Source organism: Sarcophilus harrisii, chromosome 2, assembly GCF_902635505.1.
Source record: "Sarcophilus harrisii chromosome 2, mSarHar1.11, whole genome shotgun sequence".
Lineage (NCBI taxonomy): Eukaryota > Metazoa > Chordata > Mammalia > Dasyuromorphia > Dasyuridae > Sarcophilus > Sarcophilus harrisii.
The window spans coordinates 36,873,107-36,945,195 of NC_045427.1; the positions used below are offsets into that span (position 1 = coordinate 36,873,107).

A 72,089-nucleotide genomic window follows, 5' to 3' on the forward strand; every position below is an offset into this window, starting at 1 on the left:
AAAAGGTCTACTACTTGTTCCCAGAAGCTTTCCCTGAGGGTTCACTCTCTCAGAAAAGGGAGGAGTTCAGTAGAGAACTCCAAGCTGAGAACCATATGTCATATTCAATCATTTTCTCTCAGCATAATTTTTAAAGTTATTAACTATAGCTAGGCAACTGGGTGGCACAGGGAATAGAGCACTGGGCCTGAAGTCAGGAAGAAATTTGGCTTTAAATCTGGCTTCAGGTTCATTTTTTTTCTCTTGTGGTTTTTCCCCTTTGTCCTGATTTCTCTCTCCCAGCATGATTCATAAAGAAACATGTATTTAAAAAATTAATGTCCAGATATATAATGCCTTTTTTGAAATATCAAAATAAGATAAGGAAATTGAGGCAAACAGGGCTAAGTGACTTGGCTAGGTTCACACAGCTAGGAAGATGAGTTCCTGATTCCAGGATTCCTTCACCCCCAAACTCTGTGCGCTATGGCACCACTTCGTGGTCTGTGCTAAAAATGCTAGCTGTTATTACTAATAATCACGTATTCTCATTGACCCCTTGTTGCCGCCTCCCGTTAACTTGTGTTCTATGTGAAGTTCTCTTGTGTGTACTTTTTGTAGCCCACTTAGCTGGCCTTATTGGGCGTAAATAAGCTACCTGGACACTATTAATTGTCTCAGGTCCTCATCACCTACTGCTCCTAACTGATCTTCTCTGCTTTCTCCTCTCTCCAATCCAGCTTCGGAACAGGCAGCCCAAGTGATTTTAGTAGAGCCTTCCTCTGATTTGCTACTCTCTTTCTCTCTTGTGGCTTCTCTTGTACCTCAGTGATCACGTATGTTCAAACTCCTGTGGTCAGGATTTAAAAATCTTCAAAATCTGGTCCCTGCCTGCTCTTCTAGCCTTGATCCTCCTGGGGTCCAATCAAACTGGACTTTTTATAGTTCCTCAAACAGGGCACTACACTGATCTTGAAGGGGTCAAACTCCTTTAGGACTGAATTTGGTATTTCCACATGCCTAGATCCAAAGCCCATACAATTCTGGTTTAGGAATCTTGTAGGTGTCAAATGTTTGCAAACTGAACTGATATATCCTATGATTTCTATCATTTCTTTGCAATTTAAATAACGGTAAGTGCAGGCTCCTTGAAGATAACCTTTCCACAATTTCTGGTAGCAATGACAGAATCCTGAATCCCTCTTATAACCCCTTGCATTTCTATACATAAATCCACAAGATTATTCCCCTTTGTTCAGTGCCCACAGGTAGCCTCTAGGTGTGTTCTGCAAGGGAAAAAAATGGGTTGTTATGTAAATCTGGTATGTCACTTTACCTGAACATTCTTCGGCTTTTCTGGGCCTCAGTAATTGCTAAGTTAGATGATCTCTCTTAAGGTCCAACCTCCCTCCCTTCTACCAGTGATATTTTGTGAGATAAGCACATAAATGGCCCATCTACATTCAGGGTTCCAAACCAAAATATAGAATGTTGCCAATTCTTCCTACCTATCTGTTCATCCTTTCTGGGTCTCTTTTGTGAGTTTTTTATTCAGATTATTCTCACCAATCATGGCTGCTCCCCAAGCTCCATCTGGACTCTCTTCTTTCTTTTTTATCTCTCTGGGTTGCTGATCTATCAGTTTTTGTGTATTCATCTCTATGCCAATGGCTTCCATATTTCCATATCTAACCCTAATCTAATCTCTTGAGCATTAACACCTGCCTTTTGGACATCCTGAATTCACTATCTCAATAGGCATCTTATACTAAACACATCCAAAATAGAATTCATTCTTTTTTCCAAACTTTGCCCTCTTTCCAACTTTCCCATTAGCCAAGGGGCCCAGTCACCCTGCTTTCAACCTTGGTATCAACCTCAGCTTTTTCAAACTTACCCTACACATCTAAAGTTTATTATCAGTTCTGCTCTCCACCCACTGAGCCACCATGCTTGCACAGATGCTCATTATTTCTTGCTTCTTATTGCAATGACCTTCTAACTATATTCTGCCTGAAGTCTCTCCCCACTTCAGAACATCCAATACTTAGCTCCTAAAGTGATCTTTGTAAAATTCAGGTCTATGTCATCACCTTCCCCCACACACCAGTTTACTTCAAGATCAAATATAAAATCCTCTTTAATGCCTTTCACAACTTGGTCATTTCCTAGCTTTTCAATCTTTTTATACTTAATCCATTGACACTTTTTGTTTCACCACTCCATCTCCCATCTTTCTTCCTTCATGTTGGGCTATCCTCTGTTAGTGTAATGCATTCTCTCCTCACTTTTGACTCCTAGATTCCTTCATGACTCAGGTTAAATATTACATTCTGCAGGAAGCCTTTCCTTGTTGTTCTCCCAGGCCCTTTGGGAAAACTTTTCCTACATGGAGTCAAATCTGTCCTTTTTTCTCTGTTGCTCATAGATTCCCATTGTCTCTTTTGAAACCAAGCAGAATAATAATTCTTCTTCAAATACTTGCAGTGATCATGGCCATTCTGGCCTGTTTTGGACTATACATCTCTGGTCATTTTTTACCAACAAAATTCTTTTATTGTGAATTTAACATATATTAATAAACATGAACATATCAATACACATAGAAAAAAGTGCATATGGAACAATTTCTTATTGCATACAGCTTGTTTATCTCATTTTCTTTCAAATGTTCCTCGTATGATATGGTTGGAAACCTCTAAACAAATATTTTTTCTACTATTTACTACTGCAATAAGATTCAGAGAAGAAAAACACAAGCCACTCACAATAAGCAAGAAATAATTACTTGGTGTCTTACCTTTGAAACAATGTTATTATCAAACCCAACCTGTTATCATTCTGAAAACTTAACACAGTTTTTTCCGCTCAAAAACAAAGTATTTTTCATATGGAGAAACTGAGACACTTAACAATCTAAAGAAAATTTATAGTTTGAATGGTTTGAAACAAAATAAATGTCTTTTCATTAGACAGTTTCTGTGACATCCTAAGAAACTACAAACCCCAAAACTCTTAACCCTGAGAGTAGTTCTTTCCATCAACAGTGATCGTTTCTTCACTTTTCTTTAAGTTTTTATTCTTTGTGATGTCACCAGAATGACAATGACATAAGAACTTCTTGATCTCTTGGTAACCTCCTCATTCATTCCCATTGGAGTTTAGCTATTATCTCTCTCCAGAATACATACACATATCCTTGCTCACTTGTGCTTTAGGGTCTTATTAACTGTTACTTATTGAATAAGAAATCATTAACTGTTACCTACTGAACTGGATGTCCTTAAAGCATTTTAAACTCAATATATCCTAAACTCAACCCATTCTCTATTCTCCCTGTCCCCCTTCATCCAAACTTTCCTATTTATGTTGAAATTCCTCATCATTCTAATCTCCAGGTTTGTAACTTCAAAATTATCTTCAACTCATCCTCTTCCTCACCCCTCATATCTGATGAGTAGCCAAATCTTGCCATTTTCTACTTTCATAACATGTCTCCCATTCAATTTATTTCCTTCACACAGCCACTGTCCAAGTGTGGCCTTCATACCCTTTTGCCTAGGTTATTGCAACAACCTCCTAATTGGTTTCCTTGAAACTACTGCTAAAATAATTTTCCCCTAAATTTAGATTGGGCCATGTGACTCGATCTTCCTGTTGCCTCTCAGATAAAAACTCTGTTTATCTTTTAAAGACTTATATAACCTGACCCCAAATGAAATTTTCAAATTCAATGAAAATTATTCCCTTCCTACACACTGGGATCCAGCCAAACCTTGTTCCTTGAAATACAGTCATTCCATCTCCTTTTTCTGGGACTTTGCACTGGAATATACCCCTTTCTTTTCTCCACCTCATGAAAACTCCTTCCTTTGAGAGACCACTTAAGTACCACTTTTGCTGGATGCTTTTCCTGATACTCCCTCTTGCCACACAAACTATAATCTCCGTATAGATTGTTGTTGTTCATCTCATTGCCTCATACTCCCCCAAATTACCCTTTCTCTAGCATAGAGGTTCTTGATTTGAATAAGGTCACTCAGCTATCACAGAAAATCATAGTAGGAAGAGACCTCAGAGACCACCTAATCTAGACCTTGTATAATATACACCTAATCCAGACCTTGTATAATATATAGGAGTGTTCATCCAGCCTTTGTTTGAAGACCTACAACCCTGGGGAGCTCACTTCCTCTGGAGGCAGCAATTCCATTTTTGGACAGCTCTGTTATTCCTGGAATTTTAGATTTTCTAAATCTACTTGTGACTTCTCCCCACCTAGTTCTGCCCTTTGGGACCAAAAACAACAAATCTAATCTCTTTTCAGTGGAACAGTCCTTTATAATCTTGAAAACAGTAATCATATTCCTCCTACTATCTCTTCAGGTAGTTATCAACCAGTTCCTGAACCCGCCTAATTATATTTTTGCCAAGTACATCTTTCCCACAAATAAAGCAAAAGGGATTTTGTCCAAGGTTTCAATAAAATCTAAGTAAACATAGCTACCTTATTCCCCTGATCTATTAACTCTAGAAAAATAATTTGAAAATAGGTTGAAAAAATAAATATGGCTAGCCTGACATAATTTGCTTTTAATGAAAGTATATGACCCTTTTGTGATTGTAGCTGAGGGGCATAGTAGCAATGTCTGGCCTATAGTCAGGAAAATCTAAATTCAAATGTGATTTTAGATATTAATTGGCTTTGTGTTCCTGGGCAAATCACTTAACCCTGTTGGACCCAGTTTCCTCATCTGTAAAATAAGTTGATGGAAATGGCAAGCCTTCACAAGCTAATTGTACAATAATTCAGAGTCTGATTCTTTTTGTACAGCAAAATAATGTTTTGGTCATGTATACTTATTGTGTATCTAAGTTATATTTTAATATATTTAACATCTACTGGTCATCCTGCCATTTAGGGGAGGGGGTGGGGGGGGTAAGAGGTGAAAAATTGGAACAAGAGATTTGGCAATTGTTAATGCTGTGAGGTTACCCATGTATATATCCTGTAAATAAAAGGCTATTAAATAAAAATAAATAAATAAAGCTATAAAGGTGATTAAAAAAAAAAAAAAAAAAAAGGAAATGGCAAGCCATTCCAATATCTTTGCCAAGAAAACCCCAAATGGGGTCATGAAAAGTTGGTTATGATTGACAATGACAGAACTAAACATCTTAAACCTTTTCTGGTTATAAACAACTTTGGTGACCGCCTGGTAAAACTTATGGATGAGAACCTTCTCATATAGATGTTTTTAAATGCATAAAATAAAATACATAGGAATGCAAAGAAAGGCAGTTTTACTGAGACAGTTATAATGTCTACCAATTCCCTATTAACCATTTTGGGTCTATCTTTCTTAGTTGAAAAGGAAATTAAATGAAAATTAAGAGGGTCTGGCTTGTCCCAATCATCTGTTATCATCCGGCTCACCCTCATGCAATAGTCCAATTCCATATTTACTCCTCTTTTTCCTCCTATTACATCTTGAAAAAAGAAAAAAATAAATCAAGCATTTTTACCATCCTTAATTTTTTTTTTTTACCAGTCTTGCTCTCTCTGAATTGTAGGATTCCCAATATGAACAAAATTACCAGCCCCAGCACGTCATTCTCTTAACAAGCACTGATGGTTGGGTAGGTTCTCGTGCACTCACCGAATGCTCAGATTTAGACAAACATCCCTTTTCCCTCCTCATTGGAAGTGACTTTTTGTGTTTTTAGTGTATTGTTATATCCCCAAGAAATTTACTCTGTAGAATTTGGGGCATGGGAGCCTATCTTTCTCTGAACTCCATGAACTGCTCTCTAATAATAATGATAATAATGATGATGATGACTTTACTAGCATTTATAAAGTACCTACTAATGTGACAGTCACTATGCTAAATGCTTTTTACAAATATTATTTCATCTGCTCCACATAACTATCCAGGTAGGTGGGAAGGTAAGTGCTATTATAATCCCCATTTTATAGATAAGGAAACTGAGGCAGGCAGAGGTTGGGACTTGCTAGGACTTGGTTGGGACTTGGTCACAAACAAGCAGCAATGCCTGAGAGGGCGGATTTAAACTCAGGTAGGCTGGACTCCAGGTTCAGAGCTCTGTGTGCGTGTGCCATCTAGCGGCCTCCAGACTTTTGCTGTTGCTTTCTTTCCTCCCACCTTAGCTGTACTTCCACACATTAAACCTGTTCTGTTTTGTGTTCTTCATGCATACTCATTGGTGTTAACGCATAAACTCCTTAAAGACAAGGGCAGTGATTTTTATCTCTGTGCCTCCTCCAGGGTCTAACCCAGTCTATATTAGACACCTGGTATTTGCTGGGTTTAACCAAAACCAGGGAACTGAAATACAATCCTGAACAGGGGAAGATGCAGATTCATATTGTAACTCAGACATTCCTTAACTCTGGAACTGTGGCATACATTTTCTTGCTCTCAACTTCAGTTTCCTCCTCTGTGAAATGGGAGTCTTAACATTTGCCCTGCTTATCACACTTGGGCAGCAGTGGAAAAAAAAACAAAAAAAAAACAGAAGTTTGAGAGGTGCAATTTCCACTTCTATCAAAAGGACTGTCAATTACATTTTGCCTTCAGTTTCACAGAAAAATCCTATAGCACTTTGAGTTGCATTTTTATCAAAAAGAATCCTGAGGATTGTACTCAAGCAAATCTGCTCCTCCCTCCCCAATTAATTTTCTATTGGAACTGAGAATCTTACTGATAGAATTTTATTTGTCACTAATCTTATCAAAAGAGCTCCTTGGGAGTACTTTTTAATCTAAGGAATCACAAAGGATTTTGGTTGCTTTTTTTTCTCTTCAAATATCATCAGATACACATTTTACTGTCCTTATAAAATAAGTAGTTTGATAGCTGAAGTGGCTAATGTTGAACCTGGAGTCAGGAAGACCCAATTTCAAATCCTGTTTCTGACACTAGGGTGACTGGCTAATTCATTTAAAGTTTTGTCATCCACAGTTTATCTGTAGGCACAATGTGAGCACTTAGCTCCTTGGGTTGCTGTGTGAGAATCTAATGAGATTATATATGTGTATATCTATATAGCTATAGATATGGATACACACACAGACACACACAAAGAGATTTGGAAACCTTATGACTCTATATAAATGTAAACTGTTATTACAGGGGGATACTGAGAAGCTGAGTGATAACAATTAGGGGTAATGATAGGGGCTGAGTCCTTCTGTAAATGGGCTTTTCCCAGTGGAAAAGTTTCAGTGGAATGAAGTTGGAACTGGATGATGTCTGGGTCATTTGATCTGGAAATCAATTAGTAGCATTAAATGATTGCAGTTCATCACCAATGCTGGTCCCAGCTGATTTACCAGCAGGGGATTCTGGGTGACTAAGGATATGGGAAGAGGTGCTTTTAAGAACTGGTAGCCTTATCTTGGTGTACGGTGTTAAGTATGGATCAATGCCTAGTTTCTGCCATATTAGTTTCCAATTTTCCCAGCAATTTTTATCAAACAGTAAGTTCTTATCCCAAAAGCTGGGATCTTTGGGTTTGTCAAAGACTAGGTTGCTATATTTGTTGACTGTTTTATCCCTTGAACCTAATCTATTCCACTGATCAACTAATCTATTCCTTAGCCAATACCAAATAGTTTTGGTAACTGGTGCTCTATAATATAATTTTAGATCTGGTACAGCTAAGCCACCTTCATTTGATTTTTTTTTTTCATTAATTCTCTTGCAATTCTTGACCTTTTGTTTTTCCATATGAACTTTGTTGTTATTTTTTCTAGGTCATTAAAATAGTTTTTTGGGACTCTGATTGGTATAGCGCTAAATAAATAGATTAGTTTAGGTAATATTGTCATCTTTATTATATTTGCTCGCCCTATCCAAGAGCATTTAATATTTTTCCAATTGGTTAGATCAGACTTAATTTGTGTGAAAAGTGGTCTGTAATTTTGCTCATAAAGTTTCTGATTTTCCCTTGGCAGATTCCTAAATCTTTTATATTCCTAAATATTTTATATTATCAGTTCCTAAATATTTTATATTATCAGTAGTTACTTTAAATGGAATTTTTTTGATTTCCTTCACAAGCTAATTGTACAATATTTCAGAGTCTGATTCTTTTTGTACAGCAAAATAACATTTTGGTCATGTATACTTATTGTGTATCTAATTTATATTTTAATATATTTAACATCTACTGGTCATCCTGTCATCTAGGGGAGGGGGTGGGAGGGTAAGAGGTAAAAAATTGGAACAAGAGGTTTGGCAATTGTTAATGCTGTAAAGTTACCCATGCATATATCCTGTAAATAAAAGGCTATTAAATAATTTTAAAAAAAATTGTAAAAAAAAAAAAAAAAAAAAGAACTGGTAGCTTTAAAGTGATGCTGCATTTCAAATATCCCAATACATTTTAAACCAGCAGATAGAGAGAGCCCTTGGAAACAACTGAGTTTCAAATCTCAAATACTTATTAGCTATGTACGCTGAGTAGGTCACTTAATCTGTTAACCTCAGTTTCCCCATCTATAAAGTGGAGATAATAATATCTCCCAGGGTCATTATGAAGATTAAATGAGATATTGTAAAGAGCTTTGCAAACCTTTAAATCCTATATAAATGCTAGCTATCATTATAGTAGATAGTGTTGGACTTTGAAGTTAATAAGACCAGACTATGAAACCCACCTTAAAACACTTATTAGTTGCATGACTGGGAAAACTGCTTAATTTCCTTATTTCTATAATGGAAATAATGCAAATAGCCTCTAATTCCCCAGATTATTGTAAGATCCAAAAGAGGGAGTATAAAGAATTTTGAAAATCTTAAAGCTTATAAGTTTTGTGGTTATTGTTTAGGTAATATTCCATAAAATACTGTCCATCCAAAAACTCCTCATAGTTGGGTGAGTATCACCCTCTCATTTATTCTTAACAACCCTTTAGGATATGAGGATTGATGGCAAATATTCCAAGTCTGCTTTTATTCATATTGTTACTTATACCTAGAAGGTCCCACTTAACTCCCTCTTCAACTCTTGAATTCCTATCAAACTTTTAAAGGCCATCTCAAATATCACATCCTCCAAAAATTTTCTTTGGATCATTCCAAAGGGCAATGACCTCCCATCGCCAGAGAACACTAAGCTTTTGTATTTCTATAAGACTGTTGTTGCCTGACCTAGTTAGCTGTGCTGTGCTCTATCTTCCTACAAGGCTCTGAGTTCCAGCTGATTCTCAGCTTTATCTGTCTTTTAGGGCCAAGCACAGTGCTCTATCTAGTAGGGACTTAATAAAATGTTTATTAGATTGGAAACATACCAGGAACCTAGGAACAAAGAAATTAAAACTAGTTGCAAACTCCATCAATAAGTAGGTTACCAAATTGAAACCTGAGGGAAGCTTGGAATTCTTTTCTTGTGATCATAGTGTTCTCCTCTTGACCCTGGGAAATTTTTGATGCGTTCTATACCTGAAGGAACTTACTTAATTACCAACTATCTGAACAAATATATCTAAATATCTCATTCTCAGGTCAAAAGGCCAAAAATGGCCACTGCTCCTTCCTATGCTTGCTCTACTAAGCACTTTTCCAATCACCTGAAACCCCCCATTTGACATTTACCTACATGGAAATGTGGTTCTTTGATACACTTCATGCATGGGCTTCCAGGAAATGGAACTCTAAAATTAAAATTCAGTAAACTCCAGAAGCAAATTATTAATTACTGGGTTTGGGTTCCAAAGCTCATTATAATCGTATTCCTTTTTTCCTTTCCAGTCTTCTTACATCTTATTCTCCCTTCCCCAATACTCTGATCTAAAGACACTGGGCTACTTGGCACGTGAAACATTTATGTTCCTCATGACTGGAACCCTTTGCTCTTCTAATTTCTCATACCTGGCTTCAATAAAGGCCTATTTTCTTCAAGAAGTCTTTCCCAAACACCTTGATGCTAGTGTTTTCCCGCAGTTAATTATCTCTAATGTATTCTGTGAATATCTTATTTCTTAATAGTTGTATTGTTGTCATTAAATTGGGAGCTCAAAGTAGGTACTGAAATTGTTTTGTTGTTGTTGTTGTTGTTGTTGTTGTTTTGCTGTTCTTTGTCTCTCTGGTGCACAATATCCAACACATAATAGGTGCTTACTAAATGCTTACAGTTGATTTAAAATGGCAAAGATTATAATTGAAAAGGAATCCTGGAGTCAAAGAATGCTGGAGCTTAAAAGGACCATCTAATCCTAGCTGGAGATCGTGTAGTCCAGGAATTATTAATCTCTGTGTGTGTGTGTGTGTGTGTGCGCGCATGCACACACGTGTGCTTGGATGTTTTGGGTAGTCTGGTGAAGTCATGAGCTCCTCCCCAGAATAATACTTGTAAATAATTGAATAAAATGCTTAATTTCAATTGGAGGTTAGTAAAAATTAAGATATCATTCCCCCTTCTCTATCCCAACCTAAATTCATGGACCCACTAAAATATTCATAGACCTCCTGAAATCTATCCATGAACCTTCAAGGGATCCTAGGTTAGAAACACCTGATCTGGACCAACCTCCCTCATTTGACAGGTACAGAAACTCTGAAAGACCCAAACCTGAATTAAAAGAGCAGATCCTTTTTTGTTAAAGATCTTAAAGATCTACATGATGCCTTAAAAAAGAGAAAACCCATAAGCTGCACACACCATCTATAACAGTATTCTTTGGATTGATATATATATATATATATCCACACACAGGCCAACACAGGGATAATAAATACATGTTTTATATATACACGCACATACAAAGAACCAATCTGTAAGTTTTAGAAGGAATGAAACCGTAGGGTACAGGGAGGTACTTTTTATAAAGAGGTACTATAATGCATTTTCAAAGAGTCAGGAAATGGAAAAAAAAAAAAAAAAAAGATGAACAGAACCTTGAATCAGACAGAAGTAGCCTTACAACAGAGATCTTGAATATAAGGGACATTAGAAGAAAGGAAGTAAGAAGCCAGAAAACACAAAATTTAGTTGTACAGAGTCCTACTAGATCTTAAAATGAGTTTTAAGTATCTACTTTTGTTAATACTCCAGGTTTTAGCTCATTGGCTGAAAATGAATACAGCCTCAAGCGCCAATACTTCTGAGAAGTCACAGTTAAGATAGAAACTCCTCTTAGCAGATAATTCCCCATCCCCTACTTCAGAGGAAAAAAAAAGGTATACACACTTGTTAACAGTTACATTATTTCAAGATAAGCACTTGTTGAAACAAAGGAAGACTAATGCCACTGGGAAATGACTAGTAATGGAGATCTAGGTTACATCATAACTGATTTGTTCCAATTAAATGTGCAGGAATTTTTTCTTTCTTTCCCTACTACTTCTTACAACTAGGAAGAAAGATGGAATTCAGAAAAACAGAAGACCAGATCGCACTTTTATGTACTTTCTTCTCTATTGGTCCTATCTGTGTTGGGAGGGTGAAGGGCAGAAAGAAGCTTTTCTGTAAATTTCTTGACTAGACTTTTGCTCAAGGCCAAAAAAAAAAAAAAAAAAAAAAACCCGATTTTAAAGCAAATATAGTTTCCCAATTTTGTCCCTCTTCCCCACTTGGGACAGTCAGTTTTTCTGATCCATTTGCCTTATAATTTGATTTCACTGAAGTCTTCGATCTTCAGATTGTGTTCAGAGGTAGGCAGTCCCATAGATCTGAGACCTCCATGCAGGCTAAAAGACTGATTCTCTCTAAAGCTTCTCAACCCTTATGGCAAAACTCTACTTCAGAAGTATTAGGGGTGAGGCAGGGAAAGAATAGTGCAGATGGGAGGTATGGAATGGAGGGGAAAGGAGGATGGGAAGAGAAGGGAAAAGCTAAATAATCTTCCTGAGTTCATTGATAAGAGCAAAGCAAGCTTTATTTGCTGGCTAAAAGGACAGCCGGCAGTAGAACCTGCTAGGGGAAGAAGGGATTCTCCCCTATGATGACACAGGCTGCTCTTACTCGTCAAGGCCTGTGAAGATTAACAAGGGGAAGTTTTTAGAGAACCAAGTGAAACTTGTCCTTTTCACTCACTGTTCCTGCTCCCTCATTCTCCTAGGTTAGCCCAGTATCTAGAAGGAGCTCACCCAATCCCTCTTACCAACTGACACCTTTCTGAGGAGTCACTCTCTACCAAACTGTTCTGTCCCCTTCTTTTCCTAGGTCTGCCCTTGTTCCACTCTGGTCAAGAACATGCCATAGGCCCATCCACCAGGGCCACTATTTCAACACAGCCATTTTCAGAATTCTCAGCTGTCCCTCTGGGCCTCAGCTCATAGCTCCTTTCATACTGAAAACTCTTCATACATTTCTTTTAAAACTTTTATTCAATAATATATAATTTTTTTAATTATAATATATAACTGTCCATCATGCCATATATTTCCCCCCATTTCCCCACTGTGGAGTTTGTGGCCAGCTGTTAATACAGTTTGCTGGGGAAGGGGGCAGGGGGGACCACGGGGCCAAAGGTCAATGGGTTGAGGTGGGGATATAGGAAGTGGGGGAGCAACATTAACCAACAACCATTTTGCATACCCTTCACATTTTCCATGCTTTCTGGGTCAGAAGGAAGTCAACAGGAAGTCAAAGGCATATGAACCTTTTACATTCAGAAGTAAGGTTTGTTTTATAAACTGTTGGTTGCCATTCAGCTGGTGTGGTTCCTGCTCTCGTAACCTGTCACTGTGACGTGTCTGTCCGCTGCATGTGGTCTCTGTACACACGTTTTTAAGACATTTGATTTGGTTCTTGTTCTGCTTATGGAAAAGTGGGAGAAACAGCATCAGACCTGGGGAGAGACAGGAGGAGGGAAGAGACAAGATTAATGAGGCTCATTGTACTTTGAGGGCAAGCCTCCACTACCTGGGCTGCTTGGTCCATGGGAGGCCAACTCTGTATTCACAAACCAGCTTCAAGTGCCAGTTAAAGAGCAAACTGGTCACGCTCTTGGATGTGCAGGATTGGTCCTGGCTTTCTAGTCCCCTCTCCCCTGTGCCGCCTTGCTGCTCAAGAGCAAACTTTGGGCTAGGATTCCCATCAATGGAATGGAGTTCAGTGATTTGATGCAGTGATCATGGACCGATTGGACATGCTTCTACTAACAGCACTATGACCCAGTCTTCCCCAGATTCCCCATTTTGGAGGTTCTGCGGCCCCTCTACCATTGTGGGAAGCCCGGCAACCCTCTCAGCAGCCAATCTCTGGAGCCCCTCTAGGAATCCCCAGAAGGGCTGTCTCTTTTGTATAGTGATAGAATTCTATGGACACTTCCTCTCCATTTTTTTTTTTTTTTTGAGGGCATAGAGGAATTTGGTTTTGAGGTCCAAGTAAACAATTTCCTCTTCTCCCCGACTCTGTACTCATGTGGAAAAGTCTTAAGGACAGCAGCATGCCAAAAAGGAAATCTTGAAAGCTGTCTACAAATGTGAACTAAGGCACTGGAAGAGACAGCCACACTCAAAGTTATCTGTGAATTCAGTGTATATAGTAAACTCATTTTGTAAAAAATTTATTGGATAAAAATAGTGTCTCCTCAAATAATGGTGTATATATAAAAGCATGGGTATGAAACCATAGGAAAAATAATTAAGCCTAATTCTCCATATGTGGGAAGGTGGGAAGATTAACCCCATCTACATTGATCTTTGCTTTGGAAGCTTTTCCTTGTGACTGCTGACAGTGTAAGGGGGTATAAGGAAGAGTATATAAGAAACTCAAGGATGCTGAACTTTCAGGATTCCAACGATGGAAGGGAACAATCTTTTAAGTTATGCATATGGTTCAACTTAAAAACAAAAAGTAAACATTTACTGCCAACTGAAATCCTATAAAAGCAGTTTTTTAGGCTACCTATGTCACTCACAAGTGAGCAACAGAATAAGACACTCGATTTGAAAAGGCAGGACACACCCAAGTATATCTTGCAAGTGATGCTGTGCACAGCAAGGGGCTAATTACTAACAGGATGCCCTGCCAAATGCTTCAAATCATGGGAATCAAATGCAAACACCATGTATACAATCTTTGAGTAAGATTCACTTAAGAAATGGAAAATGCAAGATTTAAGGTTCTCATAGCAACCAGCAGCCAAGTCTCCCCACATCAAATATTTGGTTGGTAAAACTTTTATTTATGAAAACAGGCTTGATTGAACATGGCATTTTCTCCCCTCTCCTCTAAGGGCAGAAGTAGCAGCAGCACACAGATTGTACAATGATATGTGATCATTGGATCTTAAGAAGTCATTTGTCTTTAACTAGTTCACAGATTGAGTGTGATTTTTTCAGTCAGCAGGAGACGGTCGGCATCCTAGTTCGTGACGGCTTATCCAAGCTTTCCAGGTGGGCTTCACAATTTGTCCCCAAAATCTTAAGCACCATTTTCAGTCGAGATGGCCAGCAGGAAAAAACTGCCCATTTGTTGGTACTGTAAAAGACGGCTTTAAAAAAAATCCCTATTCAATTCACTCAGAGGTTAAGGATCACATTTGTAGAAAACTTTATTACAGCCTGCTATTTCTGTCCCCAAGTGCATGCATTACTTGTGTATTCCTACTCCAGTGTATGTCTTCTTTCCAGGGTATGGGGGTTTTAATTCTTTGAACAAATACATCTAGTAGAGAACCACATTGAGTCTAGCACCCACTGGAGACTGTATAGGGTTTTCTCACTTCTACTTTTTACTCTTTTCATCATCCAGATCTTTCTCCTACAGTGCGATATTTTTTACCAAATATAAGAGTTGGAACCTTTCTTGGAAGCTCTGAGACTAGGCTGTTGAGTTTTTAATGGTGAGTGGAGTTTGTTTTAAATGGCCTCTAGTCTCTTTTAAAACTATTTATAGTCATTTTTATGGACAGGATGCGTTGCATGCTCACAAAGGTTATCACAGCTTTCTGCTCCTAAACAGAAGGTCTGACAAATCAAGAGGAATCATCTGCAGTTTACTAACAAGCCTATTCCCCTCTTCCCCCCAAGAATACCACATCATGCCCCTCACCATGGTTTGGCACCAGTACCCTCAGGTTTCTATCCCAACCTTATTGCCAGAATAGGCAGACCATTCAGACACCTGTTCTACAGGAGCAGTAGCACCCTAGATTCTGGCTCTGGCTCCCACTCTCAAGAAGCTTGCCTTCTCCGAAGAGTACTTTTCCTGGCACCACCCCCCTCTTCTCCCCTCACTTGCTTGGTTTGCAGTACACAGAAGAGTTCTTTTAATTCACACATCCCCCAAACGAGCCTTTCCCCTGGCACCACCATCCAAGGACCTCTGCCTAAGGTCCCCACGTTTCCTTAGCTCCTCTCCAAAGACAGCACTCCAGAATGGTCCAGGTTCGATGGCCTGACTGGCATATAAAGCCCTCTTTCATGGTTCACAAAGCACTCTATTTACATAGATCATCTCATCTGATCCTCACAACAACCCTGTGAGGTAGGTGCCATTACTTCCATTTTACAGATGAGGAAACTGAGGATGAAGTGTGGAAGGGTTTGTACAAGGTCACACAGCTAGGAAGCACCTGAGGTAGGATTCTCAAATTTAGATCTTCCTGATTCCTAGCCAATGTTCAGGAAAACAAAAACAAAAACCAAACTGCTCCAATACTGCCTATTACCACCGTGCCCAAGGCTCTTCCCCTCAACTGGGGCTCAGCTTCCTACTCTGTAAAAGCAGGAGTAAAGTGCAGGCTGTATGTCTTTCCTTCTGGCTGGAAAGCTAGGATCCTATTACTAGAGCTTCTAGTGTCTGCAGCATGGGATTCCTGGCCCAGGACACTCAGCTGATGGACCACTTATTTCTGAAAGGATTGACAGGTATGAATAAAGGTGGTTTGGGCTCTCTGGACAAACTGGGCTTTTTAGTTTTCTTCATTCTAATAACACACAATGGGGGCAGGAACAAAGATGAGGACAGGTCCAACTTTATTACTGTCAAATTCCAGGCCAGGTGAGGGCTAATGTAGACCAGACATGAAATACCACGAATCCTTCAGTAAGTCTTTCGGTTTCTTAGCAGCTCCAGAAAGTTTTGAATAAAAATATTGCTTTGAAATCATGCTTATTCATTGCTAACAAACCATCACATATATCAAATCTCACCCAAGTGGGCTTAGGAACATGGGTAGTACCTGAGATAGCAGTGAAATACTAGCTTTGTTCTCTCCATGTTCCTCTGCTATTCTTTAGCAAAGTACAGATATACCTCACTACCAAAGGCACTTTGCTTCTGTTGCTATTTATCAGATAGAATTTCAAATTAAAATGACTGGGAGATCTAGTCCAAGAATCACCACTAAGGATATTCTGCAGATCACCAAAATTTTTTCTAAGATAAGGCAATCAGTTACAATATGTAAAGTAATGCCATTTGAAGGGGCATCTATGATTAGCCAGAATAAAATCATCTTACCCCTATTAAATTTAGTGCTCAAACAGATAAGGGAAGTTAACCACTCCAGACAAAACTTTTCAGGCAGAGGCCTACAGTTATCCATCCTATATTGACTATGCTGCAGAACTGTCAAAGAAAGAAGTTGAGAGATGTAGACAGGGTCTGCTGAGAAAGTGCTTCAACAAAAAGGTGACGGTGGATGGCTCACACACTTTCTCTGTGCAGTCAAGTGTGCTCTTTCTAAGAAGGATCTAGTTCCATGTCAAAGCCGAGGTTAAAAATGCCAGAGACAGGCCAGTGAAATGGGATTGCAGATTCTCAGGAGCAAGCCAAGAAAGCTGGGAAGCATAAGGAGATCAGGAAACTTTTCTTTTGAATATGCTTCTGTTGCTTTAAGGGAAAAAAAAAATCAGGAAAAGGAAGGAAATGCACTAGTACTGCTTCAGGACCTGCCTAGGATGCCCCCATCTTAAGGGTGGACTCTGCATGGTCTCACAGAGGATGCCATTTCTAGTAAGAAGGGAAGAAGCAGAAAGCAAAAAATAACAATCCACTAACAGAACAGCCCTTACTCTGGACATGTCTCTAAGGAAAGGCACATTGGCAGGCTACTGGAAACTGTTTCGTGGCCTGACACCCGGAGATAAGGATTTAGCCTGTAACTCTGATATATCTCTCAGTTTTATTTTCAGGTAGAGCTAGACACACAATTAAAATGCAGAATAGGCAATGTAGGACTGACAGTGGTGGTATGAGAACCTTAGCCTTTTGCATTTCCTGGCTCTCGAATTTGTTTCCTCATCTGTAAATTCAATTTGACACAAATGGTGTGTTTAGGATTTTGGTTGGGTTATTTTTTGGTTTTGGTTTTTTGCATTTTAAATTCCCACAGACCAGAAGACAAAATAGAATTTACATTTATAGATAGGACCTGCTACCAATACCAATATGACTTTATTGGAATATGGAATGTAAACAGATGTTTCAAACAAACAATCTAACCTTATATAAAAAAGTATGGCATTATTAAATAGTTAATAAAGAAATCCTAAAGGGTGGTAGACACCTCTAATTCTAGCCTAAATGTGTAAAGTCTCCAGTTGCTGGACAGTTTTTTTCCAGCAGAGAACTACGAGAGGCAGCTGTGATCAACAGGCCCAACCCACATTAAACAGTGCTGGTGACGAATTTCTAGGGCATACCCATAAAATGAATCACAGCCTCACAGTCCCAAATCTAGCTTGCTCCGCTAACACGCGTGGATTAGCATCCTGGATTCAAATCTGTTCCCACCTGCTCCAGTGGTGCCATTCCTTTCCTTATTGAAGTCCTACGGTTTCATCCCCACCCCCCCACCCCAATACCTTCCTCAATAACCTAGGTTATTTCAGGGCCTTTCCAACATTACTCAGATTCTTGACACATGAATGATAGCTACCCTCATTCAAAATACTGTAGGTTTATATCTAATATATCAGAACTTAAAGAATACGTTCCTCTGATTTCCATGAGAAGTTAACTTCTTTCACGGGGGAAAGGAAGAAAAGGGAAAGAAAGGTTCCCTCTTGATACTTCACAAAGTCTTTTCTGAATGAACTAAGGTGGCAACTCTTTTTATAAAAACCAGAGAGAGGCAGCCACTAGCTTTAACCCCATTACCCCAATTAAGAGGTACTGACTTTTGCTCCTTGATAGTGCTGGCTGTAAACAATAAGCCTATTTTTTCAGGATTAAAATATGTGTACATGGATAGTCTGGGGCAAGGAAATCCTGTGAGGTTCTACCACTGACACAAAAGCATACAAACCAGCGCCAAGGGCAGTGAGCCTTGGGGTACACACACTTACACGTATAACTTTTTGATGGAAATGACTGCCCTTAGCAGTGACATCAAGAGACTGAAAGTGATCACAGATGACACCCGAGAGGATTGTTTGGCAGCAAAGATCTCAGTTCATTCGCATATTCGTGGAGACTTAAAGGAAAACTGCAGTGATGAGGGACAGTCCCTGGAGAGCTCATGCCATTAAGAAAATGTGTAAAACATGAATTTGTAAAAGAGCTTTAAAAAAAAAAAGTAAAGAAAGAAATACTGTCACTTTTAATATCTCCTTTGTGTCAGTGGCGGCTGACATTTTGCTAAAACCTGAGCCTGATCTCGCCAAAGGAAACCGGAAGCACAATGGAATAGAAAGGAAGTTAGACATTCAGAGTTTGTTGGCTGTGTTGGTCAATTGAACCATGGTTTCCCGACAAGTAAAAATGACATTACAACAACTCTGAGCTTCTCATCTCCCATTCATTCCAAAGAAAAGAGGCCTTTCCCTAGATCTTAAAGTATATGCCAGACTGTCGGCTATTCCCCGTTTACTGGGAATTCTCTTTTTTTGATAAGACTAAAAAAAATTCTTAACTCTTCTTTGTATTTGGAAGGAACGATCAGAATTTCTCATATCACACTGTAGTTTTCCTTCAAGATTTTTTTTGGTTGGATGTTTTATTGGTTATCATCAATCTTGAATTACCCGTCGTTTTCCAGTCTTCATCGTCCCGCTGAGAGACCACTGGAGAGCACAGAATTTTCTGAGCTTGGCTGGGACTGCTCCTTCACCACAGGGTCTACAAAAGAATAAGAATAATGTCAGTCAGAACAAAAAGATGAAATAGGTAAGACAGGGTTTTTAAGATCCCTTTCCCATTTCATATACTAAGAGTTCCAGAAGGACAGAAAAAATTAGTGTCTTGCTGAAGGCATGAATGTGGTAGTGAAGAATAACTACCACTCAAAGAAAAAAGAAACTTTCACAAAAATACATCAGTAAATTGCTCCTAAATCAATTTTTTTTAAAAATTCATTTTCAGTCAATACATTAACTTTTCTCTTACCTCCCCATCTTTTCACCCCTTGACATGTGTAGTGAGGTCTATCAAATTCCTGCACTAGCCATGTCCAAAAAAGGTGAAGCTCATTATCAGGAGGGAGGCAACCCCTTTCACCACAAGGACTCTGGAATTGTTATTTAGTCTTGTACTAATCAGAGTTCCTGAATCTAAGTTGTTTGTCTTTACAATATGGCTACTGAATTACTTTACTGCAACAGGACATACAAGTTGTTTCAAGTTTTTCTAAAATCATCCTCTTCATTTCTTATAGCATCACAGTATTCTACAATATTCATTGATTCTAACTTATTCAATCACTCCTGCAATCAACTTTTTATCAAATAGAGACCTCTGAATATAAAAATACTATCCAAACAAAGGAGACTCCAGCTCTTCCCTAAGGCTAAGGTACTGTTTACCTGCCAATAATAATAGCTGACCTAGAGCTAGGCCTTTAAGCTTAAGTGCTTTCAATGTACTATGTGTCTTTGATCTTCAGACATACTAAGAAAATGAGTATTACAGATATGATCTTCATTTTAAAAAAAGGAAAAGGAAGGATCAGAGGTATTAGCTATTTGCCCACATCAAGAGAGCAGTGCCAGAAGCAGGAGCCTTTCACCAGCATGAGTCCTGCCCCTACTACACAGAGCATTGCCTCATGTGTTCACTGTGTGTCTCATACAGTCTGTGGCAGAGTAAACAGAAGATTCCAAAGTCCAAGGAGCCAGCAACTTCGATCCCAATTCACGAGTGAACTTAGGCCCAGTTAGTGTCCCTGGCTCTGAGTTCTTCTACCACTAAATCTCTAATCACAGAAAAGACATTTAAGATTTTTTTAGCACACCTCCAAGTTTGAATAAAGTGAAACCTTCACCTAAACTGCACATATGTAAATAGTAAAAACACAAATTAGCCCACTAAGAATTTTGTTTGCTTTCCTTTCTGTATCTATTTTCATTTCCTTATTTTAATTTCCTATATTTTAATAAGTAATTTATCCTACTCTGAAAGACTATATATATATATATATATATATATATATATAAAATATGTAATCCCTAATCTGTCTGTGGCAACCATTGACTGCTTTCCATAGTTTCTAAGTTAATAGTATAGAAGCACTTAAATTCTATCCAAACAATGCTTGTCCAGTTCTGTAAATAGCCCCATTTCTTCAAGAGGAAGTGGGCACCTTACAGACTCCGTTAGTTTGAGACAGATGGGGCTGGTTGATAATGGTTTTTAGAAACAATCTACCCAAAAGCTGCTACAATTCACCGCTTTCACCACTCAAGCCTCAATTGATCCGTCTCTCTAGAAAGCCTAGAATCTGATCTCTGCACTTACAGAAATAAGGGTGTTCCATGGCCTCTTTGGCGGTCAGCCTTTGTTGATGGTCATAGCGCAGAAGCTTGTCCAGAAGATCCAGGGCCTCAGGACTGACGAGATGTCTATTCTCACTATGGATGAAGTTTTCCCAGCGTTTTCGAGAGTGTCTGAAGGATGAATGAAATCTTAGTTTCTGAATTTAAATTACTTACTATTGAGGCTACAACTACATCAAGATAACAGCCTCTTTTATTAATTAAATCTTCTAAGTTTGATTTAGAGCTTTTCTTTTATACTTAAAATTTTTTCTTCTTCCCCTAAGTGTTGTAATGAAACGATAACTCCTGGCACCTTAGGGGTTCATTCCTAGAAGCAAGGTGCAACACCTGATAATTTAGCCTAACATTCAAATGAGATCTTTCCAAAACTTACACTACACAACTACTACACATAGCATAAGTGACTTTACAATCACCCTTTAAAAATCGGCTTTCTTCTTGGAAAAAGCCAGTGGTTTGTTTTCCTCTCATTTTTTTCTTTCCTCCATTTTCTTTGTTTAACTAAATATAGGATTTGCTCAGGATTATTAACGTTAATTAATCATGTTTTTCATACGACTATTTTTGAACTGTCAAGGGCATTCATATTGTATAAACAGTTCTGATTTGCAGACACAAGTAAATGCGTGTTTTACAATGAGAAACTGAAATTTTCAGTTTTAATTTCAATATAATCGTAAAGCAGATAGAACCAATATGAAAGATGTACTTTCATCCACTGTCATCTAATTCTGAAATAAGACAAACCATAAAGCCCTCCTCTTACTTACTGCCCCAGGATATCATTGAAGTGTGGGTCCAGGTCTATGTGGTATTTCTTCAGATATCCATATAACTCATCTGTACCAAGTACTTTGGCAATTCGGACAAGCTGAAACACAATACAGATTTAACAAAACCACCATGCAGCAAACTCCCGGGCAGGTTTCAAGGAAGCTTTATTAGGAAATTGCCACAATGACTGCTATGTCTCTTCCAAATTAAGTCATTATCAACAATACTAATAATAATAATGAATTTGGTATCTGAGCTGCCCAGTGTGCCATACATTATTACTCATTTTAATTGAGCCAACATTAAGCACTGTGAGGTGATAAGGGCCTGCACTAGAGTGGGGAGGATGTCCGGAAAGGGCTGTTTTTAGGGGATGCTGCAAAGGTGACCGACAGGCCCTGGCCATAGCCTGATTGTGGAGGGTGAGACAGAGGGAAAAGTCTAGGACGACTCCTGACCTGTGAGGCTGGGGGACTGGGAAGATGATGCTGCCTTCTATGATAATGGGGGGAAAAAGTAGGAGCAACACAAGGGGTTGGGGGAAAGATTGTTCTGGAAATGCCAAATTTAAGAGAGTGAGAGGTCTGAAAGCCAGATGAAGACACATGGTTGGAGATAAGCAGAGAAGACTGGGGCAGAAAAAGTAGATTTGAGAATCATCAGCATAGAGATGATCACAAAATCCATGGGAGTTGATGAGACCCCCAAGTGAAACGTGTCAAAAAGGAAGAGAAGAGGGCCCAGAACAGTACCCTGAGGGACACCTACAGTTAGAGGGTATATCTGAATGAGGATCCAGCAAAGGAGACTGAGAAGAGGCAGTTAGGTAGGAGAAGAATCAGGAGAGAGTACTATCCTGAAAACCTAGAAAGAAGAAAGTATCATGCAGGAGAGGGCGATCAGCGGCGTCCAAGGTGGCAGAAAGGCAAGGAGAGTGAAGAGACAGGTAAGGCCTTTGGACTTGATAATTCAAAGATCAAGGGGAACTTTGGGGAGCAGTTCTAGTGTTGGGAAAAGGTCAGAAGCCAGCTTGTAAGGGCTTAAGAAGATAGGCTGGAGGGAGGAAGGGAACCATTGCAAACAGACTGGAAAAGTCATTTTCCTTTAATGGACCTCCCTCCTAGGGGCAGATGTTTCTTCCTGCTTGCTTTGGCAGGAATGAGGAGCCCTTGCACACATTAGCAGGACCCCCTCATGGCCACTGCTACTCTGAGAAGTGACAGCAGTCCTCGATGATGGCACTAAGGCCATACCAATTCACAAAGTGCCAACACTGTGACATGGCCTGCCCAAGATCCCCCAGGTTCTAAGTAGTAGGGAACGAGGACCAGGTCTGTACCCACCACCCCACCCCTCTCCCTAATTCAGAGCACAAGGGCAGCAGAGGCCCTTTGGATCCTCCTAGGGGCACAGGAAACATAGTTCAATGGCTAATGGAAAGAACATTAAGCCCAAGAACTGCCCTCACTATGCCCTTGGGATGGGACAGGCAGTCTGGGGGCTGGGGATCACAGACTTCTTCAAGACTAGGTTTACCCCAGTCCTGCTCTTCCGGAGCTCTGGGATCAAGGGCAAGTCAGATAATGTCTCTAGACTCCCCCCTCTGTGGACCTCACATCTGGCTAGGGCCATCTGACTCGGGAAGGCTGCAGAATATAACAGAAGAAGCCAGTGTACAATTAAGAAAGTTTGACCTAAATCTGCTGGTGATACCCATTAACTCTAGGACCACAACAAGTCCCTCTGCCAGCTCTCTAAACCTGGCAGAGCATCTCTTACACTGAGCAGAGGGCATGGCTTCTGGCCGGAATGATGGTGCCTCCTCACCTGGTCGTAGTTGTCTTGGCCATGGAAGAAGGGTTCCTTTCGGAAGATCATGCTGGCCAGCATACAGCCTAAGCTCCACATGTCGAGACTATAGTCATACATCTGAGGAGACCAAGAAGGCCAGAGTGAGCGAGGGTGCAGGAGCTTGTTTCCCTTAGCCCAGCTCTCCCAGCCTCCACTGGGACAGGCCACTTAGAAGTTAGCCTTAACAAAGGCTATGGACTAACGCTCCCCAAAATAACAGCTAGACAGGAAGAGTCCTCTCACGGGTTTTACCTGGTAATCCACAAGGAGCTCTGGCCCTTTGAAGTACCTAGAAGCCACACGCACATTATACTCCTGAGCAGGATGGTAGAATTCTGCCAGACCCCAGTCTATTAGTCGAAGCTAAAAACAGGACAAAAATAAAAAGGCATCAAGAAAGTGTTTAGACTTCTGTTTCTTAAGACAATGGTCTAATATATTGGAATAACCACATTTTCTAGCTAATTAGAATTTTTAATAGTTAGATGGTCCTATTTCCTATGTCAGGATCTGTTATTTACCATTTTTTTTTAATTACACTAGTTTCTCATCTTCTGAGACAGTTGATAGTCTAACAGAAGACCAAACTACTCACTACTGACATCAGTCACCCTACATACATTTCGCTAGAATCACGATCGCAGTTTAGAAAAGCCAAAAAAAGTTTGGCTTGGATTGCTGGTGGAGTTATGAACTAATCCAACCATTCTGGAGACCAATTTGGAACTCTGCCCAAAGAGCTATCGAACTGTGCACACCCTTTGATCCAACAGTGTCACTACTGGGTCTGTACTCCAAGAGATCACAAAAGAGGGAAAGGGAACCACATGTGCAAAAATGTTTGTGGCAGCCCTTTTTGTAGTGGCAAAGAATCAGAAACTGAGTGGATGCTCATCAATTGGAGACAGGCTGAGAAGTTATGATGTGAATATTATGGAATGTTATTGTTCTATAAGAAATGATCAGCAGGATGATTTCAGAAAAGTCTGGAGAGATCTACGTGAACTGATGCTAAGTGAATGTGAGTAGAACCAAAAAACATTGTACAGAGCAACAAGAAGATTATATGATTGATGACCAATTCTGATGGATGTGGCTATTTTCAACAATGAGATGATTTCAGGCCATTTCCAATATGAACTTTAACCTTAATTCAAGCCCTACAATGTAAAAAATGATAGAACAATCTGCACCCAGAGAGAGGACTGTGGGGACTTGAATGTGGTTTGAAGCATAGAATTTTCACCTTTTTTGTTTCTTTCTCGGGCTTTTATTCCTCTTTTGGTCCGATTTTTCTTGTCATGACATGACAACATAGAAATGACAATTATGACAAATTGGAATATGATAAATATGGAAATATATTTAAAAGAATTGTACATATTTAACCTATATCAGATTGCTTGTGGGGGAAGTAAGAAGGGAGAAAAATTTGGAACACAAAGTCTTACAAAAAGGATTACTAAAAACTATCATGTTTGGAAACTATTAAAATAAACAAAAAAAAATTTGGCTTTAAGACCTTAAGATGGGACAGAATCCACCAACCACCTTGTCTCTTAGGAGCCTAATTCAAATCCATGACTCTGATCAATAATAACCTAAAGAACTTAAACCTGGGGTGAAGGCTGCATTTTCCTGTTATTAGAGGTAGTAATGCCAAAACAATCTGGAAGCTAGCACTGGAGGTAAGGCAAGAACAAGAACATGATGCACACCCCACCACCATCACCACCACAATATCAATATATTACCTTTTTCTGTTGGTGATCTATCATAACATTGTGAGGTTTGACATCTCTGTGCATGATTCCCATGCTATGACAGTAATCCAGGGCCTAGTCAAAGAGAAAACACAGACAGAGGATATATAGTGATGTACCAGGGCCTTCACAAGCTAGCCCCAACCCCTTTTACCACTCCTTGGGACAGCCTGACCTAAGTAGACAGAACTGGGGGCAGATGACTATGACAAACTATCATCAGTTGAGAATGTGTAAGATGAAGTAGAAGTAGAGACATTCCACATTCAGAAGCCACACTCTGAGAAGTAGGAAGGGCAAGTATAAGAGGAAAGTTACTCAAACCCTATAGAGAATTTTTAGGACTGATCGATGTTCCTCCAAACAGGTAATGCCTTGGGTTAAACTTGACACAATCCTCCTCTGAGGCATTTAGTTATAATGTACAGTATGTGATATCTATGTCAAATCTGTATTCCCCTGCAGGCCTGTAGCTCTCTGAGGGCAGGAGCTGAGTCTTCCTCAGCAAACAACATTCTGAAAATACACTCAATACTCTCTAAAACCTTCATCTTCATGAACTGGCAAGAATTCTTGTCCTCCAATTGTAGATTTAGGGCAGAAAGGGAATTGAGGCCATTTAGTGCAACCTTGCATTACAGCTGAAAAACCAGTGACCTGGCCAAGACCAAGGAGGCACCACGCAGTCAGGTCCTCCTCTATAGCCCCAAAGGACAATTCAAAATGCCAAACCATCAGGAGCTAAGGAATGAAATCAGGGAAGAAAGTAAAGCAGTATGGCTTCCCTGCTTCTACTGCAATCCCCTTTGGAACAATCATGCTCATCCCTGTCCCAAACACTTTTCTACCTACTCAGTTACCTGTGCAATGTTTTTAAGCAAAATCCATTTGTTTAGCTGAATTACTCTTTATAAACAGTGGATTCATTCCTAATTATAGTTCAAGTAGTCAGCCACATGTGCAAGGCCATAAGAAGGGGAAAAAACAGGAGCTAAAGCACCTTCCATAGCTGTGCCCTGAGATGTCCTATGTACAATTAATTCTAGCCCAGCATTCTGAGAATCACGACTGTCTTCCTATGACTATCCTTAGAGCTGAAGGGGCTCAAGACATTTTAATTATATTGCCCCAGAATGAGAAAAATGCTCCTATGAAACTATTCTGAAGAGATGGTTAAAACACAAAAATTTTATAATTAAGGTCCCTTTTTGGAAAAACATGCCAAAAAGTTTACATGATTCAGGAGCTCTCTACATAACTACACACAATATAAGCCCTGGGTTTTGTTTTGTTTTGGTTTTTTTGACACTGTACAGATAATTTTGTTATGAAAAGTATTTTGAATTCTCTCAGCAACTAGAATTCAAGCTGGAGCTATAGTTTTTCACTTGCACTCACTAGCTATCAAATGTCCCACTGTGAGAAGAGAGCTGGTGAGTGGGGAAGGGTTGGAGCTCAGCACGTACCAGAGGAGCTGCCAAAAAGACACAAGGGGTATAGTACCACAGATAAAATCGTCTCTGGAGTTGTACATCCTCATTTTGTGGGCTACAATGCCTATATTAAATTCCTTCAGACATTATATTTTGCATTAGAATAGTGTTACTTTAGTGAGACTCCAATGTTTTGCTGAAAAGAGCTTATAAAACCAAGGCTCCTATGAAAAAGATTCTGAATTTGAATTCTGAACATGCAACCAACTCTCTAGGAAATACTGAGCAAACCACTGTTTCAGTTTTCTCCAATCTGCAAAACAGGGTCAGCATTTCCTATTCTCATTCTCCACCCAACAACTTTCCTTATTAAGATGCTCTGCAAAATGATTCACTACACAAGGTTTATCATTTATGTTAACATAGTTTGGTTTGTTATTAGCCATCCTTTGGCAAAAAACAAAAACAAAAATCGACTAAGGACAAGTAGAATTGGGATTTAATAACTGTTCTTCAAAGGTAACAAATAAACACAGATAACTTATCTGACTTTTCCTCATTTGATTCCCTTTGGAATCAGTACTTAATATCTTTAAATAAGTAACTTCAAGACAGTCACCTTTCCTAGTTACTGATCACTAAGCATGCAAACTCAGATCTATTGTACTGTATATCTCAGAGATATATCTCAACAGAGACTTCTCAAGAAGATGCTCTCCTCCCCAGCCTACCCCTTTCCCTGAAAGGTTTAGTGTGGGACAAAAACATTAAGGAAAGAAAGAAGTCTTCATAATCATTGTTTTGAGTCTGTCCACCAATTCAGTGAAGTACATTATAGCTCCTTACAATCCTTTTCCTTAGAAAGAGTAATATTCAACTCTGGAATCTTGTTTTGGAAATTGATACAATATTAACACTATTTTGTTCTGATAATTCTCTTCCACAGTGACAATAACCTACTGACCCCTCAGTACTTTATTCCAAAACCTTTCTGAAATTCTGTTTATGCCCATTTGTTTGGTGCTAAGGAACAATTTAATTCCTTTGTAAACTATAGAAATATTGCAAAGGTTCACAAAGCCTATAGCTCTCAAGTGTCCAATGTGCTTCCTCAGTCCCTTCTGACTACATCAAGATCAAACCAGCTACAGGTTAGAGTAGAGCTAGGGCCACAGGTCTCATCCTAAAGAGGAACTAATTGAAAAAATCAAAGAATCATGAAAAGTTACAGAAAGTACGAGGGTCTAATTGCTTAGTAAATTTTTATAATGATATCTGACCATCTTTCCTTTAAAACAAGGCTAACCTGAGTTCCCCAAAACAATAGCAAAAACCACAATTCAAGAGTTTCTGAAAACTTGTCTAAAAATATATTCAGCTGGGACATAAGAAATGATCAGTTTTCTCTTTCAATATATCAAGTTTCCCTAAAGTCTGCTTAAAAATTCCTGACTGCTGATTAATGTCACTTACCTTAAGCAGTTCATACATATAAAACCGGATATCAAAGTCTGTAAGGATCTGGTATAGTTGCTGAAATAGAATATGGCAAAAAAAAAAAAAAAAAAAGTCAGTTCAATCATAGGGCCCCTTTGTATTCTCCCAGTTGTTATTTTCTATATCATACTTTTTCAGGACAAAGCCCTCACAAAGTTTTACCACCAGGATCTAGAGAGCTTCCAGATAAAGTTCAGAAACCAATGACAAAAAAGCTAATGTATTTCACATTTTTTGAGAAGAGGGAGAGAAAAGCTGAGTAGAGAAAAAGAAAATAAGCTAACAGAGCTTATGTAGAACCTGGCATTTCCTCCTTCTACCATCATTCCTTGTAAAACACAAAAATAATTTGAGCTTCTCAGAACAACAGTTCAATTCACAAGTTCAAGAGATTTTCTGAAAACGTTTCTAAAAATACATTCATTTGGACTATTAGAAGTGTTTTACTAAATTCAGGTTCCTTCATTCTTCACTTCTTTTTCAATGTATCAGTTACCCCAAAAAGTCTGTTTAAAAACTCCTAAAATTCCTAATCAGTCTTTCCACAAAATCAATGACTATAAATTGCTTCACAATAACAACAGTAATAAAAACTACATTAGTCACCTAATCCTCACAGCTACCAAAGTAGCACTACAATTCATTTTAGAACATTCACAATGAGTTGCCAAGTTGATATTTCATTCTTAAGGACCCATTAACTGGCTTACTTGGTACTATGTTAACTAGTTGGTGAAATTGTTTGAAGAAAAGACACAAACTGCCAGGTTGGGGCCAGTTTAGACATGAGGTTGGCAATGTAAAGTTAGAGTCAAGGAAAGTACTTTCCAAAAATTCCTCTTTCCTACTACTCAAATCTTTCTCTAGTGGGAAAGAGATGCTGAAGTGGTCATAGTTAACTGAAGCTGGATAATGTTTCTGCAGAAAAGGGATTCAAAGAGGAGCCTTCAGAAAAGATTAAGTAAGCACAGGCTAATAATACAGCATAAAAATGGAAATATAGTGGTTCACTAGACACAGCTCTACCCACGACAAAAAAACAAAATGATTCTAGGTTCCCAATAGAATTTTTAGTCACTTAAATAATATGAGATCAGAGAGGCATTTAAAGATTCAATTCCTTCTACTAGCACATAATGCAGTCAAAAACTGCATTTCTACTACACACCTCATTCCTCACAGAGGAACTTGCCCCAAAAGACCAGCGGGGCAGAAGGACACTTATTTAGACAAAGTTATTTTAGTTTTCTTGATTATATTTATCTACTAGAGGAGTGGGCTTTGTTGAGGGGCAGCCGAGTATGTATGTAAAATAAAGATGCTTAAAAAAAAAAAAAAAAAAAGTATAGGGGCAGCTAGGTGGTGCACTGAATAGAACCCCAGCCCTGAAGTCAGGAGGATCTGAGTTCAAATCTGGCCTCAGACACACAACACTTCCTAGCTGTATGACCCTGGCCAAGTCACTTAACCCCAAATGCCTCAGCAAAAAATAATAAATAAAAAATTCCAAGAAAAAAGTTCAGAAGGGACATAAACAAGGTCATTTTGTGACTACCCCGTTAAATTTAAACTATATTTTTAAAAATGACATTTTCATTTCTTATTCTTGTTTGCTTTATATATTATATATTAAGATGTGTTGATCAAGTTCATAAGACAAAATTTTTTTTAAAAAAGAACTACTTCCTATGTTTTAATTTGCTCAGACTTGGTTTTTTACTTATTGTCCTACATCAGCTTTTCTGTGAATTCTACTCCAGTCTCCCCACCATGGATTTTGGTAAGTTGCTCCAATTATACTAGAAATTATATTTTCCAAGAATCAAATCTCTATAAAGCTTTAAGATGAACATCTCTAAATGTCTTCTTTCAAAATAAAGATAGGTTTGTTCAAAGGCTAGTGAAACAACTTCAGATTTGTAAAAAGTCAACAGAACAGTATCAGAGTATTGACACCAATGTCCAAGACAACATAGTGGCAATATCTTCAGTGGGATTGCAAGTCATCTCCACCACCAAATGGATCTAGGTAAATGGTACAAGCCACAAAATAAGCGCTAGTTTTTCAATATATTATTTACACCTATGCTAAATGATATTAATTTTATTGAACACAAGGCAACATTAATTTTGCTTATTCTCCAAAAAAATTAACCTCTTTCCTAGCACCTAAGTGCCAGGGATTGTGTTAAGTACTTTACCATTATCATCTTGTTTGATCTTTTGTCCTCATTTTACAACTGAGGAAATTGAGGAAGAAGTTAGGGTTAAGTGACTTGCTCGAGGTCACACACTTAGGAAGTGTTTTCAGGCCAGATTTAAGGCTGAAGTCAGGTTTTTCTGACTCCACGTCCAGGCTCTCATTGTGCCAACAATTATAGAAAATATGTTTATAGGAGTCTACAATTGAGCTTCCACAGCTTAGTGTTCAAAGATCTAGACACTAAGTTGCCAACCTATTTTGTTTTACATGCGCCCAACATACTTCAGTCATATGACTTTAGCTCGGCACTTGTTGTTGGCCACTTGTGTGAATTGCTCTTGTTTGGATTGCCCTCCCACATACCCACTCATCAAAGCCATTCTTTAATCTCAATCTCCCACACCACTGTAGTCAGACATTCACTCTCATCACTGCTAATGCACTTCATCCCTTGTCTCACTGATCTGGCACTTATCATAATCGGACTTTCTCATGTGTATCACTTAGAGCAGACAATGGCTCCGTCCTGTGCCTTAGCCTTCCTCTTGCTCCCCCACAGCCTGCAGCTGAGCTGACCATGGACACCTCGATATGTTTTCATGACACTGATTTTTCTGATTCTCTTCCATTATGTCTGGCCAATCCTTCTTAGATCCTCTAGTGGAAGTGAATCTTCCCAAGACTCATCCTGGGTCCCTTGAATCTTCTGTACTATTTTGCTTGATAATCTCATTGGTTCTCATGGATTCATTTATCATCTCAAAACAAAACGATTCTCAGATCTAAGCCCTCTCCTCACCTTGAGCCTGTAACACCAAGTGTCCAGTAGTTATTCTGAATCAAATGTCCTATAGATGTCCAAAAATGAAAAGATTGTCTTTTGCCTCAACCCTTCCTTTTTAACTTTCTTATTACTGCTGAGGGTACAGGTCTGGATATGAAGCTCACAATCTTCATATCCAATCTGTTGCCCCCCTCCTCTTTGAATCCATCTCTACTACCACTGCCTCCTGCCCCCATCCCTCTACAATTCCCCCGATCCAGCCCCTCATCACCTCATTCCTGGACTCCTACAATGGTCTGCTGGTGAGTTTGCCTGCCCACCAACTCATCCTCCATTAGGCTACCAGCTCTGCCACCTTCCTCTTCAATAACTGAGCATCCCCAGGATCACCTGTAAAATCCTACAACTTTGAAAGCCTTTTATCAGCTGTACTGCTCCTGCCTTTATAGAGTCTTTTTTACTTTTTAGTTTACTTAAAATTGTCATCCAAAATTATATAATATTCATTTTAAGAGATGACCGAAGATGAAAATAAAGGAGAAAAATACCTACTATGCAGACTGTGATATAATTGAGTAATAGTACAGATATTGCAGCTGTACAAATGGGCCCAAAATTGAAAAGAAAGGCTGTATTGCTTTTGGGGAAATTGCACAAGCTGAGCCCCAAAATAAAAGCCCATTTTAAAATATACCACTATTCTGATGATGTTTGGTGACTAAAACCACTGAAAAATGATACCCCAACAATTACAACTGGAAGTCATCAAATAGTCAATGGAAAAAACATATTGTGCATATAAGGAGTCAATAGCTTATTGCCAAAGATGACTTATAAGAAATGGCATAGTATACATTATCCAAGAAAGAAATGATTAGAAAAGGTGAGCCAGAAAGTGAAAAGGTAAGGAGAGTCTGCATACTGCATGATACCCACATCCAATAAGACCTATAGAAAAGTCTCAAATATGTTCAAGTAGATACCCCCTTTCTCCCAAGAGGATTTGTGAAGACCTGGCTAAGAGATGCATAGGATCAGGCTGTATGAATGGGTTATAATCTGTACTAAAGGGGGGCAATAGTCCTACTGATAACAAAACAAGACCTTTGAAGTAAAAAAGAGCAGCCCTCAACTTTCCCAATTTTACACTTCAAATGTAAAGTTAAATGGCCACTCCAAACATCAAATTAAAATGCAATATAACACAGATAAGTTTTCTAAGTCTTTAAGTGGGATGAAGGGATCCTGTTTCTATTTGAGTCTGAATCACTGATCAAATACCATTAAATTCCATCAAGATATAATTAGTAAAACCAGGGACTGAAATTTCCACAGTCAAGAGTTTACATATTTTAAATTTAATTTTGTACTGGTCACATTATGTAGTTATCTAGCTTATAAAACAGCAGCCAAAAATCTTGAGTCTATTGAGTTATGATACAATAAGTGACTGAAGAACTCCAAAGCAAATAATAAAAATCTATAAACATTCAGTAGTTTTCTTTACAAATGTTTCAACTTCCTTTGAAATTTAATCACTGATCTAGTTTAGCTAAACATTTGAGAGAAAGCACATTGAACTCGGCATATCTTCCCAACAATTTATTTCTTTCAAAAGAAAAGTTGCATTGAAAGGCTACGTGAAGGTTCACAGAACAGGACCTAGGTCCCAGCCAGCTTTCTCTCAAGTCTGGGGTCCATCACAGTACAACCTTGCCTAGAGTTACCAACTATAGTGGTGCTTCTATTCTGGAACAGAAGTTATTTGGGAACACTTTACAAACATACTAGAGGTTAAGGCAGGCACAGACAAAAAGATACCAATAATAACCAAGTCAGAGCTGAATACAAACCTAGGTTGGTACAATGCCTTTGTGCCTACTAAAGGCACCTTAGGAGGCCAATTCTCACCAGCCTGAATCAATTACTCAAAGGACTTTCTCTTCCAATAAATATTAAATAAAATGTTTTGACCAACTTCAACATAATCTACATGATACATTTAGATTTTAAAATAGAAATATTAAAAATGAAAACAAAATCGTATTTTATCTAACTACCTTTTTTGCTTTTTTTGAGGCCTATTTCAGACATGAAAATGAGACAATGACCAGATTATGGAAAACCAAATTTACTGCTAAGTTCATGTGCAATCTCAGCTATGATATTTGCTGCAACAAATGCAGTTTTGTATCCTCGGGTTGTATTAAGAAAATTGATCTGTCACCAGTGAACAGTGAGTTCACAATGTTGTTCCATTTTTCTAGCCAGCTGTGAGAAAACATTTATAAATCCTGCACAAAAGGAGCAAAAACAATAGCAAAACTCTTGGTAGGGACTCCTAAGTTATGTTGCACTGAAATTTCTGAAGACAAACCAAACACATTTGTGCTTCCCAAAGAGAATTATCCTTTGGTAATGTAGAGAGAAATAACAGAAAAGATTATAAAAGAGGATGCATTTCCATTTTGCAAGTCTAAATTGTTGTTGCCCGCTTCCCTGGGAAGGAGGGGGAAAGATCAATTAAGGAATTATGTTAGTCCAAATAAAGGCCAAATTTCCCTTCAATCTAGTTTGTATAAAATGTAAATATGGCTGACCAATGTGGTCTTAAAATACCAAAAATGACAGGTGACATTCCAAATACCCACACTGATGCTGCCAGATCAATACAAGAGTAACTATTTGTGAAAATAGAAAGGGAAGTCACGATTTAAAAACAACTTTATTTGAATGAAAAAACAAAACAAAACAAAAAAAATCTGCATGTTTTTCAAAGCATACTCATCTATAATCTATCAGAAGTCTCATTCTAGAGGCAGAAGAGCGGACCCCACACAGTCCAACAGATAAATGTTGGGAGAGGCAGAGCCAGCAGTTCTCAGGTTACAATCTTTTCATCCCCTTGCTGAGAAAAGGTGTTTTATTGATCTCTCTATCTACATCTATAGTGGAAGTCTGACTTAGGAAAGAGAACCCGAGTACAGAGCTGGTATACTGCCCTGTGAGGCAGATAGAACATATTATCATCCAAATTTTACAAAAGAACAAACTGAGACTGAGATAGTAGGTGACTTACTAAGGCTACAATTCAGCCTCTGGGAAAGACTTTATATCCTGATGTACAAACGTGGTGTAGCATTCTGCCCTCTGGATCACATTACCTTTGTATGTGCCTATGAACACAGGGGTCCAGCCAAAGCTCTACCCCTTTTCCTACAATTGTCAAATACTAACTTTCCCAGCAGAGGCTCCCTGATGCCAGAGCCTCCCTGTAAGAGGGAGCTTAAGTAAATAAATTCTGGCTTAAGTTTTCAGGTAGGGGAAATCTCAACTTGAGGCTCCTTAGTGCAGAACCACAAGCCCAGACTAGACAAAGAACAGATTCTAAGTTCAGAAGTATCTGTCTCTGTCTTTCTCTCAGCCACACTTAATTGTCCCCCCACTGGCAAATTCACAAACAATTATATAGCAAATTCACAAACAATTATATAGCCCCACAAGCTAAGATTGTCTATCTCCACTTCTGTTTGTCTCTCTCACATACAGACATAGACACACATGCTGATATCCCCATGGGCCTTGGAAAGGGAAACAGAATACGCAGAATTACAGATGGAATTGTTACTTTCAATGCAACTTAAGCAATTCCATTTGCAATTCAAAGAACCAAAGTAACTCCCAAGTCAATAATTCCACTAATTTAAGAGTTAAGCAAAATCTAATCCCAGAAATATTAGAAACACCAATGCTGATTATAAAAAAGGTAAAGATAAAAATCAATAAATCAACGAGAAGCGTCCAAGTGCAAAGGCTTCAGTTTTCTCCATTTTAATAATCTTAAAATGAAATACATTTCTTGGTCCTAATAGTTTAAGAAATTATAGATTCCAAATATGGATAAATTTGGAATATGTTGACCATGCTTATGAAGTATAACTAGTTAAAATAAAACTCAAATCAAATTTACTATAAAGTAGTCTAAAAATGTCATTCTTTTCCTTCAAGAAAAATCACAAGAATAATTGTATCTTAGAAACCATTAATTTGTTCCACATTTTTAACTATTCTAATCATCCTGGTTTATCTTCACAGTAAGATCTGACTTAGGATGTAAAGCTGGCATCTAGTCTAGGCACTAGCAACGGAGGCATCAACACAACTCAGTGGGCCTATTTTATACTGAATCATCCTGATAATGAAGTCTTTGCACACATCCAAATGAAAAGCCTTCTTGCTTTATTTTATTTTCCTCTTGTCCAACTTCCCAAAGACAAGGAAAACAACCAACCCACATTCATCTTCTCTCTCATACCAGATTGAAAAAACAAACCAACCACAAAACACCATTTCACTTTTTCTTCACTATTAAGTAATTCCAGGGTCCTGAAATATTTTCTTTTCCTTCATTGTTCATTGTCTGAATCCTCCTAAAGGTCTTTATATTAAACTGGATAAAATAATCTAATATTATTAAAATTGGGAAAAGTGCTTCCCAGACTTTGCTCATTTAAATTCATTCCAATAACATTACTACTTACCTTCCCAGTCAATGTCACAAAGGTAGTGGCACTTTCTCTTAACCCTCAGGACTTTTTTCCATTAATTCTAGGCCTAAGCTTAACTAGCCCATATTTTGTTTTGTTTTGTCCTGTGGGGAAGGAATTGTTTCCATATCATATGTATTTCTTCCTAATTTTATCTAATATTGGTTGGATAGTTTCTCTAAAGTGATTTTGAGTCTCCCCCGTCCCCCCCCCAAAGTACTAATGTTAGCAATATGTTCTGACTTCCAGATCAATAAAGACACTGAAAACATTAGTCTCTGAAAATTATCATTGTGGGACCACCTAAGGTGTTCCTTTGAGCTAACAGTAAACTACTGGATAAGCTTTTGGATGCTGCCATTAAGCAAACTGTTAATTGTCTAAGATTGGGGCAAAATCAGATATTTGACAAGACTGTGATGGAACAAATGAAATTGACCTGCCATAATTTGTTCTTACAAGCCCACCTCTGCATCTTAATATTTTAGTTTTCTAGGTGATAAAATATTGACTGATGACTTATTTTAGTAATTTCCCAAGTACTGCCATTAAAACTGAATGAGCTGTTCCTTCCATATAATATTTAAAGAGTCTAAGTTGGTGACCATATAGAATCAGCAGTAAAGACCAATTAGTAAACATTCTTAATAACCCAAATATTATAAATAGATTATAATCATCCCCCATAATCTTAAATGATTGACTCTTTAGCCCTACTTTTTTTTAATGAAACCAACTTAACCTTCCTGAAATTATTCTGTTTAAATCTAATTTGAGAAGAGGAAGGGGAAAAAAATGTACTTTATCATAATAAAGGTGAAGAGACTTTGGAGAATTATGGGTCTATAATTTCCTAAATTTTCTATTATGAGGAATTTATGAAATTTCAAACTTGAAAGAGCATGGTGATTTATGAGCTGCAAAATTCTAGGGTAAATATTTCATTTGCCAGATGAACAAGATCCCATTAAGTAGCCACAAACACTTATTTGTGTCATCTTAATACTTGAAGACTGCACTACAACCCCCCTTGTGTTAAGTCCATTTTTTAAATATCTCCAATAAATAGTTTAATCACTAAAGACACTAAGAAATGATGTGTGCATATAAGCATATGAACATTTGACAAACTGTACAATGAATAGACCCTAAAAGGAATGGAAGAATGGGTTGTCTTTGGGAAACTGTGTAGTATTTATATTGACCCCAAGCTCTCTCTAGGGGAAAAAAAAAAAAAGCCTATTATTTTAAAGATATTCTTCCAATAGGGATATTTATGAGTAAATGGAATTTACTCCTTTAGAAACTTAAAAGAAATTTCTAAACACAGCTACAAGTTAACCAAGAAGCTACTATTCCTTATATGGTGGCCATTAAGTAGGCTGCCACATAGCTGGTATAAAGAATTACTCAGAAATGGCACTAAGAACTAAAAAAGAGGGAGCTAGTCAAGGAGGAAGAGGGAATGGCAAGTATAACTGGTGGCTGGTGTACCAGGAGCATTAATGCTTTCTAGTGTGTTAGATGGAGGCCCCATGGAAGTCATGAAAGAGTGAGTGCACATGAAAACTGTCCCAGCACTTGGGATATGCACCACTACAGGAGCCATTAGCCAGCAGCTAGGAAGCTCCTGAAGACCTGGCACATTAAGACTCATTCTTTCATACTCCCACTCATGTTCAATCAAAAATGTCCAGAAATCTGGATCATTCATGCTGCAAAATATGATTAAAAGTATGTCAGTAAAAGTACTCTAAGGCCCTTCTGAAGGGCTCATTATTTTAGTGGAATTGTTCACAACTGAATGTTTCACACTTCCAAAGCAATCAAGCAGAAAAGCTGTTATATCTGGAAAAAGCTGCATTGTCTATTATGTGAAATTTGTCAAAAGGTGTTGGGTATTCTTCCTTATTTTTTATAATTGTTAAGCTTACCTTGCAAAGGTGACTATTCTAAAGGAAATTTAATGTAAAGATTTTAATCTTTATCATAATAAAGATTTATCCTTTTATTCTCACCAGAAATTAACAATCTCAATAAATACCAAAGTATCTGAACATTTGATCTTAGTGTCCTTTTTAGTCATGGCAACCACAAGTAGCAAAACAGAATCCTCATAATCACCGATATTTAACAAAGTAAACTCATTTCAATTACTTATAATTTTGTCATTTACCTCCAAACGCTGATCCCCGTGTCCCCTTTAATTCAGAATTCTACACAGTACTTCTTAGAAGTTTTTTGTCTGTTCTAGCTTTGTGATTTCACGAGCTTTGGCAACTTTCAGTTTGGAAACTCTACCAGCCAATACCTGGGGTACTACCATGAGGTGAGTAAGTAGGTCTTCTGATTCCCTTCTGTCATGCTGTCTCAATAATAGTTGATCAAAGTGTTACCATAAAGAGGCAAGTATTTGAGTTAGAACCCTCATCGCTAAACACAAAACAGGAGGGTGTGGGAGTCGAATAAACCCAAAAAACCATCAACATATAAGTTCCATAACTTGCAAAAGTTTGAAAACATATTAAACACACACCTATAAAAATAAATTAGCAATTGCTTGAGTTTAACATTCAGAAAAAGACCTATGGAGACTGAACGTAAATCAACACATGCTTTGTTCATTCACTTCTTTTTCTCTCCCATGGTTTTTCCCTTTTGCTCTGATTTTCCTCTCCCAACATGATTCATTAAGCAATGTGTATTAAAAATACATTTTTTTAAAAAATCTCTATTCCAATTCCAAAAAAAAAAAATTTGTATGTCATGTATTTATGTATTCTTTCTAATCAAAAAAAGAGCTCTTTTAAGTCCATGGTTATCATTCCATACTAGCCCCATAGGATTTCTTTACAAATCAAAGCTACATCTCTATCAACAATATGGTTAGAAATAGACCCATCGAACCAGAAGGATTATCTTAGATTGAAAACACAGCAGAGCAAGCAAGGCTATATTAAGAATGGGAAGGGTGTGAGCAATTTTTCAAAATGCAATAACTCTTCTCATTTGTCAGCATCTTCTAACTACTTTCAATAGTTACCAGGAAGAAAAATAATTTAGGGTTAGACTATTTCTAGTTTATTTGTTATTCTGTGAAGACCCTACTCTGTTAGGCAATCATAAAATGTGATAGGTAACCAATCCATCATTTTATTATTTCCTACCTTCACCAATTATAGTCTTTCCAGTACTTCCAACATTTCTTAAGTTTTAATGTATCTAAAATACATTCTCCTTTCTAAGCTGTATATTTAAGAGTAAGAAATGTATTTACAGATATTTAGATATATATACTCACCTTAAAATCTGTATTATTGATGTATTCAAACACCAAAGCTGGAGTCTTTGACTGTTAAGAGATAAAAGTGATTTTTTAAAAAATAAAATTTTTTTAACAGTTTTTGTCATATACTCCCAAGTTCCCACTTAAGATTCAAAATCACAATACTTTGGAATCTTATTGAAGAGTTCATGCCATCAGCCTTAGTTTAACAACTCTGATCAGAAACTGGGCTTAGTTGGGCCAGAATGTGCTCAAAGCAAAGCCACAAAAAATGAGTGCATAATGAAATTTCCCTACTGCTCCCGATTATCAATAGCCTCTTCCCTTCATTAGATTAGAAATTGCATTTCTCAGCATTACCACTTGGTGACCAGAAATGTTTTATCTTGGCCAATTCTGACTAAATCAGAAAAATTGACAGTTATTCCAGATTTTGCCAATGAGCTAAAGCAGAAAATTATACCATTGGCTGAGAGATGTTAGATTTTGAACACTACTGGACTTCACACAAGTGATGTAGTGATGAAAAGCTGTGTATAATTAATAATGTAAATGTCATGCTGTTAAGGAAATTTTGAGAATCTTTGCATAAAATGAATAACCACCCCAGATCTGCAAATCTGATATTCAGGAAATCAGGTTTGTCAAAAAAAAAAAAAAAAAAGCCAACTTTCATCAGTTATTCTCAAATAGAAGGAAAAAAGCAGCGGTTAGTTTAGAGTGGGAGAGGACAAAAGAAAATAGTCGTGAAAAATTTTACATCTAGTATTATCTGAATAGAAATAGGTAGTAGTTGCCTAGGGATCTTAACACCCTAGAAGTACATAATAGGCCTCAGTCTGTATTATCTCTTAACCAGCCCAAGAACAGAAGAAACAGGAAGTTACAGATTCACAGATTCACCAGCAGCACCAGCAAGATGAATTAGAGTCTACTTCTTTCTTTTCTACTATCACTATTATGTCGGTCTCACCTGGAGACTGGGAGCTGGCTACTGCTTTTCAATTCCAATGATCAGGAGCTGCTGGGGTCAAAGTAAGTATGCTTGCTAGGAATTCAGGGAGATGGGAGTATCCTGAGGATTATGTTTACCTCTCAAGCCCATACTAATGGTCCCTATCAAGGATATACGGGACACATATGCATTTGGTCAAGAGTCACTTCAGTGTGTCCACAGGAAAAAAGAAATAGGGTATAGGATAGAAAAACAGTTTCATTTAAATCCACACCATATAGCATGGAGTTGCTTTTAAATGTGATAATCCTGCAGCAAGCACTGGTTTCTGAGAAGTAGGCATTAATAGTGACCATTCTCTCTGAGACAGTTATATATACTGTCATTCTCTAAACTCCAGGAAGGCAGATACCATATTTTATTTAATCTCTGTATCTTCCTAACACCCAAGCACAGTGCTCTATACACAAGAGGTAAAATTCACAAATGTTTGCTAGATTGAATAAGGCTTATCTTGGCAATTGTCTTTAAGAAAAAAAATGAACACTCCTTAATTTGTTTAGTACACACCACAGATGAAAACTAGTAAATTTCTTCAAAGGAAATTAGGTTATTATGGAAAAGGAGAAAGTAATTAGGGGTATCTAGGGAAAAATAGAAGAGCAAAAGAGAAAGAAATGAGATGGAAGAAAAGTGAGGGGACTTCTTCAACCTGAATAATCAATCAAAATAACTGAAATTTACCCACCAAAGAAATTAATTTAGCTACACCAAATCAAATAGTTTTTAAAAAATTCTTGGGGATTTTCAGCAAGTATCTCAATTTCACTTGTAGAACATGTAAACCCTGAAATACTTGCAATAATGTTACAGGTTTAGACCTTTAATATGAAAGACAGTAGTTGTAATTTCATTTGAAGATGTTTTTAAAACAATTATTCCATGGAATTCAAGGGTTCCATGAAAAATTAGTACTAGGTGTCATTTTGAACTGCCATAAATCTTTTCCAGTTAAAAAAATTCATTCAAAAACAGGTAAGCATGATTGGCAACCTCAATAAAGGTTATTTCCACTGCAATAATGTTCTCTTTCATTTTAAAAATAACCACAAGAATGGCAGGCTGGCAAGGGCACTACTGAAATAGAAGAACTTCAATATAACCACAGTTTAAAAACATTTCACTGTCCTAGCGTGGGACCCCAAAGCCCCTCAAGCACTTACCACCGGGTCTTTCACAGTGTCAATGAGCTTAATGATATTTGTTCCACCTCGAAGATTTTCCAGAATCTTAACCTCTCGTTTTATCTTCTTTTTCTTCACTGGCTTAAATACATAAGAGCAATTAGAAGTGAGACTCCTTTTGCAGTTAACTCTGGTTTACTTGTATCCTACACAACTAGGCTGTTTGACAAAATGTTTCTCTAAATCTGAAGAAGTGAGGCAAGTGATCAAACAGCTGAGTCCATTAGAGTGAGTTTAAGTTCCACAGGCCTTTGCGGTCTAGTGTCACAGCCCCTTAAACTCATCCCATTCAGGTCAACCTGCAGATTGATATCCTTATTTTGCTTGTTTGTTAGACAAATGCCAACTGGAAAATCTTAAAACTTTTACAGTCTGAAAGAGCAGCTGTACATCTTATAGTCACAGAACCCCCAAAACTGAAACAAGGTAGTAAGACACCTGTTCTTGCACTGGTTTATACATGAGTATTTCATCTTCCAGCAAGTGGAGGTCGGTCCATTGCAATCCAGTTTCAAACTTGGGTAAGCCTCAGCTGCTGGCTCCCATGGACTTCAGATCTAGGATCTAAAGTAGGCAGCATACCCGGTAAGCTATTACAATGGATCCCATTTCTAAAGAAACAGATGTTGGATCAGCAAAAAAGAGATCGGCTTTTGCTATGACACTGACTGAAAACCTCTTCACATTTAGGAATCAGGAGGAGGCTGCCAGCTGAGCAGTGTGCTGATTCAAACCATGAGAATTTCAGAAGAAAAAAGCATCGCTCTTGCTATACTTTTTCCGGTGAGTGACAGACAAGGTCTCCAGAACATGTTAAATATGACTACAGAGTGCAAAGCACACCACAAGCAGGGGTACAGTCTCTGCACAGGGCAGAAGAGATTTTTTCAAAGATACATGTGTCTCTGGGAACAAGCTAAGGAATAAGACCCCCACCAGTGATCCAAACATCTGCACAGTAAACAGAAAATGATGCCAACTGGTCAGTCACGATGCCACAAAATGTGACTAAAATATTCTCTTCAGCTGAACTCGGCATACATGAATACATGCCAAGCAAGTCGACGCATCCAGCACCTAACAAGTGTCCATGACTCAGTTCACAGAGCCGGGGCTGGAAAGGACCTCAAAGGTCATGAGGTCCAACCCTACCTCTTTTTACAGATTGGGAAACTGAGGCCAGAAGTGGATATGACTTGCCCATGGTCACACCAGAGATTTTGGATTGGAAGCAGGGATTGAACCTGGGGTCTGTGACTCCAGAGAGCCAGTGCTCTTTCCACAGCAGCCTGCTACCTCGAGACACACAAGCTGGCCATAGTTTACTACATGGACAAAAACAGAATCCACAGTTGTCCCCCTCCCCCACTTCACTTACCCAGTCAGAGGAACACCTGCCCCCAGGGATCAGGTTTCAATGAAAATGAGCTCCTCCCCACAAAGGCAGAAGCCCAATGACCTAAAGAAAGGGGCCTTCCACCTATCAATTATTTAGCAAATACTAACACAACAGACAAGGCTTTTCAAAGGAAAGCAACTCTTGGAGTGATCAGCTGGCAACAGAAAACAGCAAGGAGCTTCCTAGAAATAACAGCAAAGAAAAATAAGGATCTTTTGCCTCAAACTTGCCAATCTCTAATATCAGTAGACATGCCATGCCAGCTGTAGGGAATGGTCCACTGAATGATTTGCTTTAGCAAGGCTTAAAATCAAGTAGCTATAATACAAAATCAGATATTCTGAGGTTGCCTTGGTAAATCCCCTTCCAAACCCTAAAGTACACCATAAATCCTAGCTTTTCTTCCCTTAGTTAACAATAGTTAAGGCAGATCCAAAGCTCCTGGATGGGCCAGTGATGAACACAAGATGAACACAAACACTCCTTTCCTGTCCATGATGTAAAACCTATTCACTTGCTTGAGAATCTCACTTTACAATACCACCCTGGCAGCTGGGGATGGAAATCCAGGTGCGCAAATGCAAGGTTTCATTTACCATGCCTTTCCCCCTTCCCTGCAGCACCACAATGTGTCCTGGAGCCCAAATCAAAAGCTCCTTGGTTCAAAGGCAAGTACTGTGAAAGTGCAGGAACCTCATTTTTGACCTGAATTAACCTAAGACTCCATCTAATCTTTGTTCAGCCCTTTAAACTTGGAAGATGTTCCAGTAGCCAAACCACAAATGAGCTCCTTGGGAATGGTAACTTTAATTTTCCAAATGGAATTGGAGAGCATGACCATAGAAAAAAGTTAATGATTTTACATTTCATTATTTTAGAGAAGGTCTTGTAATGGAGCAGAGGGAGCTATAAAATTACTTTCTTCCAACTCCATAACAAAGAATCCTGATCTGATCAAGGCACGAGTTATTTTTAATAGATATGAGAATCCTTAACTTCTTGTTTGGAATCCACAAACAATATATATCAAAATATATATTCACAACAGCCACTCCAAGTTGAGACAATATACAAAGGCGTCTCTGGCAATCTCCTACTTCCTTCCACTCCTTATTTCTGGAAAAATATTCCTATTTTAAGTTTTGTTACTCCATGTTTGATCACAGAATTTCTGCTTAGTTTGGCTATTTTAACATAGCATTGTATATCCTTTACTTACAATTTTAGTAGATAAAATTAGTACTCAAACTCAAAAGTATCTAAATTTGAGAACTTGAAACACTGAATCTAGTTACATAAGAGGACAATACAGAACAAAGTATACTTTAAGAACAATATGTTTAAGGAAAATACTTAATACACTGTTTAAACTTTGTGGAAAACCTCTTTTGAGAATGAGAACAAAAGTTTCCTTTCCCCACCACCTGCCTACTGTAGAATGTTACAAATAAACATCAAATACCACCACTTCATGGAAAAATCTAACTCTAGGTAGCCAAGGATAGTAAGGTTAACTCCTGCTGCTCTGGAATTCCTCAATATGAGGCTAAACTTTTTAAGTGAAAACTGAGACTTTTAGCAACAAAATGCAAATTTAATGATAGGCTATTAAGAAATGCAAAAGTTGAAATTCTTTAAGCAATCTTAATTAGCAGATTTAAATTCATCAGACACTAGTACCCTACCCAACTCAATCCAGCCAGAGCTGGGCTGCTAAGTAGCTTCTCCCTGGATGTGCAGGCCTGACATGTCTGTGCTGACCTCCAGGATTATAGATTCCCTAGCTCCTTCAAAGTGAACTTCAAGGTTCTAACAGGGAATCTTTGGGGATCTGCCTCAGTTGTCACTACTCTGTTAACTAGTTCTCCTGAAATTACTTTGTATTACTTCTCTGACATACATCTTGCATCTCTCTGGTAAAATGCAAGCAACTCGAAGACAGGGACTGTTGCATTTTTGCGCTCATTACCCTAACATTCAATGGCGCAGTACACATGACCTAAGCCAAAAGGACTTACAAGGTTTGAGGCCCAACGGAATCAAAGATAAAATAAAAGGGTCTGTGCCCCGCCAACTCTGCACGGAGTTCAGTGGCTTGGATTGCATAAGCAGATTTGACTCAAGTCCCTTCTGCCCATCCTAATGGTAGGTCCACAGGGCAGCATGAGGAGCTGAGTTAGGCCTGGACTCCAGCACTCAGGGTATTTCAAACCAGTTGAGTTACTTTTGCTCCACAACCAATTTGAACCATTGATTACATCACCAAGGCATTCATTTCATCACTGGCAATTGTAGAAAACAATGGCTGCTAGGATGCAGCCTAATTTCAATTAATTGTGCATCTGCTAATTGCACAACCCAACTAGTTACATGAAATCGGGACATTTTTGGAGTTACTAAAAACAAATTTAATCCTCCCAAAATAAAAGTAATTTTTGAAATATGTACTAAAAAAATCAAAGAGGATTATAACAACTTTACAACAATGGAAAGACTGAATAACCTGGGGCAGAGGCCTGGGAAGAGATCCAGGGACAGAAACACCTAGGTGACCCCAATCCAGAGACAAGGGGCTCGGCTCAGGGGAACTCCACAGCCTTTACTCAACACTTGGAGCCCCAGTTCTGTGACTTCAGGTCCAAAGGAATCAATAAGAACTTCTCCAATTCCCATGTTAATTATCCAGGAAATCTAAATACCCACTTTTCATGCATGTGGCTCCATATTCTGCCAAGTATCTGTGAAATTCTGTGTAAAAAATCCAGGGCACCATCACTCTGAAATCTTTGACAATGAGAGAGTATGAGGAAGATGTGGCAGTGCTGCAATTTACAGTCTTAAAGGTCTGTCTGCAGAAAATGAGATTCCACAACAGACTCAAATAGATAAATCTAAATATCTTGCTTGAGGAAAGGAGGGGGAGAAAAGAACAACCTTTAACTTTCCCAACCAGATGCAGAGCTTCTGATGTAGGACACTTTGGGATCAGTGCCACCAACCAGCAGAGCCAAGTGGGCACAAGATCTCCTACAAGCCTTGCCCAGAGTTACCGAGCCAGGATGTGTCCAAGGAGAGGCTCTGAACAAGGTCTTCATGATGGAGGATGCAAGTGTGTCAAGCTAGACTGTACCCCCCTCACAACAGCTTCCACTTATTGGCATTTCAATTTGGAAAGCACTTTACACAATTATCTCATTTGATCCTATCTACTCCGTGATTAAAAACACTATTATTACCATTATTTTACAGATAAGGAAACTGAGGGTAAGAGAGGTGAAGTGGCTTGGCTCAGGGTCAGTCAATCAGTCAATAAGCACTGATTAAGCAACTTCTATGTACCACTCTTGATGCTAAGAGCTAGACGGTTCTGGCCTTCAGGGAGCTCCCAATTTAAAGGAGACCACAAGCACAGGCAATACCATTAGGGTTTCAGGGCCAGCTTCTAAGGCAGAATTGAGCACAAGTAGTTCTGAATGCTGCCTCTTAAAATGAAACTCGGCCACTCTTAACATTTGCTCTGTGTAACCTTGGTTCTGTCCCTCCTCTCTAGGACTCATTTTCCTCATCTGTAAAGTGAGGGGGAGTACATTCTGGGGCCTCCAAGTTGCCTTCCAAAAATCTATGGTTCTCTTCAAGTGACTGAAAAGGGGAGACTATTTCTTTTCTTTGGGAATTTACATATTATTTATGCATTTCCCTTAAATTCCTGACTTCCTAACTGTAGCTAATGCACAGTGGGATCATTGGAAGAGGCAGTTTTTCTTGGATAACCCAGTACTAAATGCAGTTAGTCCTTTACAATAAAATCGACTGTTCTCTATCAGAAGATATACCAAAAAGGGGGGGAACATCAATTACACCTTATCGGAATATAGGTCATTTCACAAAGATTTAATATTTTTGAGTCATGTATATTGGCTGGAATATAGTCTGTCAGACATAATTAAAAATCACAAACTTCACTTTAGTTTTTCAACCCATACAAAGACACATAAGAGTATGAGCAAGAGAGCAAGGTGTGTAATGTGTTGTGTTGTTCACAAGGGGAGGCAAGGTAATCCTAACCCCACACTAAGGAAAATGTGATTGTCAAAAGGTTCTCACCCAAGGGACACTTAACTAATGCTCCCACCATTACAGCACCGGCTCTTCATCTGACCCATTCCTTAATATCATTTATTCTTTGGATCTTAGGAAGAAACTATACAGCTTGGTAAACAACAACAAACCCCAGGCTACTGGGTACACAAAGGGCATCCTTTGAGTGTGTAGAGCTTCCATCTCACTAATCTGTCCTGAGAATAAACAGTCAAAAGTTGGTTTTAAAAACATTACATTTTGGGTTGGGGGGGGGGGGGGGGGGGGAATGGATGGGCATAACTTCCTTAGTGAAGCTAACTACTCACAATTATAAGATGTGACTATTGAACTTAACTGATTTTTAAAATAAACCTTCCTCAATTTATAGGTGAGATACATCTCCAAACAGGTATTAGACTCTTCAAAGTAGTCAACCTAATGAGACTATATACATATTATTTACATATTCCAAGCAAGTTGCCATTTGCTCAAAACACTTTAGGAAACTCAAAAAAAAAAAAAAAAAAAAAAAAAAAAAAAAAAAAAGGAGAAAGCTTTCAGAATAAATACCTTCAATAGTAATGAAAATAAATTTGGAACCAATTCAAGTAAATGAGTGTGGGTGATCAAGTTGGGGAACAGCATTCTGGATTTAAAAAAAAAAAAAGGCAGAAAAATGAGTTGATATTTTGTCATGCTCTTGGCTGGTTCTGGATGCAATTCCAAGAGGAAGGAGTGTCTAAACCATTTTGTACAGGGGATATATTCTTAGAAAAGGTAGCTATAACTCAAAAAAAAAGACTATTTTAAAGAGGCCAACACTTAGAGAAGACAGTGTATGTTTGAGTTCCCTGCATTATGGCAACTTCTTGTGATAATCAAGAGGAAAGCCAGCTCCATCTATCCCAGGTCCTCCCTGTTTGGGCCACAGCACACTTCCCTACTTTTCCAGCAACATGATGGATCCCCATTGGGAAATTGTGACCCACTCCCTCAATATTACCAGTCGAAACTCAGGAATACAAATCAAACAGGAATCATCATTCATAGAGAGAGTACTAAGGCACACAAAAAATTTCAATCCTATTCTTATTCTGAAAATCTATTCAAAATGCTACAAGAACAAGAAGGCACAGGGAACAGCTGAACTCATTTCATTTAATTCCCTTTTATTTTTCAGAATTACTTGAATAAATCAGAACTGACTTGCCATGAGCACTCATGAGATTCTAAGAGTTTCTTGCTGCACCCTTTACCAAACATCATTCAGAAGAGTCAGTTCCAAATACACCATCAACCCAGGGAATTTCAGTCAAGTAGTCAAATATTTCTGTTTGCTATGGCTCTGCTATGTACCCCTATGTTGGTTATCTAAGAGTAAACAAAAAGATCCCTAGCATACCATGACATCCTCCATTAAAAGTTATACTCAAATTGTTGTTTTAGGCAGTATATTCTTTTGTGATGTTGATTTCTGCCAGGAAAATTAACTTGCACAGAGGCAACACTTGAGCTCCTCCTTCGGTTGCTAGTAACAAGGTTTATTCAAATGAGTTATTTCCCTGACAAACTTAACAAATAATCCAATACACAGATCATGATCTTATAGCACATCATCCCCAGTCAAATGAACAAGTTATGGTTCTGGGGCATTTTCTCACCTCAGCATCATTCAACCTTTTGAGTCCATTTCAATGTCTGATGAAATTTCTTCTTATAAATAAGTAAGAACATCCATCAAATAAAAATAATGCTCAAACCAACCTTGCCCAAAGGAAGGCCCAGAAAATAGGGGAACTACTTCCTGAGTGACTTATTGATCTGGCAACTGAAAAATAGGTAATGGAATCCCACCTGAGATATTTGCTAAAGGACCCAGAATTTTAGTAGATTAGTAACAGGTCCATTCCTAAAACATTTATGTTTAGATTTTGTAAAAAATCACCCCTGTTTTGTCATTTTTGGGTGGTAAATAGAAAAATGGGATGGGAAAGATTAATGAAGAAAGATTTTTAATTGGATGAAAAATAAAGATAAGTACACTTTTACATAATTAGACATCACTTTTTACTCTAACATGGTAGCAAATGTTTTTCTTCTGAACTAGAAAATTAAGATGAAATTTTAAATAAAAATTTAAAAGTGGTGTGGATAGAGCACTGGACCTGGAATTAGGAAGACAAGCTAGACTTGTTTCTGCCCCACACACTTGCTAACTAGCGACCCTGTGCAAGTCACTTAACCCCTATGAGCCTCAACTTCCTCATCTGCAAAATGGGGAAAGAGCTTATGCTATCATGAGGCTGCCGAGGCTCAAATGAGATGCCGCGAAAATCGCTCTGCAAACCTTCCAAAGCTATTTTATAGAAGTATCAGCTACCATTATTCTTATTACAATAATCACGAGAGTACCATCAACAGGACACCGACTCACCTTGAGAATTTTTACAACCACTCTCTCATTGTTGGTGATGTTAATGGCCTCAAACACTTCACTATATTTTCCCCGACCAAGTTTCCGAACCAGTTGGTAATCGTCCTGATTACTGTGAAGAGTAAGAGACACATCTGAGTGACAGAGGCTTGGCGTTAGCTTATTCAGTCTTCGCTCTCACTCTCGCTGCATCCAACTGGAGCCCGGGGAAGCGCATTGAGCCACCATTCCTTCCTCACCCCCAAACTTTGCTCCAAAGCCCGACTCCATCCAACAGACCCGCCCCAGTGGGGGCCGAGGGGGCAGCAAATGCGAATCTACTTAACGACCCTCCCTCCATCTGGAGGTGGGAAATGGAGGAGGAAGCGCAGCTCTAACTGACCCTAGACCCACAGGGAACTGGCCCCCCCTCCACGGGGATGGGGGCAGAGAAGGGAGGGGGTGATCCCCGGACCCTTCCCCTACATCGGGGGGTGGAACAACCCCGGCTCCATCTGAGCCTTGCTCTAATGGGAGGGGAATGGGGCAGGAACCCGGTTCCATCTAAGCGACCCTTGGGAGACACGAGGATCCCCATGTACTTGATCATCTCCACTGGGGAAGGACGGTCTAGGAATCCCGACTCTGATCTCCTCTCCATCGGGGCGGGGGAGGCCCCGCTCGGACCCTCTCCCCCCGCTCCGACCCTCTCTCCATTGGGGGAGGGGGAGAACCCCGGCTCGGACCTCCCTCCCTGGGAGAGGGGGAGAAGCCCCCCGCCTCTGCGGGCCCCGCAGGGGCCCGTGCAGCCCCCTCCCCAGCCCGCCCCCCCCCGCCGGCCTCCCCCCCTCCTCCTCCTCCCGCGGGCCGGGGCCGGGGCCGGAGCACATGGGCCCGGGACGCGGCGGCGGCGGCGGCGACTTTACCCCCAGCTCGGGACGTGCGCCTCGTAGTCCCAATACTCGCGGCTCCTCAGGCTGTTCACCTCGGCGTAGACCCGGGCCCTGCTCCCGGCGGCCGGGCCGGGCATGGCGGGCGGCGCCGGGCGGCAGCGGGGGGCGCTGGCCTGCGGCGACGAGGGCAGAGGCGGCAGCAGCAGCAGACGGCGGCCCCGGGGCGCCGAGCGGAGGAAGCCCAGCAGCGACGAGGCGGCGGCGCAGGCGAAGGCGGCGAAGGCGGGCGGCCGCGCCAGGCCGGGTCCGCGGGGGCGGGCGGAGGGGCCGGCCAGGCCCAGGCCGCCCGGCCCAGGAGGGCGCCGGCGGGCGGAGGGCGGGGCGGGGCGGGCCGGCGGCGGCGACGGCGGGAGGGCGCTCGTGCTGCGGCTCCGCTCCGGCCCCGGCCCCGCTGCGCTCGCGTCCCGCGCTCCTCGGCGGCGGCCGCAGCGGCGGGGGCGGCCGGGAGAAGGGCAGGAGGCGGGCGGGGAGGAGGAGCGGCGACGGCGGCCGCGGCGACGGAGGCCAAGGAGGAGGAGGCGGCGGCGGCGGCGGAGGAAACCCGGAAAAGGGGCCGAGCTCGGCAGGAGGGGCCGCGGCCGCCCGCCCCGCGGGCCGGCCACGCCCACAGCGCCCCCTGCAGGGCCGGAGGACGCGGTGCCTCGGCGCGGCCGCTACGCGCTCTGCGCCGGCCGGGCAGCCCGGCAGGAGCCCCGGGGCGCTCCGGAAAGCCCCGCCGGGCGCGCCCCCACCCCGAGCCGGACCCGCCTCCCTCTGACTCCCCCCTCACGCCGGGCCCTCCTCACCCGCCGGCCTCTCCCCTCCCCCACCAGCCCCTCCCCCCTGGGACCCCCAGCCCAAGCCGGACCCTCTCCTCCCCCGGACCCCCTCCGCCCCCTAGCTGTGCACGGTGCCAGCCCCTCCCCTCCCCCACCAGCCCCTCCCCCCTGGGACCCCCAGCCCAAGCCGGACCCTCTCCTCCCCCGGACCCCCTCCGCCCCCTAGCTGTGCACGGTGCCAGCCCCTCCCCTCCCCCACCAGCCCCTCCCCCCTGGGACCCCCAGCCCACCGCCCCAGCCGGACCCTCGGCCCCCCCCTCGGCCAGCCCCCCCAGGCTGCAGCTTCCTGCTCCCTAGAACTCGGGGCTACCCCGCATCTCCCCTTGCCTTCCTCCTCGGCCCCGCGGGGGCCCCCCCTCAGCCCCCCAGCCGTGCACGGTGCCAGCCTCCCTCGGACCTCCCCCTCTCAGAGCCTCGAGGCGCGAGGCCCTGCGGCCGGGTGGTGCCGGGCCCGGGCTCAGCCGGCCAGGAAGGAGGCGAGGCGAGATTAGAACCGGGGCCTGCTGACTCCCTTCTTTCTGAACATGATTCAGAGCTTCCCCAGCCCCAGTGTGCCCCCTCCCCTAAAGCACAGAAATTCCTGGGGGCAGAGAAGGCGGGTCTTTCTCTATGTCCCGAGCAGCTCACGGCGCCTTGAATGCAGGATGCGTTTAATAAGTGCTTTTCTTGGATTCATCTATTTTATTTAGTCTCCCTCTCCGAAAACCCTTCCTTTCTTTGCTGGAGGGGCCCAGGGCTCTGCCAGGAACCCCTGCTCTCTTCTTCCTCTAAGCCATTTCTATTGGGTGATCTCTCAGCTCCCACAGGGTTCATGGCCATCCCTGCTGATGATTCTCTAATCTCCTTGTCCTGCCCCGGTCTCTCTGCGGGCTTCTGCTCTGGATGTCCAGTAGCCAGCTTAAGCTCAATAGAGAACTCGTCCTCTTCTCCCTCCCAAATCCTCGCTGCCCCCACCTTTCCTATTACTATTAAGGGCAACGCCGTGCTCCTGTCCCCCAGATTCACAAGTTAGGTATCATCCTGGACTCCTGACTCTCATTGTCCTCCTCTCCCCCACCCCCACATCCAAGCGGCTGCCAAGGCCCATCAGTCTCACCTTTATACCATCTCTCTGATGAGGTCCTGGATCCCTGGGGTTTGCAGAGAGAGCCTGGAGCACTGATAAAGTTACTCCCTGAGACAATCAGGGAAGGGCACTGATGGGGATCAGCTCAACTTTTAGTCCCACCCTCTGTGGAGGTCTTGGGTAGCCCCACCTTGCTGTGTCCCATCAGAAATCCAAGTTATGTCAAACTCCCCAAGGTTAAATTTCCCCAAGAAATCTGCTCATGGCCCATCCATCTTGGTTGAATCCCTTTTGGCTTAGCCCACCACCGAATTCTGTCTTGTGGTGTCCTTCTCCTGGTGGTATCTTTCCTCTCATCTCCCCCACTATGCCTTAGGGCATTTTTCCCCTTCTTATTACCTAACTCTTTTAGGGTGCTAAATCCCCCTATGAATTTAGTCTGCCAGTCAATAGAGTACTCCCACCTTATGGCATATTCCTTTAATGGAATTCTTCAAAACTCCTTTCCTTGGTAACCTTTATTGCTCTCCCAACTCTATTTCATCTTTATCATTCCTGGTGTCTATTATATCCCTTTATTTTGTCTGTAATCTCTTCTCCTAAATAAACCTACCTTTTGCCAAAGAGAATGGCCATGGTGAATTCATCACATGACTGAACCCTAACATCTATGCTCCTAAATGACATCATTTGGTGCTTACCTCAATTTCATCATTTGGTGCTGAACCCCAAACACATCATCTCTTTCTCTCTTCTGACACTGCCATTCCCCTGGTGCAGGTCCTCCTCACTTGGAAATTTGCAGTAGCTGCTAGTGGGTCTGCCTGCCTCAAGGCAAGCCCCACTTCTGTCCATCCTCCAATTCAGCCATCAAAAGGATTTTCCTAATGCATGGATCCAATTATGTCACCATCACTCCCCACTCCCCCTCCCCTACATTCATTAAACTGCAGTGACTTCCTGTTATTTCCAGGATCCAATCGATATTGTTTTGTTTGACCTTCAAAGCCCTTCATAAACTGGACCCCTTCTACCTTTCCAGTATGCCTTACTCCTCACCAGGTGCTCTTTAATCTAGTGATGATGATCTGCTAACCGTCTACAAACAAGACGCTCCATCTCTGAGCTCTGGGTACTCTCTCTGAGCAGATTCTCTTCCCTTCTCTGCTCAATTACTGACCTCTCTGGCTTTTTAGAAGTCCCCAACTAAAATCCTCCCTTCCACAAGGAGCCTTTCCCAACCAACCCTCTTTATCCTAGTGCTTCCTCTCTCTCTTAATTATTCCCTACTTATCCTTATTTGTTTGGATGTATATGTATTTTTTTAATGTTACCTTTCCCATCAGATTATAACCTCCTTGAGAGGGACTGTCCTTTGCCTCTTTGTATCCTCGGCACTTAGCACAGTGCCCAGGATGTGTTTCAGTTATTTGGTCATTTCAATCTTGTCATTCTCTTTGTGACTCCATTTGGGGCTTTCTTGACAAAGATAATGGACACAGATGCCATTTCCTTCTCCTGCTCATTTTACAGTTGAAGAAACTAAGGCAAACAGGGTTAAATGACTTGCTCAGGATAACATAGCTATGAAGTATCTGAGGCCAGATTTGAATTCAGTAATATGAGGAGTCCTATCTCCAGCCCCAACACTCTTCACTGTATCACCCAACTGCTGAAGTATATAGCAGGCATTTAATAAATGCTTATTGATTTGACTCTTTCAACCAGAACCTCCCCTTATTCAAGATTCCTCACTAAAACTCTTTCCCATCAAAACCCACTGCAGATCCTATATCTAGTACTTCTTTCCAATGCACCTCCATTTTTCTCTTTCTGAAGCCTTATAACTCAAATGTTTGCTTCCTGAAACTCCCATTTTAATCTTTCCAAGTAGGAAGAGAACAGGCAGTTAATAAGTGCCTGTGTGCCAGGCATTGGGTTAAGTATTTTACAAACATTATCTCATCTGATCTTTACAACAAACCCAGGATGTAAGTGTTGTTATTATCCACATCTTACAGATGAAAGAACTGAGAGAGACAAAGGATCAGTGCCTTGCCCAGGGTCACAGAGTAAGCATTTGAGTTTGGATTTGAATTTGGGTCTTCTTGCGTCATTCAATATTATAGATAATTTTGCTGGATGTGATATTTTTGGCCACAGGCCTAGTTCTTTTGATTGTTGGTAGATATAATTCCAGGGTATGTGTTCTTTTATTGTAGCTACTGAAATTCCTATACAATTCTAATTGTAACTAAATTCATATTTAAATTGTGTTTTTTTTCTTGTTTCTTGCAAAATTTTCTCTTTCATATGGAGGTTTCAAAATTTGGCAATATATTCCTGTGTGTTTTCCACAAAGGATCTCGTTGAGATAGTGATCAATGGATTTTTTCTATTTCTATTTTCCCTTCATGTTCTAACTCAGATCTTCTTTACACTTAGGCCCAGAATTCTATCTATCTGCTGTGACATCTGTCTTATACTCATATGAGTAGACTACTACTTCGCTGAGGGATGACTTTCAGCAGTGTCTGGGTTTCTTCCCAAATGAAATTCTCTGGATTCTGTCTCTCTGTCTCTGTCTGTATATGTGTGTCTCTGTCTGCCTGCCTGTTTCTCCCTCCCTCCCTTCCTCCCTTTCTTTCCCTCTCCCTCTCCCTCTCCTTCTCCCTCCCTCTCTCTCTCTCTTTCTGTATCTCTCAAATGTGAGAACCATATGATAAACTACTTCCTGGGATTTCCTACAGTACATTTGATGTTTCTCGGTTGCTAGTTGGACACTTCCTCTAGAATGTCCAGTAGACTTCTCAAACTCAGCATTTCCCAAACAGAATCCATTCCTCTTCCCTCAAACAATCCCCTTTCTCCTACCTTATTTTTGTTACTTATGGGCATCAGCCTTCTTCCAAGCACATGGGTTTGCAAACCTCTGAGCCTCCTTCCCCTTCACCCAATCATAGTCAATGAATTGTCAATATCCAAAACTTGAAAATTCTTTCTCAGTGACATCGTTCACTTTGGTCCATCTTGTCTGTCCATTCATAGTGTTCTAGTTTGGGTTTCTTTTTTTTTTCTTACTTTTTTTTGGGGGGGTGTTGGTACAAGGAGAGGTCATTGTATCAAAGTAGCTTGTAGGTGCTGAACAAAAGAAGACAGAAGAGCATTGAGATGGTGCCATACATGAAGGTCTAGGTCTGGTATCAGGAAGATCTGAATTGAAATTCAGCCTCAGAATCTGCCTAGCTGTGTGATCCTGGGCAAGTCACTTAACCCTATTTGCCTCAATTTCCTCATCTGTAAAATGAGCTGGCGAAGGAAAAGGCAAACCACGCCAGTGACTTTGCCAAGAAAATCCCAAAGAAAATCACAGAGATTCCAACTCACCTAAAAAACAACAAAGATAAAGGAGAGTCTCTGTTCCCAAGGAGACCGTGGTGTAACAAATGCAAACAACTAGATTTACAGTGGCATAAAACTAATTATAAATACAGGATAAATTTGGGACAACCTCAGAGGGAAAGCATTAGCATTGAGAGTTCACAAAGACTTTTTGAAGAAGGCAGGATTTTAGCTAGGACACACAGGCTGGTGTCTGGCACTAGATTGTTGAGGCAGTTGGGTGTCACAATAGATAGAACCCTGGGCTTAGAGTCAGGAATACCTGAGTTTGAGTTCAGTCCTGAGATACCAGCTGTATGATCCTGGGCAAGTCACTTAACTTTTGCCTCAGTTTCCTACTAAGTGCTATAAAGTGAAGAAGTAATAACTCCCAGAGCTGTTCTAAGGATCCATTATAAGATGTATAATGCCTTAGCACAATGCCTAGCAAACAGTAGACACTTAATAAATGCTTCTTCTCTCCCTCCCCAGAAAAAAAATCAGAATAGGTGAATAAGGATGGGTAATTAATTCGGTGGGAGGGGTACTAAAGCAGGTATTGGTGCGTGTTAAGCATTTAATAAATGCTTGGCTTGATTGATTGATTGATTGATTGAGGTCTTTATTCCCCTTGTTAAATAGCAGTATCTCATTGTCCCTTCCTTCCCAGACTCTTCCCTCTCCAATCTATTTTTCTACACTGTTTCAAAATGGTTAAAATCAGGACCACTTCCCTAGCCCAAGAAATTTCAGTTTTCAGGCATTTTTTCAACTTATGACCCTATTTGGGGTTTCCTTGGCAAAAATACTTAAGAAGTTTGCCATTTTCTTCTTCAGCTCATTTGAAAGATGAGGAAACTGAGGCAAACAGAGTTAAATGAGCTTTCCAGGTTCACCCAGCTAGTAAGTTTCTGAGTCTGAATTTGAACTCAGGAAGAGGTTCAATCCTCTTTCCATTGCTCTACCTAGTCACCCTATTTTTTCATTACTTTCTTGTATATGTCTTCTTGCCCTTTCTACAGGAGAAAGGAAGTTCCTTGAAGGCAAGAACCATTTCACTTTTTTATCTTTGTGTTGGCAGTGCCCAGTATAGTCATTAGCCTGGCATAAATAGGAAATTTTAAAAGTGCTATATGAATTGAGTCAAATTGAATCTGGTGTCTCTTCCGCTGGCTTAACCCTTCTCCATTATCTCATTCTCTGCTCTCATCTCGGCCTACTTCTTAGATCTAATCAAGACTTTTTCTGAATATCCTTCCCTTTGACATTTTTAGTCTTTGTACAACCAACCTTTCTTCTTACTGAGCTCATTCCCCAATACTCCTTTCGCTTCTATATTCTCATTCTCATATTTTCTTACCTTTTAAGCTCAAAACCTCTCCTTTATGGTTTTTATTCCTTGATATGTCCCATTCCTTATGTCCCATTCCTCCCTCCACCCTTCCTTCTCTTTCCATCCCCACAGCCTTAATCACTGTGGGCTCCAGCTACCCTTCCCCTTCTCTATCTTGTAAACCCAGCTACAAGATTCTTTCTTCTCCCATCTCTTCAGTCACAAATGATTTTACCTCCTTTAGCTTTGGCCTAGATCTTTGTGAGGGCTCACCTTGTACCCTAAACCCATTGTTTTATCCCATAGTTATGCTTGCATGTATGATATCTCCCCACTAGATTGTAAGCTCCATGAGAGTAGGGCCTTATTTTTATTTAATAACTCATTCTTCCCCGGGATCCCCTTCTCCATAAATATTTGCTCAATTAAATATCGGTTCCTAATTACCCTAAATTTCTTCTCCTGGAATCTCTCCTGAGTGCTTCCAAAAATCTTCAATTTCCTCCACCCCCAACATGGCTATAAAATAATCAGGATCCCTAGCTGGCTGAATCCTGAAGTCCTCCCACTCCCCATCCCAAGACTAGGCCCACCTCAGCCCCACCCACTCCTACACGTATCATTCAGCACCTCACCCACACCCAGGCCCATAGAACCTGCTTCCACACCTGCAGACACCAGGCCCAGGTACCTGCCAAGTCACCCACACATTCCTTGTGGTGTCACTTCAGAGAGCCAGCAGATACTGCCTGAACTGGCCCTTGAAGCTAGGAACCATTCATAGCACAAAATGGGTAGTATTTTATAGTAGGCTATTATCTAATATCAGTCAATAAACATTTATTAAATAACTACTGTATGCAAGGAATTTCCTAAGCACCTTAAAGACAAGAAGAGGCAAAGGATGGTCCCTTCTTCCCTCAAGAAACTCAACCAAATAGGGGAGCTGACAAAAAAGCAAACAGATACAATTAAGCCATATTTGGAATTAGTAGGAAATAATAAACAGACGGAAGGCTCTAGAATTAAGAGAGGAACAGGCTTCCTGCAGAAGTTGAGATTTTAGTTGGGACTTGAAGGGAGTTAGAAGGTGGGGATGAGGAGATAGAACATTGGAGGCATGGGGGACAGTCAGAGAAAATGCCCAGAATCAAGAAATGGAGGATCTTGGTGGTGGAATAGCCAGAAGACTGGTGTCATTGGATCAAAAAGTGAGGAATAAGAAGATTGGGGGCTGAGTTATGAAGGGCTTTGGATGCCAATCAGAATTTTGTATTAGATTTTGGAGACAAGAGGAAGCCACTAGAATTGAGTAGGGGGTAGGGGGTAGGGAGTAAGAGGTGTGGCGTATGTGACATGATGGGACCTGCCTTTAGGAAGATCATTTTGGTGTCTGAATTTGTGGAGAGTTTTGGGGCAGGATGCACATGCCGCAACTGAAATAGTCCAGAGGAGAGAGAAGGGGACAAATTCATGGCAAAGGTGAAATCAGCAGGCCTTGGTAGTAGCTTGGAAATGCGAGGGTGAGGGTATGCAGTATTTGTCCAGGCTAACCCCTAGATTGAGAACCTAAATATCAGGAATCTTCCCCACACACATACTTCTTGCCTTCCATGGGATGGACACCTAAGGTGGCTGAGCAGCCCTAAAAAGAGCCCACAAGCCCTCATACCAGTAGTACTGAATACTCCTTCCTCCTGATAAACCATCTGACTGAGGGTAGCCAACAGCCACAGATCCATCAGTGACTTAGGAACACGTGAGCCCCAAGCATGTGAAGACTTTCCCCAGTAGAATAGGCAGACAAGAATGAGTTATTCCATTGTCTGAGGCAGGAGCTATGGAGTGCTTAGAGATTGGTCAGATATGGAGGACACCAAGGTCATCCACTGACTCCTGGCCATCACGGGTCCTCTCGACTTTTGTCCTGCCGTTGGATTTTGATGACTTTGGAGGAGAGAATGAAGCTGATGGGTGACTCTGTGCAGCTCAATCCAGTTCACACAGGAGTTAAAACATCACCCTGTGATATCATTGGTCGTCTTGGAAAAACCAAGAAGTAACACCATTAAATCATTAGACCCTGAGGAGGAGGTCATGGGCAGGGACCCCTACAGGCCAGCAAAAGGTCAGACCATGTCCTCAGGGACTGAGGGCCAGGATGGTGAGAATAAATCCTTAGTAAAAAAGGTTTTACCCAAGGTGAAAGGTAGGCAAAAAGCCCTAAAGGGGTAGCAGCCAAGTGGGGTTGGACAATAGAACCCAATCTGATGAACTCCCTAAAATATTCAGTGTAATTATTGAGTATGTGTAAAATCTGGGCTTACCGGAGAGGAAAGGTAATGAGGACACTGAATTCCAGATAATACATCAAATTATTTTCAATTGCTCCTTCTCCCACAAATTCCATTTCCCATATCCCCAGTCTCTTCAAGATGGGAAGTCTGTGTATTTTCAAGGGGCTCATTCTCTGGTTTAAAAGCCTTGACAAATCATAGTCAATATTTTACGATTTCCAAACACTTAACTTAGAGGGTCTTTTCACAGACAGGGCATGGACATGAGCTCTGAGACTCAGAGTTTCCATTTTCTTAGCTAAAATGGGAATGACATCTATACTGCCCACTTTGGGGACTTTTTAAAGGCTAAAACTAATACATACATATGTATTATATATACACACATAAATAGCATATATATGTGCATGTCTATAATACATATATACTACACATAACACACATATATAATATGACATGGATATAATATAGATGTATATAGTATACATTATATATCATTTATGTATACATTGTATGTATATAGCAGGGCTTCTTAAACTTTTTCCACTCACTTTTCACCCAAGAAATTTTTACAAAGGGGCAACTAGGTGGTGCAGTGGCTAGAGTACCAGTCCTGACCTCAGTAGGACCCGAGTTTAAATCTGGCCTCAGACACTTAATACTTCCTGGCTGTGTGACCCTGGGCAAGTCACTTAACCCCATTGCCTCAGCAAAAAAAGATAAAATTTTTTTAAAAAGAAAAATTTACAAGATCTGGGTATATTGGTATATAAAATAGGTATACAAATCAAACATTTACTGATAATAAATTATAATTTCATGATTGCCACATTAAGTTATGTGACCCATATGGGATTATGACCCACAGATTAAGAAACTTTGGTATATACTATATGTACATGCATTATATGTGCATGTATTATATGTAACATTCTCTTTTGTATACATTACATATAACACAATTGTGAGTGTGTGTGTGTGTGTGTGTGTGTGTGTGTGTGTGTGTGTGTACTTTGTGGAACAAATACAAGCTTTTAGTGTTATAGGAAATAAGTCAGTAGCTAGTGAGTACTCATAACAACCAAAGGAAGTAACATAGTCCAGAATGTCTCAAAAGTCTTAGAGCAGTTTAAACCTATATGAAGGCTACAATGGAAAGGTCAGAGGTTCTGGGATCAGAGAACCTTTGGCCCCATCAAATCCGGCCTCTGATGCTTATTTATTTAAGTGGCCTTGGGTAAGGTCAGATGGAAGTTTGTACTAGGTAGCTGCCAAAACCCTTTGTAGCTTTAGTTTCTGGTCCTCTATATTAGTTCTATTAAAAATAACTTGGGGATCCGACTCTCAGCCTACTGGCGGCCCCTCGTAGAGCTTCCAACAGCAGCTGCTTCGAATGAGATCCTCCCAGGAGGGCAGGGGGCATGTGGCAGCCCAGCATCATTTACATGTGAATAGCTATGCTTAGATTGATCTTTTCTGGGTCTTTCCTATCCATCATTGGAACTGATCTGAGCTGTCCCAAGCTGGAAGTGCAGAGCCCAAAAGGAAAGGGAAAGCAATTGGCAAAACTGTGAATGGGTTAACAAGCAGTTATTATGTTATTGTTAGTTAGGCATTTCAGTCATGTCCCCTTTGTGATACTTTTTGGAAGTTTCTTAGCCAAGATACTGGCGTGGTTTGTCATTTCCTCCTCCAGTTCATCATACACATGAGGAGACTAAAGCAAACCAGGTTAAGTGACTTGTTCAGGATCACACAATTAATCAGTGTTTAAGGCTAGATTTGAACTCAGAACTTCTGACTCTAGCCACTGAGCCACCTAACTGCCTCATTTATTTATTAAATAAATAAATGGTAGTAAGAAGAGCAGAGAGGTAGCATAGTGGCTAGAGTGCCTGGCCTAGCGTCAAAAAGACTCATCTTCCTGAGTTCAAATCTGCCCTCAGTCACTTTTCTATGAACCTCTGGGCAAGTCACTTAGCCTGGTTTACCTCAGTTTCCTCATCTGTAAAATGAACTGGAGGAGGAAATGGCGAATCACTAGCTGGCATGATCTTGGGCAAGTCACTTAGCCTGGTTTACCTCAGTTTCCTCATCTGTAAAATGAACTGGAGGGGGAAATGGCAAATCACTAGCTGACATGATCTTAGGCAAGTCATTTAACCTGGTTTACCTCAGTTTCCTCATCTGAAAATGAACTGGAGGAGGAAATGGCAAACCACTCCAGTATCTTTGCCGAGAAAACCCCAAATGGAGTTGGATACGACATAAAGACTCAACAACAACAAAAATAAGAATGAGGCACTATAGGGATAGAAACTCTAGGGATAGAAAGGCAAAAACAGTCCCTGCTCTCAAAGGGTTCACATTCTACTGGAGGGAACAAGGATGTGGTGACCAGATAGACTCAAGCTAATTGGAAGGTAGTTCCAGAGGGAAGACACCAGCAGGGAAGGGGATGGGAACCAGGAAATGCTCCTTGTAGGAAAGTCTGGTCCCCTGCTTTTAGCTCTGTCCCAGCTCCTGGCAGCTTTTAGGCTAAATGGCAAAGGAGGTACAATCTCTGGCAGCCGCCCACTTCCTTTTTCACATCCTTGCTGCCACCTCTTCCCTCGGCATGGCTCTCCCTGTCCCAAGTTCTTTTCCCAGGCCCCACGCTTTCCCCAAAAAAACAAAATCCAGGGTTGGAAAAATAGCCAAGGAGATACAAAAAATGAGTACTTAAAAATATCATAAATATATGCATTTCTAATATTCTACTTTCCATGACCCCTTACTGTGAAGTGCTGGGGGCAGGAGGGTTGGAAGTCATGTGTAAGGGATACAACTCTCCACGTTTGCCTGGCCTGACCCCTGGGTGAGACTTGAAACCTAAAATGCTCATTCCTCCCTTCTCCCATCCAGTTTCCCTTGGGGTTCTCTGCTTGGAGCTGTCTTTTAGCCTGGATGATAAGAGGCCCTTGCTTTTTGAAAAAAGTTGGTGGTGGAATAACCCAAAGGAATACATCTCTAGAGACCAAGTCATAAAGGAGTAATTTCTGGGTAGGGCACAAATCACATTATACCCTGATTTATGTCTCTACCCACACACTAAACCTGTGGCAATATCATATTTCTTGCCTACCTTTCCACAGTCCCAACAATCATAGCTGGCATTTAAAGAATGCTTTCGGGTTTGCAAAACACTTTAACTATGCATTAGCTCATCATTATCCCCATTTTACAGATGAGCAAATTGAGACTTAAGGGGATTAAAGTATTTTACCAGGGTTGCACAGCTAGTCTATATCAAAGGCAGATTTAGAAGGAAAGAAACAAACATTTATTAAGTATCCAATCACTATGCTAGATGCTTTACAAATATCATTTCATTTGAGACAATCCTATGGGGGAAAAAAAAAACAGTAAATATCTAAGACAGGATTTGAACTCAGGTTTATCTACTGTGCTTAACTGCTTCTAAGCTAGTTCTTCTTGATTTCAAGTCCAAAACTCTATCCAAACATTGCTCGAGGATTATTTTCCCACAAAGTTCTAAACTTGAACTTGAACTTTGGGGTTCCAGGACCCCAAAGATACGAATTTTTAGATGTTTTTGCAAAGGTCTTTGTGCTGCTTCCACGAGAAAGGTGTCCGACGATCAGGTAACAAACACTGATTGCGTGAATGAAGCTCATTCAGTGAAGAGAAGCCTCACATTGTGCACTGGTTCCAAAGCTCCTGGGAGAAGCGACCCATGGCCCACTCAGAGAGACCAGCAGCCAAGTCCTTCCTCTGGGCTTGCTCCTTTCTCTTGGAGACTCTTTTTCACTGGGTGAAGATTAAAAACATGGGAAGCAAAAACAGATAACTGTGGTCCACTGTGCTGGAGAGCCTCTCAGACCTCAGGGGGGGGGGGGGGTCATGACGAGAAAGCAAATGGAGATGGCTAACTGGAGCAATGGAGTCCCATCTTGCTGGCCCTGCCCTGGCTCTAAGGCCTTGTCTGGCCTATTTAATATGCCCCGTTCTCCGACTGAGTATCATTTTAGTCACTAGTACCCCAGCTTAAGATTACCTTCCTTCTTTTTCTTCCTACATTCCTCCTTTCCTTCCTTATTTTCTTCTTTTTTCTTCTTCCATTCTTTCTTCCCTCTTTCCCTTTCTCCCCCTCTCTCCCTCCCTCCTTCCTTCCCTCCCTCCTTCCTTCCCTCCCTTTCTTTCTTCCCTGCCTTCTTTCTTCCCTTTCTTCCTTCCTTTCCTTTCCTTCCTTTCTTTCTTTCTTTCTTTCTTTCTTTCTTTCTTTCTTTCTTTCTTTCTTTCTTTTCTTTTCTTTCTTTCCTACTTTCCTTCCCTTCTTTCCCCCCTTCCTCCTTTCCTTTCTTCTTTCTTTGCCTTTTTCTTTCTTTCCTTTGTTCCTTCTCCTTCCTTCCTTTCTTTCTTTCTCTTCCCTTTCCCCCTTTTTCTCTTTCTTTTTTCCTTTCTGTCTCTCCTCGTTTCCTCAATATCTTTCAGTCTTTCTTTTCTCCTTCCCCTAAAACTCCCAAATCAAAAAACTAAACAGTTCCCAGAAATAAAAATGTCATATCTCCATCAAATGTCAAGCAACAGCCTTTGATTCTTCAGTTTCAGGAACATTTCATCAAACATTTGCATTGGACCTCCTTGTCTCTGGGGCAGTCTAGCAGAACAAAGAGCATCAGCTATCCAGATACCCTGATAGAGGTGAAAGTGGGAATCTAATGAGGCAGAAATCATCTGGAAGTCACTGTAGAGAATCAATAATGGCAGATTCAGAATAATATATGTTTAATGGGACATCCTCTGAAGGAGGCTTATGGTGAACTATCACAAGAGGTTTCATTGCTTCTTCCCTAGGTTGTCCCTCCACTACTATACATCCAGATCCTTGTTCATGTCTTCTTGGAAATCCTCCATAAAGGCCCAAATCAGTGTTCTTATAGGACTTCCTCCTGGTCTTTTGACATTTTGTGGGTACAAGGGCAGCAATGTTTTTCATTATTTCTCAGTCTTGTACCATTACAGGCCCATCTCTTATACTTTGATAAGATCTTTACTCTGCTTTTCTTATGTAAATAATCTTTGGTACCATGATCCCTCACCATTCTCTATTCATCTCTATTCATGGCTTTCTGGTCTCCCATGATTCTGATTCTTCAGGGACTGTTGTATTCCAGATTCAGAATTTAAGGGGAGCTAGTCCAATCTGTGTATTTTGCAGATGAAAAAACTGAGGTCTGGGAAATTAATTAAAATGGTACCAGTAGCCAAGCGGGGATTCAAATTCTGATCCACTGACTCCATTTCCAGCATTCTTTCTACCCTACACTGAATAATAAACCTTAACGACAGCTTGGATCATTGAAAACACTGAACAATTTCCCAAGTACAATCTAACCTACTTTTCTCCTCAATTTTAGATCTGGATCTTTGTTCACCTGCAGTGCTTATACAAGATTATATGTACCATTGGTCTAATTCAATGAGCTGCTCATCTACCCACATGTTATAATCTAGGCCATCACTATTCTTCATCTACTTGGGTTTTTTTGTATGATTCTCTGGGCAAATTTTATTCCTTCATTAATATCACAAAGTGTAGACGTTATTATATTATAGACATTAATCTGATAGCAGATTGCCCCCCCCAGGACCATGTTGGGGGAGCTCTCCTGTATATTGCCCGTGAGATGACTTGATTATTAATAAAGTTTCCAATACCCATCTTCCTATTTATTCTATGTAGGTTGTCTTGTGGTAACAAGTAATAACAAAATAGAGAAATATTCCCAGGAGGCCGTTGTTTCACTAAAGTGGCCCGTGGAGAGAAGAATTCAATTTCACCATTTAATTACTATATTTGTTGAGTGTCTCCTATTGTATTTGGTGTTCTAGACAGAGAGAAGGAAGATGTCATTTCCCTCAAGGATTGTAGGACCCAGTTGGGAGGACAAGATCAACAAATATAAAATAAGAGAAAAATTCAGAGTCCTATATAATTAGTACATTGGCAAATGGCATAGATTCAAGGATTATTAGAATTCAGAAAAGTGAGACCACTTTGACTAGTCTCTCCTTCTAGACATACTCTTCTCTCTGTGTTTTCATGTCATTATGTTCTTGGGGTTCACCTCCTACCCATCTGACTGCTCTGCTCTTCAGTCTCCTTCATTGGAAGAATATTATCATTGTCCCACTCCCCTTTTTAGGGAACCCTCCTCTCTCACTTTGATTTTTCTTTTGGGAATCTGACTGAACCCCATGGGTTCAATGATCATCTCCAATGGAAGCTGCAATATCAAATCACCAACTGCCTCTTGAATATCTTTACCTGGTGTCCTGTGAGCTTTTCAAACACACATTCAAAATGGAATTTGTCTTCTGTCCAAAACTCACTCCTTTTCCTGACTTTTCAGTCTTTGTCAAGGGTACCACACATCCAGTCACCAAAATTCAAAACCTTGGAGTCATACTCAGGGCTTTTCTTTTCCTTATTTTCTCAAATGTGACCAATTACCAAAACCTATCATTTCTAAGATGTCCCTGTCACCTGTCAATTGGCAATTATTGCATGCCTACTGTGTTCCAGGGCCTGCCAAGCACTGGGGATCAAAAGAATGGCAATTTAAGGAACTTAAAATCTAAAAAGAGAGATAACATACAAAAATTGGGGTACTTGAGGGGTGGTCTCATAGGAAATATATTTAAATAAGGAAGAATAGAAATGACTTCTTGTAGGTGAGATTTTAGCTAGTACTTGAAGGGACCCAGAAGGTAGCGATGAGGAGAAATAGTATTCCAGGGATGGCGGACAACTAGGGAAAATACTCCATCTCTTTTACTCTATTAATGAGGCCCCAATGATGGGGTTATGGGGTACTATCCCACTGTCCCCACATGGGCCACTGAATGTTGGGGTTACCCACAAAAAATGATGGAGTACAGTGATGTCCCCAAAGTATACTGGAGCTACAGACTTATGTCATAAGTGTCAAAAGAACTTGTAGAGTTAGACCTCCTCCAAATAAAGAGGCAAAGATTTTTATACTGCTAGAAGCCGGTTAAATCCACAATGGTTTTTATCAAGGAAAGAGTTTTTAGCCATTAACCAGGGGCCTAAAACACTATTAAGGAGAAAGAAGGTGGCAAGTGGGGGACCAGCAGGCTAAATTCCAAGAGAAATTAGCTATAACAAGGAAAAAGACACTGAGGTGGGATTATGTCATTGACTGGTGCTCTAACCCTAAAGAGGAGTTTGAATTCTAATAAGAGATAGCTATTGTGATGTTTAGTAAAAGGACTAATTCCAAAAAGGCATTAGAGAATTACAATCGACTAGGTCTTTTCTAGGGGAAATATAACCTGGGGAGGGGGGAGAGGGGGCTGACATTATAATTAGACTTGCTGATTGGATACAATTACTGTAGAATTACCATAGTTTTGTCAATTCGATGAATTCTGTTAAGAATTCTACTGGAGACCTCCACCTGGGGTGAGGTTGTATTAAAGGTCCGTCCACTTGAACAAAAAGCCTAATCAAAAAAAAAAAAAAAAAAAAAAAAAAGGTCACTCATAATCCTATCAGTGCTCCTCCCTGCCTGTCTAAGGAGAAAATTAGGCTTCCACATTATTTACCAATTCTCTCTAGAAACACTTACCTGACTACCCAGTACTTCATTACCACCATACTTCAGACCCTCCTAACCTAAACTATTCTAATAGCCTATTATTTTGTGTTTCTTTCTTTGTGTACATGTTGTTTCCTCCTCTCTAGAATGTAGAGGGCAGGGCAGGCACTTTTAAAAAATATATTTATTTATATATTCTCATAGCCTTGCATAGTAGTTGGCACATAATAAAAGATTAATTGCCGAATTAAATTCAGTGGAATTCAATGAGCTGAAGTACCATGGGAAGACTATCTTGAAGGATAGGTGAAGAGAAATACAGAGACCAGGGCAGGAAAGAACAGAAACAAAACTTCTGGGAGAGGGATGTACTGGGGGAGACAATGAGGAGATCACAAAATTTAGAGGTGGAAGAGACCTTAGAGATGATCTAGTCCAGTAGTTCCCAAGTTGTGGATCAAAGGCTGGTCTGAGGTTCATGAATTTGTTGTTTTTTTAAAATTTCTCTTTATCTCAGTTTCCCAATCTATAAAATTGTTGTTCAATAATTTCAGTTGTGTAGGATGCTTTGTGACCCCATTTAGGGTTTTCTTGGCAAAGATACTGGAGTGGTTTGCCAGTTCCTTCTCCCACTCATTTTACAGATGGGGAAACTGAGGCAAACAGGGTTAAATGGCTTGTCCAGAGTCACATAGCTAATAAGTGTCTGAGGTCAATTTGAACTCGGGAAGATGAGTCTTTCTGACTGCATCCCTGACACTCTATCCACTGTGGCGCCATCTAGCTGCCCCAGGTTTATGGATACATAGTGTAAAGGGTAGGAAACCTAGTCTGAAGGTTTATCAGCCTCCCAAGTGAGAGCCTCATTTTGATGTGCAAATGAGGAACACTCCATAGGATGTGTATTCCTTCCCAGTGGAGATTGTAGGATTTATGTTGTTGTTGTTGTTGTTTTATCATGCTTTGCGAATGGAAAAGCCAGATAGGATTACCAGGATTGGATTTGGGATTAAGTCCAGACTTTGACTCATGGTCACCCTGGGAAGTTAGGCAAATCCCTAACTTCTCTCCTTTTCCATTTCCTCTGTAAAATGAGGAGTCTAGACAAGATGACCTTCATGTCTTTCTAGCTGTAAGTCTCTCATCCTATGAATAGAATATATAAAATTAAAAAATGTATATTCCTTGAATATGTGAATCCATAAACAAGTAAATACACTTTCTGAACATTGAATATCTTCATGCATTACATTTTAAAATTTAAATAGATGCTGAAATTATTAATAAAATACAAATTCATTTAACAGCAACACTGAATTCATAATAGCTTTTTATTATGTATTTTCTCAATCAGTGGATGCTAATAATACAATTTCTATCTTGTTGGGTATGTGGATGTCTTTGATCTTTAAAAGGGTCATCCTACTTGAAAAGGTTGGGAACCACTCATCTAATCTAGTTTCTCTCTCTCTCTCTCTCTCTCTCTCTCTCTCTCTCTCTCTCTCTCTCTCTCTCTTTCTCTCTCTCTCTCTTAGAGTTGAGGAAATCAAGGTGCAGAGAGAAGTTGGTTACTTAGTCAACAAATCATAAGGATCTACTATATGATAGGCATTTGTGCTAAGTGAGTTACAATGACTGTAAGCAGACAATATGGAAATAATGAGGCATATAAAAGATCCATGTGAAGATGGAAGTGTTAGCAATAGTAAATGGAGTCAGGATTCAACCCCAACTCCTCTAACTTTGAAATCTTCCTTCCCACGTAGTTTCTCAATCGGGCTAGAGCAGAAAACCTACCTTGGAGAAAGGTGGGAAATAGGACTTGGAGTGACAGTAAACATTTCAGAACTTCTGCTCTGGATACAATCAATCAATTAAGAAATATTTATTAAGCACCTACTATGTGACAGGTACGGTGGACCTCATTAAATCTCGAGAACAGAGTTTTGACCACAAGTTGCAAGGTATATTTTAGTGTCTGGCATATATAGTATATATTTAGTAAATGTTCACTGAAGCTTCCTGAAGCTAGGAATTCCAGTCATCAGCTTTGTGCTTCGATCAACAAACATTTATTTAGCAATGACTATAGGCTTACTGTGTGCAAGCCACACTGTTCAGTTTATAAAATAGTCTTCCATGAGTTTACGTTCTGGCGGAAGGATCCAAATATAGTGCAGAGCATCCAAGAAAAATGAGTGAATCAATCAGTCAACAAGCCTTTTGAAGTTTACATTCTAATGGGGGAAGCCCACATGTAGAGGGGAGCTGAAAAGTGGGGCGCAGGATTGGGGAGGGAGGAGGAACACCATAAGAGTTGTAGTGTTTAAGTCTGGAGAATGAGGGATGGCTGGTCTGAGTCCTTCCCTAAAAGTGAGGTTCTGGGAAGAACGCACCAATGGGAGAAGGAACTCTCAGGAGAAGTATCAGTAGGCAGCTGAAGGGAAGTGGTTAAGTCCGGAGAATGGGTCAATAGCAACTGGAGAGCAGACAGGGTAATACATCGGTGGCAGTTGTACTGAGCCTTGATGGATGTTCAGGAATTAAAGGGGGCAGAAGGAAGCCCCAGTAATGGAAGTGGGGAGGAAGAAGAGTACGCCCTCCCCCCACACTCACTCATTTCTTCCCACCCTTTCCCGACTCCCCACTCTCACTCCTCCCCCAGTTCCCTAGCATCTGGCTTCTCCGTAGTCAGTAGAGATGAAGCAGAGCTGCTCTCCTCTTCGCCACAGTTAATGCATCGATTCCTTTTTTCCCTTCATGTTTTGACACCCTCCTCCAACAGTTTCTTGGTCATAAGCGAGATTTCCTTCAAGACGGGCTGTAGCAAGTATAGAGATTTATACTTGTGTCTGGAGGGTGAAAAAATATCAAGAAGCTCTGCTTTCTCTTCTCCCGCATCCCTATCCCTTTGCATTCTGCAGCCTTCACTAAGAACCTCCAGCTTTACATAGGAGGGACTTGGAGCTCTAAGGGTCCTTAGAAATTATCTTCTATGTCCAGCGCTTTACAGATGAAACAACTGGGGCCAAAACAAGGGAAGGCATTTGTTCCAATATTATTCCAATATTCTATGAATTTTTTTTACTTTTAAATTTAAAATTTTATTCTGTTTATTTCATAAATTGTAAATAGCTTTATTTTAAAAAATAAAAATCAAGACTAAAATCCCATTAAGCAGCATCTTCAAGGACATCCAGCTCATACTTATAGATTGAAGCAATGAAGATTCTCAGCCTGATACTTTGGCTAAACACGAATAGAGGCTTATTGTCCTAAAAGATTATTTCTATTCAGATAACTCCCTTTCTAGATATAAAGCCCATTCGTCTCTCTTGAGCTCCCTTTGCACACCACCGATCACCAGCTAGACAGTTCTGCCTGGAAGGAATCTTAAATTCAACACCAGTATAAAAAAAACAGACATTATATTTTTTTCTCTCCCCCAAATCCATCCCTTTTCCTAGCTCCCTGATTTAATTATAATAAACATTTCAAGACTGTAAAGTACTTTTGCACATATGATCTCATTTTTTTCCTCACAACCATCCTGGGAAGTAGTGCTGTAATTATCCCCATTTTATAGATGAAGAAACTGAAGCAGACACAAGTCAAGGACTTGCCCAAACTGACAGCTAGGAAGTGTCTGAGGCTGCATTTGAATGCCAGCCTTCTTGACTTCAGTAATATCCACAGCACCATTTAGTTGCCTTTAGTCAATTCAGGTTTACAACTTTGGAGTCATCTTCAATTCATCATTCTCCATACAAAATCAGTTGCCACATGATTAACCTATATGAAATTGCTTGCTGTCTTGGGGAGGGGGGAGGTAAGGAAGGGAGGGAAAAAAATTTGGAAAACAAAGTTTTGGGAAATGAATGTTGAAAACTATCTTTACATGTCTTTGGAAAAATAAAATACCATTGAAAATTGGTAATTTATTTAATTTAATAATAGTAATAAAGAAACAAATGAAAAAAATAAAATTACTTGCCCAGTTCTGTGGATTCTGTCTTTCCAAAATCAAACAATCTGTGTGTATCCTTCTCCCCACCCAAAGATCCATAAAGGTTCAAGAGCTCATAACTTCTCCTCTTCTGGAATCTGTATTGCAATGAAATGGTCTTACTGACTCCATTCTCCCCATCCCCCCCAAAGAGCTGCTAAATGATATTCCCAAGATCCAACTCCAAGGTCCAGACCAACTGGTCTTGCCGTGATCTCCTGCTTCCATGTTTTGCTTAGGCTCTTCCTGAAGCCTGGGACATCCTTCCTTCTCTCTCTCTTCTCTTAGAATCTCTTAGCCCCCTTCAAGTACCACTGGTACCCAAAGCCTTTCTGATTATGCTAGTTCTTAGTGCCTCCTTTTCCTTGATCCAGATCATGTTATTTATATGCATTTACTTCTCTGTGAAAGTACTGTTCTCCCATCAGCAGAATGTCAGCCCTTTAGGTTTTGTATTTGTGTTTCCCATTGCCTGATAGTGTTTGGCACATAGTAATCACTCAACAAATGCTTCTTGGTCATAGAGTCAACTCAATTCAATAACATTTATTAAGAACCTACTTTGTGATTCTGCAAAACAATCTAGAACTATGCCCAAAGGGCTATCAAACTGTGTACATCCTTTGATTCAACAGTGTCTCTGGTGAGTTTTTCTCCTAAAGAAGTAATAAAAGAGGAAAAAGGACCCACATATGCAAAAATAGTTGTAGCAGCCCTTTTTGTAGAGGCAAGGAACTGAAAACTGAGTGGATGCCCATCAGTTGGAGAATGGCTGAGTAAGTTATGGTCTATGAATATTATGGAATATTATTGTTCTGTAAGAAATAATGAGCAGGACGATTGCAGAAAAGCCTGAAAAGACTTAGTGAACTGATACTAAGTGAAGTGAGCAGAACCAAGAGAACACTAGACACAGTAACAACAGGATTATGTGATGATCAACTGTGATGGACTTGGCTCAGTGTAGTGATTCAAGGCAATTCCAATAGACTTGAAATCTGCATCGAGAGAGATCTATGGAGGCTGAATGTGGATCAATGCATACTATTTTCATCTTTTTTTCCTTTCTTGTGGTTTTCGCCTTTTATTCTGATTTCTCTCTCAACTCATGGAAATAGGTTGAAAAAAAAAATAAACAAATGTACATGTTTAACCTAAAAAATAAAAATTAGAATAAAAAAACCCACCAACCCCCCTCACACACACACACACACAAAATCATACTATGTATCAGGTATTATATTAAGTGCTGGGGATATAAAAGGAAGCAAAAGATAGCTCCTGCCTTTAAGTAACTTACATATTAAACAGGGGAGACAATAAGCATATGTAAACAGTTCTTACTTCATGTACACTTGACTTTAAATAAAAAATGTTGAAACAATAGTTGAATATAATATTGTTTGTTATCAGTTATATGAGGGGGAAAAAGAGTCATGATCTAAATGTCTTTCAATAGTTTCATTAAAAAAAAATTGTGCATCCAAACATCTGTGATAAAGGCTAGGTGTAGTGGGTGGAGAAGGTACTGTGCATACTTTCTAATTAACTTTATTAATTTCATAATTCTGTTTATTATCATGGTATGGTATTTAATCTGTCTTTGTTTTAGGACATTTTATGATTTACATATTGCCTCGCATATCACTTTGTTATATTGGCTAAGGAAGGTGGGTAGGTAGGAGCAAATATGCAATACA

The 72,089-nt window shown here is 40.2% G+C and overlaps 1 protein-coding gene and 1 long non-coding RNA gene across 5 annotated transcripts; one reads left to right on the top strand and one right to left on the bottom strand.

Annotated features, from left to right (window-relative positions):
• Positions 1-9,760: 9,760 nt before the first annotated feature.
• Positions 9,761-53,166, bottom strand: CSNK2A2 (casein kinase 2 alpha 2). Of its 4 annotated transcripts, XM_031949934.1 has the most exons (13): positions 53,079-53,165; positions 52,446-52,628; positions 48,929-49,040; positions 40,995-41,096; positions 38,832-38,882; positions 27,973-28,032; positions 25,058-25,141; positions 23,556-23,666; positions 23,280-23,381; positions 21,449-21,549; positions 20,638-20,786; positions 18,930-19,023; positions 9,761-12,799 (listed from the first exon to the last, which is right to left on the bottom strand). In XM_031949934.1, the coding sequence occupies exons 2-12, from the start codon at positions 52,457-52,459 to the stop codon at positions 18,947-18,949; spliced, it is 963 nt and encodes a 320-aa protein (XP_031805794.1). In that variant the 5' UTR covers positions 52,460-52,628; positions 53,079-53,165; the 3' UTR covers positions 9,761-12,799; positions 18,930-18,946. The 4 variants fall into 4 exon arrangements, with proteins under 4 accessions (XP_031805794.1, XP_031805796.1, XP_031805793.1 ...); XM_031949936.1 differs by lacking the exon at positions 40,995-41,096 and having other exon boundaries at positions 53,079-53,166; XM_031949933.1 differs by lacking the exons at positions 52,446-52,628; positions 53,079-53,165 and adding an exon at positions 49,834-50,106.
• Positions 39,680-42,013, top strand: LOC116421272. The gene is made up of 2 exons (XR_004231576.1): positions 39,680-39,851; positions 41,706-42,013. It is a non-coding gene; the product is annotated as an uncharacterized LOC116421272 (long non-coding RNA).
• Positions 53,167-72,089: the final 18,923 nt, after the last annotated feature.

What these genes read in the sequence shown, in the direction of transcription:
- CSNK2A2 (XM_031949933.1), bottom strand. Translation starts at nt 49,937, where the DNA reads ATGCCCGGCCCGGCCGCCGGGAGCAGGGCCCGGGTCTACGCCGAGGTG. An exon ending in ACACTGTGAAAGACCCGGTG is followed by an intron (nt 38,883 to 40,994) that starts GTAAGTGCTTGA and finishes ATCTCTTAACAG; the next exon opens with TCAAAGACTCCAGCTTTGGT. An exon ending in CATGGAACACCCTTATTTCT is followed by an intron (nt 19,024 to 20,637) that starts GTAAGTGCAGAG and finishes ATTCTTTTGTAG; the next exon opens with ACCCTGTGGTGAAGGAGCAG.